General features: G+C 38.6%; 1 protein-coding gene across 1 annotated transcript; it reads left to right on the forward strand.

Moving 5' to 3' along the window:
- The first annotated feature begins 38,111 nt into the window (after positions 1-38,111).
- Positions 38,112-40,212, forward strand: LOC103972707 (F-box protein At2g39490-like). Its single transcript, XM_009387050.3, has 3 exons — positions 38,112-39,253; positions 39,354-39,518; positions 39,603-40,212. Exons 1-3 carry the CDS (start codon positions 38,138-38,140, stop codon positions 39,975-39,977), a joined length of 1,656 nt encoding a protein of 551 aa, XP_009385325.2. The 5' UTR covers positions 38,112-38,137; the 3' UTR covers positions 39,978-40,212.
- The last annotated feature ends 31,418 nt before the right edge of the window (positions 40,213-71,630 follow it).

Below are 71,630 nucleotides of genomic sequence, written 5' to 3' on the forward strand. Positions count from 1 at the left end.
TAGGGGATTAAGAGGACACCAAATAAGAAATATGAAAAGGGACTTCTCCGTAAAAAAAAAAAGAGAGAAATCTTTAAAAAAAAATTCATCTTATTTTCATGCAGAAGAATATGTCATTATAACATAATGTCTTATATGTCCATTTTGTTAGGATCAGGGGTCAGTACTAAGAGGGGGGGGTAAATTAAAGTAGCGGTAAAAATTACGTCTTCAAAAACCTTCGTATGTTGAAAACCAATTCTTCGGAAACCTAACTTGAAATATGTTCGTAAATGAATTGAAGGCAGTAAGCAATTAAGGAGGTTTGCAGTTAAAGTAAATTACTAAAAGAAATGCAAACCAGATTTTAGAGTGGTTCGGTCATCGTGACCTACATCTACTTCGCCGATTCCTCTTCCGTCGAGGCCACCAGCATCCACTATCAGTCTTCCTTCAATAGGCGAAGACTAACTACCTTTTACACCCTTCTTCTCCTTTTCACGGGTTTAGGAGACAACCATTACAAGCACTCACACTCTTCTTACAGAATTCTAAACTTAGAGTGGAGGAGGGAATTTCTGTGCTTGTGTCTTTTAATTAGGGATAAGAGGGGTATTTATAGGCTTCAAGTTGATTCAAACTTGGAGCCTAAAAACATCTCATCCCGGGTTTCCCGGCCACAGGCGGTACCATCGCTTGCGTTGGGCGGTACCACCGCCCATGTCTAGCGGTATCACCGCCTAGCACCCTGCCAAGGGCGATACAACTACCTAGATTGGCGGTACCACCGCTTGACATAGTCTCGAAGACTATGCCACGACGATGAGACTTCTCGGGGCATTGTTTGGGCCTCTTATTAGTCCCAACATAGTTTTTACATGGGCCTACCTGACCCCTAATTAGGTTGGCCCAAATCCAAGCCCAATTATGTGCTAACTACGAAATCCTAAGACATTTGCTAAGCTAAACAAGTCCCTATGTCTATTCTTCCAGCGAGCTTCCGACGATCTTTCGGCGAACTTCCGACGATCTCTTGGAAATGTTCCGGTGGACTCCCGGCAAGCTCCTGGACTTCACGATGATCTTCTTGGTGAGTTCTAACAAGCTTCTCTAGCAAGTTCCGAGACTTCTCGGTTGGTTCCTCCAGAACTTCTGACGAACTCTCGAACTCCCAACGTAATCATGTCCTTGACTCCGGGACTTCATTTTGCTTTATGCCTTGCTATCATAGTTAATCCTACACATGTAAAAAAATACTTCAATCTAGATAATTAATACTAAGCATTAATCAAGTTGTCTGGCATGTCATTGGTCCCTCGACACTTTGTCCAATTCTTCGACGCATCGTCCTCTCTTGCGGCCTATTACCCAATTGGCAAGTTGAGTCCACAACTCCGATATCCTTGGCATAATATCCACTCTTCTTGGCCCGATACCCGAATCCACAGCCCGAAGCCTTCTGTCGACACGTCGACCAATCCACCGGCCCGATGTCTAATCTTCTGATATGTTCCTTCGGCCCAACATGATTTTTCCTGCTTTAATTGTCTCATCCTGATCGAAGCATCCTACATCACTCAAAACGTAAATTAAAATTATAAATAATTATTAATTGATTTCATCATCAAAATACGAGATTCAACAATCTCTCCCTTTTTGATGATGATAACCAATTGATGACGGAGTTAACTTTAACTCCTGGAGTTTAAACAAACTCCCCCTATCAATATGCTATAGAACTCTTGGATTCAAAAATCCAAGCAAACATGTCATGATAAAATCATGCATAACATCAATATACTTCTCCCCCTTTATCATTAACAAAAAGGAGAAGTCTAACTATCAAGTGTTTGAGATACAATGTCAAACATTGCATTTATCATCATGTAATTTGTAAGCTTGAAAATTTAGCAAGTGCTACATCATGCAAGCTAGCAAAAATTAAAGATGTGTAAGTTTAGCATGTTTTGCTTCTTGGGATAGGCAAGATAGCACTTTTGCTTCTTTTGAGATAGCAACTTTTTGCTTCTCTTTAGATTACAAGCAAGTAATTCTAGCAAATTTTACACCATGCAAAGTAGCAAAATTTTGGTGATGTTCAAGATATCAAGTTCTTCTCCTTGCAATTTGTAAGCTAGCAAATTTTACACATATGAAAGTTGGCAAGATTTTTGTATCTTTTGATATGAGCAAGCTTTTTGCTTCTTCTTGAAGTATGCAAACTAGCTAACAAATTAGCAAAATTTGCTCCCACTATGTCATTGTCAAATAGAAGGAAATAACAATACAATAGTGTAATTCATTTTCCTTTACTATAATCTTCAAATCATGATAAGGGTTAAGTATCAACCTTATTTCAATATGTTTGTGCATTATTATAGTTTCAATTTACAACATGCATAATTTTAAAACTTTATATTTCATTTTTCATGCTCGATACTGAAATATAAATCAAACATCATTATGAACATATCATACATGATATTAAAACATTAAAATTTTTAAGTATTTATCAACATTTTGATCATGATACCAAACATTCATCATTTAGAGCATTCATGATACGCATTATATACAATACATCACATACATCATTATAATAAAAAGCATAAGTATTGCATGCATCATTCCAAATCATAAAAATTTCACATCATGATGATATCAATTTGTCAAATTTCATCCTACCATGCATGATCATAACTTTTCCCTCTTTTATCATTTGTATGTATCAAAATAAATTCATGAATATTTCATGCATTCATATCATCACATAAAGAATATCAAGAAGGATTAATTGGGTGATGAGATAAATATTTCATCAATACAAGGAATTGTACATAAAAATCATATCATGAAAGATAAAATATCAAGGATCGTGAAGATAAATCATGAATATCAATAGACATATTATGATTCTTTTTCAATAACTGAAATAGCGAAAAGAAAAAAAATCATAGTAGACAATCTTGATTAATAAAATGAATTTTTAAGTTAAAATTCTGAGAATTCAAGAGAAAGCATGATTCATTTTAACAAATCTTCTCTTAAATAAATAACAAAAAGAATTCTTAGAAGATCATGATATAGATAGAATTCATTCAATCTTGGAGGAAAACAAAATATTAATTCATGCATATAAAATCTCTCAATTCATTATGAATCATAAAAATTATAATTCAAAAAAATCATGATTCATTTAGGAAATTTTCTTCTTTAGCAAACAACAAGAAGAAACATGGGAGATCAAATAAGAGATCTTGATTCATAAAAGATTTCATGTCATAAATCTTGAAAAATCAAGATAAAGCTTATTCAAATTCAAATCATCACATCAAAATCATTTTCAAGAGATTCAAAAAAAATATAGATAGATTCGTTAATCTCTCCTTTTTGAAAATCGATAGAGTAGAGAAAAAGAAAATTTTCAAGGAGAAAGCTTTCCTCTTTTTAGTGTTTCAATTCATATGATTGATTTCATTCATGCCAAATAAAAACATGTATAATTTTTAAAACCGAAAGTACAAGATTTATTACGACAAAGTTCAATAAGGCATAAATCACTTAGAAATCATCATTCATAATTTTAAAATATAAAACCATTAAACATAATTTCAAATTAATATGCTCAAGTTTTTGTATGAAAACCTTCCATCTTATTTAAAATCGAAAAAGCCACTTTTATTATGGTAAAAATCGATAGTCCATAAATCACTAAAATCATCATGCATAATTTTGAAATATAAATATATTAAGCATGATCATTATGTATTACTACTTTGGGCATAACATCAAAACATGGTTTTAAGTTTTCAAGGTATGCATAATTTCATATTAAGTATGATATCAAACCTCTTAACATTTTCATTAAGACATCATGCATAGTTTCGTTAGACATAAATCATTTTCAATCAAAATCGGAAATCAATACAGAAATCAACACACATTATTGTTTCTTTTGACAAAAGATTTTATTTATCTTTTTATGTGATTGATTTTATATAATTATGCTTAAAATTTTCATGTGAAAGCCATCCAACAAAACTCAAAAAGTAATACAAGATCATCACAATACACATAATTATTTATACCATACAAGAAATTAATCACTAGATTTAATTCTAATATTTTATTCATTTATCATAAGACATGCAATTTTCATGATCATTTTCAAAATTACTAGAATGATAAGCATGATTTTAATTTTTTTAGAATTTTAATTATATTATTAAATATGTAATTTTTAAGAAAAATAATTAAACTAAATTAAAAATAACTTATTAAAAGCATCATGTAATTTTGAAATAAATTAAAGGTATTTTGATTACCTCATCGTCGAATGTCGTTAAGGCGTAGTTTACCACCTCGCCTTTGTTGATTTTCTCCTCGTCTTCAGAGGAGCTCGATTCATCCCAATTTGTGTTCTTCTTCTTGCATTCAAAGTAAATAGTTGCGTTCTTTTTGTTCTTTAATTTTTGTTTCATTAACTTTTTAAATTTCTTAGTGAGTTCAAATTCACCATCACTTGAGCTTATGCTCGAGTGGTCTTCAATTGTTCTAAGTATCAAATCCTTCCTGTTCTTTAGAAGATGGTTTTATTCATCATGTTCATCATGTGCATCGTTTCATATGTCATCAATGAACAGATAAGTTCTTCAAGTGGAAAAATATTTAAATATTTTGTTTCTTGTATTACCGTTACTTTCGATTCCCAAGTTTTAGAAAGTGATCTTAAGATCTTGTTAATGAGTTCAAAATTTGAAAAACTTTTACCAAATGCTTTTAAACCATTGACGACATCCGTAAAACGGGTGTACATGTCAACAACGGTTTCGCTTGGTTTCATATGAAAAAGTTTAAAATCATGCATTAAAAGGTTAATCTTAGAATCTTTAACTCTATTCATGCCTTCGTGTGTGATTTTGAGAATATGCTAAATATCGAAGGTCGTTTTACACATAGAAACCTGATTAAATTCGTTTTTGTCTAAAGCGTAAAATAGAGCTTTCATAGCTCTAACATTTAAGGAAAAAAAATCTTTTTCTCTAAATCATTTCAATCTTTCATTGGAAGAGAAGACCTTTTAAAACCGGATTCGATAATGTTCCATAAGTTCAAACCCAAAGAAAGCAAAAAAACTCTCATTCGAGTTTTCCAATATGTGTAGTCCATCCCATTGAAAAAGGGAGGACGAATGAGAGAGCGACCCTCTTGAAAGCCGAAAAGAGCCATTTCTCTTGGGTGTTAAACCAACTGAGAAATCACGAGGCTCTGATACCAATTGTTAGGATCAAGGGTTGGCACTAAGAGTTAAAGTAAACAATTATGTCTTGGGTGAATTCTCTTGGGTGAATTAGTACAATGGTAAAAATTATGTCTTCTAAAACCTTCATACGTTGAAAACCGATTCTTCGGAAACTTAACTTGAAACATGTTCGTAAATGAATTGAAGGCAGTAAACAATTAAAGAGGTTTGTAGTTAAAGTAAATTGCTAAAAGAAATGCAAACCAGATTTTAGAGTGGTTCGGTCGTCGTGACCTACATTCACTTCGCCGATTCTTCTTCCGTCGAGGCCACCGGCATCCACTATCGGTCTTCCTTCAATAGGCAAAGACCAACCACCGTTTACACCCCTCTTCTCCTTTTCACGGGTTTAGGAGACAACCCTTACAAGCACTCACACTCCTCTTACAAAATTCTAAACTTAGAGTGGAGGAGGGAATTTCTAAAAAGATTGCAATAGCATTTTCTCACTTTTGAATACTCTGTGCTTGTGTCTTTTAACTAGGGATGAGAGGGGTATTTATAGGCTTCAAATTGATTCAAACTTGGAGCCTAAAAATATCTCATCCCAGGTTTCCCGGGCACGGGCGATACCACCGCTTGCGTTGGGCGGTACCACCACCTAGTGTCAGTCTGACTAACACTACCCAGGTCTGGCGGTACCATCGCTTGGCACCCTGCCAGGGGTGGTACACCCGCCTAGACTGGCGGTACCACCGCCTGACACAGTCTCGAAAACTGTGCCATGATGGTGAGACTTCTTGGAGCAATGTTTGGACCTCTTATTGGGCCCAACACAGTTCTTATATGGGCCTAGCTGGCCCCTAATTGGGTTAGCCCAAATCTAAGCCTAATTACGTGCTAACTATGAAATCATAAGACATTTGCTAAGCTAAACAAGTCCCTATGTCTATTCTTCCAACGAGCTTCCAACGATCTTCCGGCAAACTTCCGATGATCTCTCGGTAATGTTTCGGCGGACTCCTGGCAAGCTCCTAGACTTCATGACGATCTTCTTGGCGAGTTCTGACAAGCTTCTCTAGCAAGCTCCGAGACTTCTCGGTTGGTTCCTCCAGAACTTCCGACGAACGTCCGGACTTCCGACGAACTCTCAAACTCCCAACGTAATCGCGTCCTTACTCCGGAACTTCATTTTACTTTATGCCTTGCTATCGTAGTTAATCCTGCACATGTAAAAATATACTTCGATCTAGACAATTAATACTAAGCATTAATCAAGTTGTTCGACATGTCATTGGTCCCTCGACGCTTCGTCCGATTCTTCGGTGCATCATCCTCTCTTACAGCCTATTGCCCAATCGGCCAGTTGACTCTGCAACTTCGATATCCTTGGTGCAATATTTGCTCTTCTTGGCCCAATGCCCGAATCTACGGCTCGAAGCCTTCTGTCGATATGTCGACGGATCCACCGGCCCGACGTCTAATCTTCTAACATGTTCCTCTGGCCCAACATGATTTTTCCTGCTATAATTGTCTCATCTTGATCGAAATATCGTGCATAACTCAAAATGCAGATTAAAATCATAAACAATTATCAATTGGTTTCATCATCAAGAGATTCAACACATTTGACGCCTATTATAAATCATTGAAGAATGATATTTTCGAAAAAAATCTTTCTAAAGAAAAATAGATAAAACTCTTACAAGCAAGCTTTTAAATAAATTTGAAATTAGGAATATTTATTTTCCTTCCAATTTTCATTCATAGGTATTGGTCTTTTAAGGACAAGTGGCTGAGTGTAAAACCGTTGAACTCTTTTTAATTTGTTAAATCATGGAAAGTAGCCACTCAAAGCCACCATAGAGCAGCTTTAGCAATCAGTAATAATATAAAGTAGGGTTTAAGCTTGTGCAAATTGCCACTCATTGACACAGTGGATATGTTCAATTCTGAGCAGCTTTATTTGTAAATTGTGTATGAATGCATTTTTACAAATTTATATTTCCAAGAACGTGTCTACAAACCACAAATATAATTGTAATGGTTACAGAGGATGTGTTAGGATCATTTTATTTTCTGAGCCTTTGAATAATATTTTATTAAATTTATTTAGTTCGATAATAATTAAATAAAGATTTATTTAATATTTATTTATTATTAAGAGTTCATAACACCGTCGCCTCCCAGCCGAGCCACCATCACTACTAGCCGTCATAGCTTTCTCCTCAACCTAGCTCTGATACCAAATGATTAGACCCTAGAATTTTATCGTAGAAGAAAGAGGAGAAAATGGGATGATCACTTCGAGGGGATCGGCCTCCTTGATCACTTTGAGGGGATCAGCCTCCTATGGTTTGTCAAAAGATTGAATAATATTTCATTGACTATCAAAATGAAATAATTACATCCATATTTATAGAGTTCCATCCAAAGTCCACCAAGATTTGACTCTTAATAATAAATAAATATTAAATAAATCTCTATCCGATTCTTATCAAACTAAATAAACTCAATAAAACATTGTTCAAAAGCTCAAAAAAATAAAGCAATCCTAACAATTCCTCCCCTTTCAAATTAATCTTGTCCTCAAGGCTGAGCATCAAACTCGGGGAGCTTCTCTTTCAGCACTTGAGTCACATGGTATCTATGGTGCATCATAACCCGTTGATCAAGTAAGTACGATCTCCACTTCTTGATAGTGTAAACAATATGTTAGTGTTTCGATGTAATAGTCATTACAGTCTTTCGGAGAACCCTCTCCATCCGATGGCTAGTGATAGTTGTGACCTTACTTCCACGTCTTCCTTTTATGATCACCTGCTTTCTATTAATAAAAAACTTCATGATTAGTTTAGAAAAATTTCAAGAAATGTCACCTAGGGTTGATAGCCATTTCATTCCAAGTACCATTTCGAAGTCTTCCAAGGATAATAAAAAGAAGTCCACAAGCAATCCTAGCCCTGTATAATCAAATTTATCTTTGAATATTTGCTATTACAAGTTAAAATCTATCCATCAGCGACCTTTACTTCGAATCTATCACAGTCTTCACTGTGATAGGCCAATCGGTTAGTAACCTTACTATCCCTAAAATTGTTAGTGCTACCAGTATCAATCAAAACTATAACATGCTGATGTTCTAGAGTTTCTCCAACTTTTATAGTTTGCGGGTTAGAGTAGCCAGCTAATGCATATACTTTATGCATGATAGGTCCAATATTTTCATCAGAATCTATACCTTCATGATCGGAGTACATATTATTAACTTTCGATTCCTTTTCAATTAGTTTAATCATCAGAAATTACCCTTGTTTACATCAGTGCTACCTACTTCACTTTTCATCATAATGCCAACACAAACCCTTTGCTAATCTTTCCTTGAGTTCTTCTTGGGTTAGTCTTTGGGTGTTAAGGTTTCAGTTGGGAATAGATAGGGTGGGTGGCTTGTTGATCATCTATTTGTTGTCACTTCTATTTCAACGATTTTTCCTGCTTATTTTTTTCTCATGTAGACATGCAAATGAGATCGCATCTATCATAGTGCGAGGTTGACGAGCCTTAACTTCACACCGGATATCTGGATTAAGCCATTCGATAAATGTTCTCACTAGTTGTCGTTCAGACCAATCTCTGGCTTGATTTGACAATCATTCAAATCTGCTCTGATATTCTAACATTGTATAAGTCTGATGAATTTTGGTGAGCTGCCTATCAATATTCTCGTATTCAGATGGTCCAAAGCGAATAAGAAGTCTTCTCTTAAATTGATCCCATGAGGGAGCTTCGTGGTAAGTTTCGTACCAATCATACCATTATATTGCATCTCCATCTAGTTGGATTGATGCTATTTCCACCTTGGATTCTTTTGGGGTTCTATGTAAATGGAAAAAAATTTTCTACCCTAGAGATCCAACTAGTCAGATCTCCATCTTCCCATCTTGGAAATTCCACCTTCATGCGTGGATAGCTTGTGTCCTGTTTTTGGTTCTTTCTTCATGTGTTTCCAAATCGGTTCAATGTAAAACTTGAACTTTCATCTCGTTGAAACTTGTTCAGGCTCTCCAATAGACTTTTCTTAAAATCATTAAGGGTTTCTTGTAGTCGGTTCTCAATTCTGGTTTCCAATGCTTCGATTTGGGCTTTTAATAAGATGTTAGTAGCCATTGTGTAGACTATAAATCTATAATCTCAACTTTTGTTTCTGATATCGGGTCAAAGGCATCATCACTGCCCTATTTGGTGTTGCTACTATGATGCCATTTAGTGGCAGCACTGTGGGAGTGAAGGGATACCGTGAGGATGTAAGGATATAATTGTGGCCGCTGTATAGGAGACAAAGATGCTTGCTGCAGTCACTGCATGGAGGGATCGCTGTTGCTAAGGGCTGGGAGGCAGCGATGGTGGTGCGGCTGGGGGCAACGCCGCCGAGGGCTAGCCGTTGTAGTGGTTGAGGACTAGGCTGCTACACATATGGGAGGCAGTGTTGCCCAATCTCTATCGCACTGCGGAAGGAGGCGTTGGCAACGTTGAGGGATCCCGGGTAGTTGAGGAAACAACGACGGCTACAACGGTTGAGGACTAGGTTGTAGCGGTTGCTGTCGATGCCGACAGTGAAGGGGGGAAGAAACAGTGGCGGTCGTGGTGGCCCTATTTTGGTCATTACGAGGAGGGAGGGTCGAATGGCTACAGCTACAACCTAAGGGGAGGCAACGAGGGTCACAGTTAGGAGGCGGGCGGTGGTCGTCGCTGACCGGGAAGTAGCGGTGACAGTGGTGGCAACCGGCACCTACAATAGCAAAGGGTGCTTTGTTTCTATCGCATCGCAGAAGGAGCTACTGGCGATGCCAAAGGATCATGAGTGGTTAAGGAGAAGGCTACGATGACTAGCAGCAGTGGTGGCTCAACTGGGAGGCGGCGGTGTTGTGAATGCCGGTGGAGAAGAGAAGTGGTGTATGTCTTGGTGGAGAAGGACCGATTGCCCTTATTCCCAGCCATGCTACCACCACTTCTCTTCTCTACCAGTATTCACAGCATCGCCGCCTCCCAGCCAAGCCACCACCGCTGCTAGTCACCGTAGCCTTCTCCTCTACCGCTCGCGATCCTTCGGCATTGCTAGCGGCTCCTTTTGTGGTGCAACAGAAACAAAGCACCCTCTACTACCACAGCCACCAGTCCCTCTACTACCACAGGTGTCGGTTGCCACCACTATCGCTGCTACTTCTTAGCTAGCAACGACCGCCGCCTGCCTCCTAGCCATGACCCTCGCTGCCTCCCATTGGGTCGCAACCGCAACCGTTCGACCCTCCCTCCTCGTAGTGATCGAAATAGGGCAACCATGACCATCGTTGTTTCCTCCCCTCTTTGCTGTTGGCATTGACAGTAACCGCTGCAGCCTAGTCCTCAACCGCTGCAGCCGTCGTTGTTTCCTCAACCGCCTACAATCCCTCGGTGTCACCAACGCCTCCTTCCACAGTGTGATAGAGACATAGCAATGTTGCCTCCCATCTGCATAGTAGCCTAGTCCTCAGCCACCGCAACGGCTAGCCCTCGGCGGTGCTGCCCCCAACTGCACCACCATCGCTGCCTCCCAGCCCTTAGCAGTAGCGATCTCTCCATGCAGCGACCGCAGCAAGTATCGTTGTCTCCCACGCAGCGACTATAGCTACATCCCTGCATCCTCATAGCATCTATTCACTCCTACAATGCTGCCACCAACTGGCATCATAGCAGCAACACCGAATATGACAGTCATCAGAAATAGAAGTTGAGATTACAGATTTACCATCTTACGCAATGGCTATCGACAACTTAGTAAAAGCTCAAATCGAAGCATTGGAAACAAGAATTGAGAACCAATTGCAAGAAACCCTTAATGATTTTAAGGAGAGTCTATTGGAGAGCTTTAATAAGTTTCAACAAGATGAAAGTTCAAGTCTTACATTGAATCGATCTGGAGACACACGAAGAAGGAACCAAAAACAGGACATAAGCTATCCATGCATGAAGGTGGAATTTTCAAGATGAGAAGATAGAGATCCGACTAGTTGGATCTCTAGGGCAAAATTTTTTTTCATTTTCACAGAACCCTAACATAATCCAAGGTGGAAATAACCTCAATCCAGCTAGAGGGAGATGCAATCCAGTGGTATGATTGGTACGAAACTTGCCATGGAGTTCCCTCGTGGGAGCAATTTAAGAGGGGACTTATTATTCGATTTAAACCATCTGAATATGAGAATGTTGATGGGCAGCTTGCCAAAATTCGTCGGACTTCTACAGTGTTAGAGTATCAGAGCAGATTTGAACGATTGTCAAATTAAACCAAAGATTGATCCGAACAACAATTGGAGGGAACATTTATCAAAGGACTTAATATAGATATCCGATATAAAGTTAAGGCTCATCAATCCACATTATGATAGCTGCAACCTCATTTGCATGTCTACGTGAGGAAAAATCGTCAAAACATAAGTGACAACAAATAGAGGATCAATAAGCTACTTGCCCTATCTATTCTCTATCGAAACCCTAACACCAGAAGACCAACCCAAGAAAAACTCAAGGAAAGATCAGCAAAAGGTTTATATTAGCACTATGATGCAAAGTAAAGTAGGGAGCAAACAAGGGTAACTTCTAATGATTGAACCAATTGGAGAGGAACCGGAAGATAATAATGTGGACTCCGATCATGAAGGTATAGTTTCTGATGAAGATGTTGGACCTATCATATGTTGAATCTTGGGTTTTGATGATGAAACCAATTGATAGTGTTTATGATTTGATCTATGTTTTGAGTGACGCAAGAAGCTTCGATCAAGGAGAGACAATTAAAAATCATGTTGGGCTGGAGAAAAACATGTCCAAAGATTGGATATTAAGCCGAAGGATCGATCGACGTATCAGTAGAAAGCTTGAGGCCATGGGTTCGGGCATCAGGCCAAGAATTGTAGAAATTGCACCAAGGAAATTAGAGTTACGGAGATCAACTGGCCGATTAGGCAATAGGCCTCAAGAGAGGATGATGCGTTGACGATTCGGACAAAGTGCCGATGAACCAATAACATGCAGGACAACATTTGATTTGCTTTATAATAATTGTCTAGATCGAAGTAGGTTTTATGTGTACAAGATTAACTATGATAGCGATTAAGACATAAAGTAAAATAAAGTCCCGGAGTAAAGAACGAGATTTCGTTAAGAGTTCGAGAGTTCGTCGGAAGGTCTATCGGAATTTACCGAGAAGTCCAAGAGCTTGCTAAAGAAGCTCATCAGAACTCGCCAAGAATATCTTTGTAAAGTTTAGGAGCTTGCTAGGAGTCCGCTGGAATATTGCCGAGAGATCGTCGGAAGTTTGCCGAAAGATCGCCGAAAGCTCGAGGGAAGAAACCTAGACTTACAAACTTATTTAGCTTAGTAAATATCTTAAAATTCATAATTAGCAGATAATTGGGTTAGAATTGGGCCAACTCAATTAGGGGTCATTTGGGCCTAAGTTTGGGCTATATTGGGCTAAGTGAAAGGCCCAAACAGTGACCCAACAGGTGGAACCATCGTGACATAATCTTTGAGACTGTGTCAAGCGGTGGTACCGCTTGTCTGGTTAGTGGTGCCACCCAGACAAAGTCTCCAAGAGACTATCAGGTGGTAGTATCGCTAGACTGGGCGATAGTACCGCCCAGTATTTGTGTCAGTGTTAGTGCTGCAAGCGATGGTACCGCCCAGCACAAATAGTGGTGCCGTAAGTACCCGGAGGACCCGAGATGAGATATTTTTAAACTCCAAGTTTGAATCCACTTGAGGTCTATAAATACCCATCTCATATTTGGTTAACATATAAAAGCACAGAGAATTTAAAAGTGAGAAAACACTTAAAAGATCCCCTCCTCTAATTTTAAGTTTAGAATTCTATTTAGAGAGGAGTGAGTGCTTGTAAAAGGTTGTCTCCTAAACATGTGAAAAGGATAAGAGGGGTCTAAAAGAGTAGTTGATCTTCGCCCGTTGAAAGAAGATCGGTAGTGAAAGCCGGAAGCCTCGAGTGAAGGGGAATAAGGAGTGGATGTAGGTCACGACGATTGAACCACTATAAAATCGGTTTACATTTTCTTTTAAGCAATTTACCTTTATTGCAAACTGCTTTACCTTCTTATTGCTTTCACTACGCTCCCTTATGCTTTCAAGTTAATATCTTTCCAAAACAAGTTTAATCGAAATGAAAGATTTTAGAATCGATATTTTTACCGTTGCACTAATTCACACCCCCACCCCCTCTTAGTGCCGACTCGTTCCTAATAGTTAATATCAGAGCCACGTTATTTCTCGTTTGGTTTAACACCTAAGAAAAATTGCTCTTTTCAGCTTTCAAGAGGGATTTTCAATCGTTCGTCCTCCCACGTTAAATGGAACGGACTGCACTTATTGAAAAACTCATATGAGAGTTTTCTTGCTATCTTTGGATTTAAATTTATGGAGTATTATGGAAAACAACTTTGAAAAGTCTTCTACTCTAATGAATAAATAGAATGATTTGCAGAAGAAAACTTTTTCTTTAAATGCTAAAGCTATGAATGTATTATTTTGCACCTTAGACAAAAATGAATTCAATCGGGTTTCTACTTGTGAAATGGCTTTTGACATTTGACACACACTCAAAATCACACACAAGACACTAGTAGAGTTACAGACTCTAAAATAAATAATTTGATGCATAATTTTGAATTATTTCGTATGAAACCAAACGAGACTATTGGAGACATGTACACTCGTTTTATGGATATCATCAATAGTCTAAAAGCTCTTGATAAAAGTTTTTCGAATCTTGAACTTGTGAATAAAGTTTTACGATCTCTTTCTAAAAATTGGGATCCTAAAGTAACGACCATTCAAGAGGTCAAGGATTTAAATACTTTTCTTCTCGAAGAACTTATTGGGTCTTTGATGACCTACGAAATGACTTATGTGGTACATAAAGAACTTGAGAACAACTTTCCAAAGAACAGGAAGGATTTTGCACTTAGAACAAAAGAAGACCAGTCGAGCGAAAGCTCAAGTGATGATGAACTTGAACTTAAAACCAAGAATCAAAGAACAAAAATAAACTTAAAAAGAACGCAACTACTTGCTATAAACACAAGATAAAGGAAGTACTCTTGGTTGAATAGATTTCATCAGAAAACGAGGAGCAAACCAACAAAGGCGAGATAACAAACTATGTCTTAACGGCTTTCGATGACAAGGTAATCAAAATCCTCTTAGTTTACTTTGAAATTATTTGATGATTTTCATGAGTTATTTTTAATTTAGTTTAGAAAAATTATATATAAATTTTGCTTAAAAAATTACATGTTAATGACGTAATGAAAATGCAAAAAAAAAAATGGGAACATGCCAGTAATTTTGAAATTGATAATGACAATTGTATATTTTATAAAAAATAATAAAATGTTAGATATAAATCTAATGCTTATACACCTAATAAGATTAATCTTATGTATGTTTTTAAGAAGCAATAATATATAATCATGTTGATTTCTGTATTGCTTTTCGATTTTGATTGAAGATGTCTTATGTTCAACGAAATCATGCTTGATATTTTAATGAAAATGTTAAGAGGTTTAATAATAATGCTTAATGAGTTTATATTTCAAAATTATGCATGATGATTCTTGTAATTTATGGCTTATCGATCTTTGCCATGATGAAAGTTATTTTTTCGATTTTAAATATGATACATCTTTTGATTTGGCATAAAAGACAAAAGCATGCTTATGTGAAATAAAAAGGAAAGCATTTTTCTTGAAAATTTCTTTTTCTCTATCTTATCGATTTTTCACTAAGAGATTGATAAAGTTATTTATGTCATTTTGAATCTCTTAAAAGTGATTTTGATGATTTGTTGATTTGAATTTGAATGAGTTTCATCTAATCATAATTTTTATCTTGATTCCTCGATATTTATAACTTGAGATTTACCCTATATGAATTGAGATCTTTTATCCTCGATATTTCTTTTTGTTATCTACTATCCAAATGAATCATTATATTTTGGAATTATAATTTTTATGAATCATAATAAATTGAGAGATATTCTACATGAATCAAGATCCTTTATGTGGTCTCTCATGACACATTTTGCTATAGAAATATCTTTCTTAATATTTTTCATGTGATGATATAAAACTATGCTTGATATACTCATGATATTATGTTGATGCATACAAATGAGAAGTTATGATTATGTATGGTAGAGTGTAATATAATTTGACATTTTGATAGCATCATGATTTGAAATACTTATGATTTGGAATGATGCATGCAATACTTTGATTTTTTTTTTCTCGATAAAATGATGTGAAAATCAATAATTATCATTTTATGAAATGATACCATACTGCAATAAAGAATGATACATTATCTTTGTTATAATTTTAAAATTAATATAAAGGGAAATGAATTGCACCATTGTTTTATTATTCCCCTCTTTTTGACAATGACAAAGGGGGAGAAAGAATTGCAAGTTTGCACATCTCAAAAGAGAAATATTTACTAGCTTGCACAATTCAAGAAGATGCAAAAATATGCTAGCTTGCTCATCTCAAAAGAGAAGCAATGATTGCTAACTTGTATATTTCAGGAAGCAAAAGTCACTTTCTTGAACATCTCAAATATTGTTAGTTTATATTTTTTAAAATAATATAAAAATTTGTTAGCTTGCATGATACAGAACTTGCTATCTTGAACATCACCAAGAATTGCTAGCTTACAATCTCAAGAGAAGTAGAAGTGCTATCTTGCCTATATCAAGAAGCGAAACATGCTAATCTAGCAAAATTTGCAAACTTACAAAACTCAAAATTATTGCTAGCTTGCATGTAAAATGATGTAAATTTTGCTAGCTTGTGCTTTGCCAAGGAAGCAAAACATTGCACTTCTCAAAAGAGAAGAAAGAAAATTACTTACTTGCATGATGATAAAACTTGAGATTATATTTATAATGCAATGATTTGAAACTTGATAGTTGCACTTCTCCTTTTTGTTAATGACAAAGGGAGAGAAGTTATGATGACAATCATGCATGGAATTATGTACTTGGATATTTTAATTAAATTATGTACTTGGATATTTTAATTATGCATAAGTTTATGTTGCATGCAATGATATGATTAATTGAGTCCTTCAATATTCATGATGCATGCAATGCTGAAATACTTATAATTCTATGAATTATAAAGTTCTATCAATATGACATATTAATAGGAGGAGTCAAGGTTAACTCTGTCATTAATTGGTTGTCATCATAAAAAAGAGAAGATTGCTGAATCTCAGATTTTGATAATGAAACCAATTGATAGTATTTATGATTTGATCTGTGTTTTGAGCGATGCAGGAAGCTTCGATCAGGGAGAGACAATTAAAAGCATGAAGAATCATGTTGGGCCTGAGAAAAACATGTTCGAAGATTTGATGTCGTGCCGAAGGATCGGTCGACGTATCGTCAAAAGGCTTCAGGCCATGGGTTCGAGCATCGGACCAAGAAGAGCAGAAATTACACCAAGAAAATCGGAGTTGCAGAGATCAATTGGCCGATTAGGCAATAGGCCGCAAGAAAGGACGATATGCCAAAAATTTGGACGAAGCCTCGATGAACCAATGATATGCTGGACAACATTTGATTTGCTTTGTAATAATTGTCTAGATTGAAGTAGGTTTTAAGTATATAGGATTAACTACGATAGTGATCAAGACATAAAGTAAAATGAAGTCCCGGAGTTAAGAACGAGATTTTGTTGGGAGTTCAAGAGTTCGTCGGAAGGTCTACCGGAATTGACCGAGAAGTCCAGGAACTTGCCAAAGAAGCTCATCAGAACTCGCCAAGAAGGTCTTTGTGAAGTCCAGGAGCTTGCCGGGAGTCCGTTGGAATGTTGCCGAGAGATCGTCGAAAGTTCGTTAGAAGATCGCTGGAAGAAACCTAGACTTACAGACTTATTTAGCTTAGTGAATGTCTTAAAATTCGTCGTTAGTACTTAATTGTGTTGGGCCCAAGTTTGGTCTATGTTGGGCTAAGTAAAAGGCTTAAATAGTGACCAAACAAGTGAATTCGTCATGGCACAGTCTCCGAGATTGCGTCAGGTAGTGGTACAGCCCAGACATAGTCTCCAAGAGACTGTCAAGCAGTGCTACCACCAGACTAAGTGGTGGTACTATCTAGTGGCAGGTTGTTAAGTAGTGGTATGTCCCAATGTCAGTGTTAGTGTCAGTGCTATAGGTGGTGGTACTGCTAGTACCCGGAGGACCAAGGATGAGACATTTTTAAGCTCAAAGTTTGAATCTACTTGAGGCCTATAAATATCTCTCTCATCCGTGGTTAACATATAAAAGTACAGAGAATTTAAAAGTGGGAAAACACTGTAGTAAACACTTTAGAGATCCCCTCCTCTAATTCTAAGTTTAGAATTATGTTTAGAGAGGAGTGAATGCTTGTAAAAGGTTGTCTCCTAAACCCGTGAAAAGGAGAAGAGGGGTGTAAAAGGATAGTTGATCTTTGCCCATTGAAAGAAGATCAGTAGTAAAAGCCGGTGGCATCGAGTGAAGAGTAATCGGGAGTGGATGTAGGTCACGATGACCGAACCACTATAAAATCAGTTTGTATTTCCTTTTGAGCAATTTACTTTTACTATAAACTGCTTTACCTTCTTATCGCTTTCACTATGCTCCCTTATGCTTTTAAGTTAATATCTTCGAAACGGGTTTAATCAAAACGAAAGATTTTAAAATTGACGTTTTTACTACTATACTAATTCACACCCCCCCCCCCTCTTAGTGCCAACTCATTCGTAACAGTTGGTATTAGAGCCACGTTATTTCTCGTTTGGTTTAACACCCAAGAGAAATGACTCTTTTCGACTTTCAAGAGGGATTTTCAATCGTTCGTCCTCTCACATTTAATAGGATGGACTACACTTATTGAAAAACTCATATGAGAGTTTTCTTGCTATCTTTGGATTTAAATTTATAGAGTATTATGGAAAACAGCTTTAAAAAATTTTCTACTCTAATGAATGAATGGAATGATTCGGAGAAATTTTTTTTTTCTTTAAAAGCTAGAGCTATGAATGCTCTATTTTGCGCCTTAGACAAAAATAAATTCAATTGGGTTTCTACTTGTGAAACAACTTTTGACATTTGACACACACTCAAAATCACACTCAAAGGCACTAATAGAGTTAAAAACTCTAAAATAAATATTTTGATGCGAGATTTTAAATTATTTCGTATGGAACCAAGAGAGACTATTGGAGACATGTACAACCATTTTACAGATGTCATCAATAGTCTAAAAGCTCTTGATAAAAGTTATTCGAATCATTAACTTTTGAATAAATTTTTACAGTCTCTTTCTAAAAATTGGGATCATAAAGTAATGGTCATTCAAGAGGTCAAGGATTTAAATACTTTTCTTCTCGAAGAACTTATTAGGTCTTTGATGACCTGCGAAATGACTTATGTTGTACATGACGAACTTGAGAACAACCTTCTAAAGAATTGGAAGGATTTTACACTTAGAACAAAAGAAGACTATTTGAGCGAAAGCTCAAGTGATGATGAACTTGAACTTCTCACAATAAAACTTAAAATATTCTTAAAACAAGAATCAAAGAACAAAAATAAACTTAAAAAATATTCAACTACTTATTATGAACGTAAGATAAAGGAAATACTCTAGGACAAATCGAGCTCATCCGAAGATGAGGAGCAAACCAACAAAGGCGAGATGGCAAACTATGCCTTAATGGCTTTCGATGATAAGGTAATCAAAATCCCTTTAGTTTACTTTGAAATTACTTGATGCTTTTCATGAGTTATTTTTAATTTAAATTAGAAAAATTATATATAATTTTTTCTTAAAAATTACATGTTAATGATGCAATAAAAATGAAAAAAAAAGGGAACATGCTAGTAATTTTGAAAATGATAATGATAATTGTATGTTTTATAAAAAATAATAAAATATTAGATATAAATATAATGCTTGTACACCTAATAAGATTAATCTTATATATGTTTTTAAGAAGCAATAATGTGTAATCATGTTGATTTCATATTGCTTTTCGATTTTGATTGAAGATGTCTTATGTTTAATGAAACCATACTTGATATTTTAATGAAAATATTAAGATGTTTAATGATCATGCTTAATGAGTTTATATTTCAAAATTATACATGATGATTCTTGTAATTTATGGCTTATCGATCTTTGCCGTAATGAAAGTTGCTTTTTCGATTTTAAATATGATACATGTTTTGATTTGACATAAAAAATAAATGTATGCTTGTGTGAAATAAAGAGAAAAGTATTTTTCTTGAAAATTTCTTTTTCTCTATCTTATCAATTTTTCTCTTAGAGATTGATAAAGTTATTTAGGCCATTTTGAATCTCTTGAAAGTGATTTTGATGATTTGCTGATTTGAATTTGAATGAGTTTCATCTAACCATGATTTTTATCTTGATTCCTCGATATTTATAGCTTGAGATTTACCCTATATGAATCGAGGTCTTTCATCCTCGATGTTTTTTTTTTCTATCGACCATCTAAATGAATCATGATTTTTTGGAATTACAATTTTTATGATTCATAATGAATTGAGAGATATTCTACATGAATCAAGATCCTTTATATGTTCTCTCATAACATATTTTGCTATATAAATATCTTTATCTATATCATAATATTAAATTCTTGATATTGATACTTAAAATTTTTCTATGAATCAAGATCTTATTTTTAAATTCCCATGTTTCTTTTTGTTATTTGTTAAAATGGAGATTTTTCAAGATAAATCATGTTATTTAGTATTCATGACTTAATCCTTCATGATCTTTGATATTTTATCTTTCATGATTTTTATGTATAATTCCTTGTATTCATAAAGTATTTATCTCATCACCCAATTAATTTTTCTTGATATTTTTCATGTGATGATATGAAATTATGAATGAAACACTCATGATATTATGTTGATGCATACAAATGAGAAGATATGATCATGCATAGTAGGGTGTAATGTAATTTAACATTTTGATACCATCATGATTTGAAATACTTATGATTTGGAATGATGCATACAATACTATGATTTTTTTTTTATAAAATGATGTGAAAGTTAACAATTATCATTTTATGAAATGATACCATATTGCAATAAAGAATGATACATTATCTTTGTCATAATTTAAAAATTGATATAAAGGGAAATGAATTGCACAGAGAAAGAATTGCTAGTGTGCACATCTCAAAAGAGAAAGATTTACTAGCTTACAGAATTTAATAAGATGCAAAAATATGCTAGCTTGCTCATCTCAAAAGAGAAGCAAATATTGCTAACTTGTATATTTCAAGAAGCAAAAGTTACTTTTTTTAATATATCAAATATTGCTAGCTTATATTTTTTAAAATAATATAAAAATTTGCCAGCTTCATGATATAGAACTTGCTATATTGAATATCACCAAGAATTGCTAGCTTGCAATCTCAAGAGAAGCAGAAGTATTATCTTGCCTATCTCAAGAAGTGAAACATGTTAATCTATTGCTAGCTTGCATGTAAAATGATATAAAATTTTGATAGCTTGCGCTTTGTTAGGAAAATAGTCAGCACTAAGAGAGAGAGAGAGGGGAGGGGGGGGGTGGGGGTGGGGAGGGGGGGTGGGTGGGTGAATTAGTGCAGCGATAAAAATTACATCGGTTCAAAACTTCATTGCGATTAAATCCGTTTCCGATGAAAAATAATTTTGTAAAGGTAATAACTTTGAAAGTGCACAGAATAGCATAGTGGATGTAAAGTAAGTAAAGTGGTTTACAGTTAAAGTAAATTACTCAAGGGAAACACAAACCAGATTTTTATAGTGGTTCGGTCGTCGTGACCTACATCCACTCCGTCGATTCCTCTTCCGTTGAGGCTACCGGCATCCACTATCGGTCTTCCTTCAATAGGCGAAGACCAACCACCTTTTATACCCCTCTTCTCCTTTTCACAGGTTTAGGAGATAACCTTTTACAACCCTCTTTTATAAGGTATTCCTCTCACACCTCCCTTAGAACTCTCTCTAAGCTTTGTGATGAGGGAACTAAACTTTCTAAAGTTTACAACTTTAGAATCATAAAGTTTACTTAATATTTCTTGCTTCTCCATACAAGAATAGCTGGGGTATTTATAGGCCTCAAATGGATTCAAATTTGGAGCCCAAAATTCAAACCCCCGAAATTTCAGGGTATGGGCGATACCACCTGCACTGGGTGGTACCACCGCCCAGACTGGCAGTACCATCGCTCAGACTATCTCAAAGACTGAGTCTGGGTGGTACCATCGCCTGACACAGTCTTGGAGACTGTGCCATGGCAGTTTCACCTATTTAGTCACTGTTTGAGCCTTTCTCTTGGCCCAACACAGCCTAAACTTGGCACAACTGTCCCCTAATTTGGTTGGCCTAATTCTAATCCTAATTATGTATTAACTATAAATTTTAAGCTATTTACTAAGCTAAACAAAGTTCATAAGTCTAGGTTTCTTCAGGTGAGCTTCCGGTGAACTTCCGACGATCTCTCGGCAATGTTCCATCGGACTCCCGACAAACTCCTGGACTTCACGACGATATTCTTAGCGAGTTTCGATGAGCTTCTCTAGCAAGCTCCTAGATTTCTCAGTCAATTCTTGCAGAACTTCCGATGAACATCCGAACTTTCGACGAACTCTCGAACTCCCAACGAAATCATGTTCTTGACTCCGAACTTTCGATGAACTCTCGAACTCCCAATGAAATATCGTAGTTAATCCTGCACAAATAAAACACACTTTGATCTAGACAATTATTACTAAGCATGAATCAAGTTCTCTGGCATGTCATTGGTCTATCGATGCTTCATCTGATTTTTCGACACATCATCCTCTCTTGTGGCCTATTGCCCAATTGGCCAGTTAACCTCCGTAACTCCGATTTCCTTGGCGTAATATCCGCTCTTCTTGGCCCGATGCCCAAATCCATGGCCTGAAGCCTTCTGTCGATACGTCGACTAATCCTTCAGCTCGACGTCCAATCTTTTGACATGTTTTTCACCAGCCCAACATGATTCTTCCTACTTTAATTGTCTCATCATGATCGAAGCTTCCTACGTCACTCAAAATGCAAATCAAATCATAAACACTTATCAATTAGTTTCATCATCAAAGTCTGAGATTCAACACACTTTGCCAAGAATACAAAACATTGTACTTCTCAAAAGAGAAAGAAAGAAAATTACTTGCTTACATGATGATAAAACTTAAGATTATATTTATAATGTAATAATTTGAAACTTGATAGTTGCACTTCTCCTTTTACTGATGACAAAGGGGGAGAACTTTTGATGACAATCATGCATGGAATTATGTACTTGGATATTTTAATTATGCATGAGTTTATGTTGCATGCAATGATATGATTAATTGAGTCCTTCAATATTCATGATGCATGCAATGGTGAAATACTTAAAATTCTATGAATTATAAAGTTCTCTCAATATGACATATTGATTAGGGGAGTTAAGGTTAACTCCGTCATCAATTGATTATCATCATCAAAAAGGAAAGATTGTTGCATCTCAAATTTTGATAATGAAACCAACTGATAGTGTTTATGATTTGATCTACATTTTGAGTGATGCAAGAAGCTTCGATCTGGGAGAGACAATTAAAAGCAGGAAGAATAATGTTGGATCGGAGAAAAACATATCTGAAGATTGGATGTCGAGCAGAAGGATCGGTCGATGTATCGGTAGAAGGCTTCGAGCCAAGAAGAGCGAAAATTATGCCAAGGAAATCAGAGTTATAAAGATCAACTGGCCGATTGGACAATAGGTTGCAAGACAGGACGATGCTCCAACGATTTGGACGAAGCGCCGATGAACCAATGACATGCTGTACAATATTTGTTTTGCTTTGTAATAACTGTCTAGATCGAAGTAGATTTTAAGTGTGTAGGATTAACTACGATAACGATCAAGGCATAAAGCAAAATGAAGTCCCGGAGTCAAGAACGAGATTTCATTGGGAGTTCGAGAGTTCATCGAAAGGTCTACCGGAATTGATCAAGAAGTTTAGGAGTTTGCCAAAGAAGCTCGTCAGAACTCGCCAAGAAGATCGTCGTAAAGACCAAGAGCTTGCCGGGAGTCCGTTGGAATATTGCCGAGAGATCGTTGGAAGTTTGCTGGAAGATCGTTGGAAGAAACCTAGACTTATGAACTTATTTAGCTTAGTGAATGTCTTAAAATTCATAGTTAGTATATAATTGGGTTGGAATTGGGCCAACTCAATTAAGGGTCATTTGAGCCCAAGTTTAGACTATGTTGGGTTGAGTGAAAGGCCCAAACAATGACACAACAGATGAAACCATCTTGGCATAATCTCCAAAACTATGTTAGGTGGTGGTACCACACAGACATAGTCTTTAAGAGATTGTCAAGCAATGGTACCGCTAGACTGAGCGGTGGTATTACCTAGTGGTAGGGTGTTAGGCGATGGTACCGCCCAGTGTTAGTGTCAATGTTAGTGCTACAGGCGGTGGTACCGCCAGCACCCAAATGACCCAGGATGAGACATTTTTAGGTTCTAAGTTTATATCCACTTGAAGCCTATAAATACTTCTCTCATCCGTGATTAACATATAAAAGCACAGAGAATTTAAAAATGGGAAAACGCTATAGTAAATACTTGAGAGATCCCCTTCTCTAATTCTAAGTATAAAATTCTATTTAGAGAGGAGTGAGTACTTGTAAAAGGTTGTCTCCTAAACCTATGAAAAGCAGAAGAGGTGTGTAAAAGGGTAGTTAATTTTTGTCTATTGAAAGAAGATCGGTAGTGGAAGCCGATGACCTCGAGTGAAGAGGAATCGAGAGTAAATGTAGGTCACGATGACCGAACTACTATAAAATCAGTTTACATTTCCTTTTGAGCAATTTACCTTTACTGTAAACTGCTTTACCTTCTTATTGCTTTCACTATGCTCTCTTATGTTTTCAAGTTAATATCTTCCCGAAATGGGTTTAATCGAAACAAAAGATTTTAGAATCGATGTTTTTACCGTTGAACTAATTCACCCCCCCGCCAACCCCCCCCCCCCCCCCTTTCTTAGTGTCAACTCGTTCCTAACAGTTGGTTTCAGAGCCTCATTATTTCTTGTTTGGTTACACCTAAGAGAAATAGCTCTTTTCGGCTTTTAAGAGATATTTTCAATCGTTCGGACTCCCACGTTCAATGGGACGGACTATACTTATTGGAAAACTAGTATAAGAGTTTTCTTGCTATCTTTAGATTTAAATTTATGGAGTATTATGGAAAACAGTTTTGAAAAGTCTTCTACTCCAATGAATGAATGAAATGATTTGGAGAAGAAAAAAATTTTCTTTAAATGCTAGAGCTATGAATGCTCTATTTTGCACCTTAGACAAAAATGAATTCAATCGGGTTTCTACTTGTGAAACGGCTTTTGACATTTGACACACACTCAAAATCACATACGAAGGCACTAATAGAGTTAAAGACTCTGAAATAAATAATTTGATGTGTGATTTTGAATTATTTCATATAGAACCAAGCAAGACTATTAGAGACATGTACGCCCGTTTTACGGATGTCGTCAATAATCTAAAAACTCTTGATAAAAGGCTTTCGAATTTTAAACTTGTGAATAAAATTTTATGATCTCTTTCTAAAAATTGAGATCCTAAAGTAACGGCCATTCAAGAGACTAAGGATTTAAATGCTTTTCTTCTCAAAGAACTTATTGGGTCTTTGATGACCTACGAAATGACTTATGTGGTATATCAAGAACTTGAGAACAACCTTCCAAAGAATAGGAAGGATTTTGCACTTAGAACAAAAGAAGACCACTCGAGTGAAAGCTCAAGTGATGATGAACTTTAACTTCTCACAATAAAGCTTAAAAAGTTCTTAAAATAAGAATCAAAGAACAAAATAAATTTAAAAAGAACGCATCTACTTGCTATAAATACAAGATAATCGAAGTACTCTGGGATGAATCAAGCTCATCCGAAGATGAGGAGCAAACCAACAAAGGCGAGATAGCAAACTACGTCTTAATGACTTTCGATGATAAGGTAATCAAAATCCCCTTAGTTTACTTTCAAATTATTTGATGCTTTTCATGAGTTATTTTTAATATAGTTTAGAAAAATTATATATAAATTTTTCTTGAAAAATTACATGTTTAATGATGTAATGAAAATACAAAAGAAAAAAAAACGGGAACATGCTAGTAATTTTGAAATTGATAATGACATTTACATGTTTTATGAAAAACCATAAAATGTTATATATAAATCTAATGCTTGTACACCTAATAAGATTAATCTTTTGTATGTTTTTAAGAAGCAATAATGTGTAATCATGTTGATTTCTGTATTGCTTTCCGATTTTGATTGAAGATGCTTTATGTTCAATGAAACCATGCTTGATATTTTAATAAAAATATTAGGAGGTTTATGTTAGGATCGGAGCGGCACTAAGAGGGGGGGGTGAATTAGTGCAGCGGTAAAGTGTGATAAACTTTTGACGATTTAAACACTTTCGAAAACTTCGTACGATAAAAGTAACGTTTTCGTTTGAAACCGTTTCGATTGCGTTTTAACGTGAAGAGATAAGTAAGACGGAGACAAAGAAGTAGAGCATTAAAGTGCAAATAGTTTGCAGTAATGTAAATGACAATAAGTAAATGCAAACCAGAAATCACGCCGATTTTACAATGGTTCGGTCAAATGACCTACATCCACTTGCGAGGCCCCTCTTCGATGAGGCTCCCACCTTCCACTAGCAAATCTCTTGAAATGGAAGGGCAAATACCCCTCTTACAACTTTTTACAAGAGGTTCACTCTCTTACAGATTTTCAGCAAGAAAGAAGGAGGTGAACACTAGCAAATTGAAAACAAGACTAGCAAAGACTTTTCTAAGACCTTTCTCTCAAACAATTGCTGCTCAAAAAGTTATAATCTCAGCTGAGATTTGAGGGGTATTTATAGGCCTCAAGAGGATTCAAATTTGGGCTCCAAAATTTGAATTCTCTTTGGGTTCCCGATGTTGGCGGTGCCACCGCCTGTCACTGTCAGACATTGACAGTGCTGGGCGGTGCCACCGCCCAGCTCTCGGGTGCTGGGCGGTGCCACCGCCCATTCAGCTCACTGGTTGGGCTCCAAACTTGGCCCAAACCAGTCCGAACTCGGGCCCAATTGGCCCCTACTTGGGTTATAGGATTAACACCTAATCCTAACCCTAATTAACGTGCTAACTACGAATTTAAAGACATTTTCTAAGCTATTACAAAGTTCGTAAGTCAAGACTTCTTTCGGCGAGCTTCCGGCGAACTTCCGATGGTCTTCCGATAAACTCTCGGAAACCATTCTGCGGACTCCCGGCAAGCTCCTAGACTTCACGATTTGATCTTGGCGAGTTCCAACGAGCTTCTTCGGTAAGCTTCGATCTTTCTCGGTGAGCTCCGCGAACTTCCAACGAACCTTCCGACGAGCTTCCGAAAAACCCTTCGGCAAGCTCCCTACTCATTCTCGGCTAGTTCCGGCAGCATTCCCGACGAACCTTCGGACTTCCGTCGAACTCTCGAACTCGCAATGAATCCTTCGTGCTTGACTCCGATACTTTGTTTTGCTTTATGTCTTCGTTGTTATCGTAGTTAATCCTGCACACACAAGCAAAAACTCTACTCCGATCTAGATAATTATTATAAAGCGAATTGACATTCTATTGCCCGGCACGTCATTGGTTGGCGCTTCGTCCGATTCTTCGGCGCATCGTCCTCTCTTGCGGCTTGTTGCCCAATCAGCGGTTGACCTCCGCAACGCCGATATCCTTGGCACAATTCCGCTCTTGGCCCGATGCCCGACGTCCGAAGCCTTCTGCCATCCAATATCGTAACGTGATCTCCTCCGGCGCAACGTCAATTCCTCATACCTTAATTGTCTAATCCTGATCGAGTAGACCTGCATCACTCAAAATGCAGTTAAACATAAACATAATTATCAATTGGTTTCATCATCAAAATATGAGATTCAATAGTTTAATGATCATGCTTAGTGAGTTTATATTTTAAAATTATATATGATGATTCTTGTAAATTATGGCTTATCGATCTTTGTCATAATGAAAGTTATTTTTTCGATTTTAAATATGATGCATATTTTGATTTGGCATAAAAAACAAAGGCATGCTTGTGTGAAATAAAGAGGAAAGCATTTTTCTTAAAATTTTTCTTTTCTCTATCTTATCAATTTTTCACTAAGAGATTGATAAAGTTATTTATGCCATTTTGAATCTCTTGAAAGTGATTTTAATGATTTGTTAATTTGAATTTGAATGAGTTTCATCTAACCATAATTTTTATATTGACTCCTCAATATTTATAACTTTAGATTTACCCTATATGAATCGAGATCTTTTATCCTCAATGTTTCTTTTTGCTATCTACTATCCAAATGAATTATGATTTTTTGGAATTATAATTTTTATGATTCATAATGAATTGAGAGATATTCTATATGAATCGAGATCCTATATGTGTTCTCTCATGACACATTTTGCTATAGAAATGTCATTATCTATATCATGATCTTGAATTCTATGAATCAAGATCTTATTTTTAAATTCTCATGTTTCTTTTTGTTGTTTACTAAAAGGGAGATTTGTGAATATAAATCATGTCATTATGATTCATAACTTAATCCTTCATTATCTTTGATATTTTATCTTTCATAATTTTTATGTACAATTCCTTGCATTCATGAAGTATTTATCTCATCACCCAATTAATTTTTTTTATATTCTTTATGTGATGATATGAAATTATGCATGAAATACTAATGATATTATGTTGATGCATACAAATGAGAAATTATGATCATGTATGGTAGGGTGTAATATAATTTAACATTTTGAGACCATCATGATTTGAAATACTTATGATTTGGAATGATACATGTAATACTTTGATTTTTTTTATGAAATGATGTGAAAATCAATAATTATTATTTTCTGAAATAATGCCATTTTGTAATAAAGAATAACACATTATCTTTGTCAAAATTTGAAAATTGATATAAAGGGAAATGAATTGCACCATTGTTTTATTATTCCCCTCTTTTTGCCAATGACAAATGGGGAGAAAAAGTTGCTCGTGTACACATCTCAAAATAGAAAGGTTTACTAGCTGGCATAATTCAAGAAGATATAAAAACATGCTATCTTGTTAGCTTATATTTTTTAAAATATTGCTAGCTTATATTTTTTAAAATAATATAAAAAATTTGCTAGCTTGCTTGATATAGAACTTGCTATCTTGAACATTACCAAGAATTGCTAGCTTGCAATCTCAAGAGAAGTAGAAGTGCTATCGTGACTATATCAAGAAACGAAACATACTAATCTAGCAAAATTTACAAACTTGCAAAACTCAAAATTATTGCTAGCTCACATGTAAAATGATGTAAAATTTTGCTAGCTTGCGTTTTGCTAAGGAAGCAAAGTATTGCACTTCTCAAAAGAGAAGAAAGAAAATTACTTACTTGCATGATGGTAAAACTTGAGATTATATTTATAATGCAATGATTTGAAACTTGATAGTTGCACTTTTTTTTGTTGATGACAAAGGGGGAGAAGTTATGATGACAATCATTTATGGATTTATATATTGGAATATTTTGATTATGCATGAGTTTATGTTGCATGCAATGATATGATTAATTGAGTCCTTAAATATTCATGATGCATGCAATGGTGAAATACTTATAATTCTATGAATTATAAAGTTCTATCAATGTGGCATTGATAGGAGGAGTTAAGGTTAATTCCATCATTAATTAGTTGTCATCATTAAAAATGGAAGATTATTGAATCTCATATTTTGATGATGAAATCAATTAATAGTATTTATGATTTGATCTGCGTTTTGAGTGATGCAGGAAGGTTCAGTCTGGGAGAGACAATTAAAATCATGAAGAATCATGTTGGGCCGGAGAAAAACTTGTCCGAAGATTGGATGTCGAGCCGAAGGATCGGTCGACATATCGGTAGAAGGCTTTAGGCTATGGGTTCTGGCATCAGGCCAAGAAGAGTGGAAATTACACTAAGGAAATCGAAGTTGCATAGATTAATTGGCTGATTGGGCAATAGGTCGCAAGATAGGACGATGTGCCAAAGATTCAGACGAAGCACCGATGAACCAATGACATGCCGGACAACATTTGATTTGCTTTGTAATAATTATCTAGATCAAAGTAGGTTTTATGTATGCAGGATAACTATGATAGCGATCAAGGCTTAAACCAAAATGAAGTCCTAGAGTCAAGAATGAGATTCGTTGGGAGTTCGAGAGTTCATCGGAAGGTCTACTAGAATTGACCGAGAAGTCCAGGAGCTTGCTAATGAATCTCGTCGGAACTCGCCAAAAAGATCATTGTGAAGTCCAGGAGCTTGCCGGGAGTCCGCTGGAAGATTGTCGAGAGATCGTCGGAAGTTCATTAGAAGATCGCTGGAAGAAACCTAGACTTATGGACTTATTTAGCTTAGTGAATGTCTTAAAATTCATAGTCAGTACATATTTGGGTTAGAATTTGACCAACTCAATTAAGGGTTATTTGGGCCCATGTTTGGTCTGTGTTGGGCCAAGCAAAAGGCTTAAATAGTGACTCAACAAGTGGAACCGTCATGGCACAGTCTCCGAGATTGTATCAAGCGGTGGTACAGCACAAATACAGTCTCCGAGAGATTGTCAAGCGGTGGTACCGCCAGACTGAGCGGTGGAACTGCCTAGTGGTAGGGTGTCAGGCAGTGGTACCGCCCATGTTAGTGTTAGTGTTAATGCTGCAAGCAGTGGTACCGCTAGTACTTGGAGGACCCGGGATGAGACATTTTTAGGCCCCAAGTTTGTATCCACTTGAGGCCTATAAATACTCCTCTCATCCGTGGTTAACATACAAAAGCACAGAGAATTTAAAAGTGAAAAAATGTTGTAGTAAACACTTGAGAGATCCCCTCCTCTAATTCTAAGTTTAGAATTCTGTTTAGAGAGGAGTGAGAGCTTGTAAAAGGTTATCTCCTAAACCTATAAAAAGCAGAAGAGGGGTGTAAAAGGGTAGTTAATCTTCGTCCATTGAAAGAAGATTGATAGTAGAAGCCGGTGGCCTCGAGTGAAGAGGAATCAGGAGTGAATGTAGGTCACGTCGATCGAACCACTATAAAATCGATTTGCATTTCCTTTTGTGCAATTTACTTTTACTGCAAACTGCTTTACCTTCTTATTTCTTTCACTATACTCCCTTATACTTTCAAGTTAATATCTTTTCAAAACAGATTTAATCGAAACGAAAGATTTTAGAATCGATGTTTTTACTATTGCACTAATTCCCCCCCCCCCCTCTCAGTGTCGACTGGTTCCTAACAGTTGGTATTAGAGCCATGCTATTTTTCATTTGATTTAACATCCAAGAGAAATGACTCTTTTCAACTTTTAAGAGGGATTTTCAATCATTCGTCCTCCCATGTTCAATAAGACAGACTGCACTTATTAGAAAACTCGTATGGGAGTTTTCTTGCTATCTTTGGATTTAAATTTATGGAGTATTGTGGAAAACAGTTTTGAAAAGTCTTATACTCCAATGAACGAATGGAATGATTTGGAAAAGAAAACTTTTTTCTTTAAATGCTAGAGCTAAGAATGTTCTATTTTGTGCCTTAAACAAAAATAGATTCAATTGGGTTTCTACTTGTGAAATGACTTTTGGCATTTGGCACACACTCAAAATCACACTCAACAGCACTAGTAGAGTTAAAAACTTTAAAATAAATATTTTGATGTGTGATTTTGAATTATATTATGTGGAACTAAGTGAGACTATTGGAGACATGTATAGTCATTTTACATATGTCGTCAATAGTCTAAAAACTCTTGATAAAAGTTTTTCGAATCCTGAACTTAACTTGTGAATAAAGTTTTACGATCCTTTTCTAAAAATTAGGATCCTAAAGTAATGGTTATTCAAGAGGCTAAGGATATAAATACTTTTCTTCTCGAATAACTTATTGGGTCTTTGATAACCTACGAAATGACTTATGTGATATATAACGAACTTAAGAACAACATTCCAAAGAATATGAAGGATTTTACACTCAAAACAAAAGAAGACCACACAAGCGAAAGCTCAAGTGATGAACTTGAACTTCTCATAATAAAGCTTAAAAAGTTCTTAAAATAAGAATCAAAGAACAAAAATAAACTTAAAAAAAAACGCAACTACTTATTATGAACGCAAGATAAAGGAAGTACATTAAGACGAATCGAGCTCATCCGAAGATGCAAACCAACAAAGGCGAGATGACAAACTATGCCTTAACGACTTTCGATGATAAAGTAATCAAAATCCCCTTAGTTTACTTTGAAATTACTTGATACTTTTCATGAGTTATTTTAATTTAGTTTAGAAAAATTATATATAAATTTTTCTTGAAAAATTATAAGTTTAATAATGTAATAAAAATGTAAAAAAATTAGGAATATGCTAGTAATTTTAAAAATGATAATGGCAATTATATGTTTTATAAAAAATAATAAAATGTTAGATATAAATCTAATGCTTGTACACCTAATAAGATTAATCTTATGTATGTTTTTAAGAAGCAATAATGTGTAATCATGTTGATTTCTTATTGCTTTTTGGTTTTGATTAAAGATGCCTTATGTTCAATGATATTTTAATAAAAATATTAAGAAGTTTAATGATCATGCTTAATGAGTTTATATTACGAAATTATGTATGATGATTCTTATAATTTATGGCTTATCAATCTTTACCGTAATGAAAGTTGCTTTTTCAATTTTAAATATGATGCATGTTTTGATTTGGCATAAAAGACAAAGGTATGCTTGTGTGAAATAAAGAGGAAAGCATTTTTATTAAAATTTTTTTTCTCTATCTTATCGATTTTTCACTAAGAGATTGATAAAGTTATTTATGCTATTTTGTATCTCTTGAAAGTGATTTTGATAATTTGTTAATTTGAATTTAAATGTGTTTAATCTAATCATGATTTTTATCTTGATTTCTCAATATTTATAACTTGAGATTTACCCTATATAAATCGAGATCTTTTATCCTTGATGTTTCTTTTTGTTATCTACTATCCAAATGAATCATGATTTTTTAGAATTATAATTTTTATGATTCATAATGAATTGAGAGATATTCTACATGAATCGAGATCCTTTATATGTTCTCTTATGACACATTTTGCTATAGAAATGTCTTTATCTATATCATGATATTGAATTCTCGATATTGATACTTAAAATTTTTGTATGAATCAAGATATTATTTTTAAATTCTCATGTTTCTTTTTGTTATTTACTAAAAGGGAGATTTGTCAAGATAAATCATGTCATTTAGTATTCATGACTTAATCCTTCATGATTTTTGATATTTTATCTTTCATGATTTTTATGTATAATTCATTGTATTCATGAAGTGTTTATCTCATCATCCAATTAATTTTTCTTGATATTCTTCATGTAATGATATGAAATTTTGCATGAAATACTCATGATATTATGTTGATGCATACAAATGAGAAGTTATGATCATGCATGGTAGGGTGTAATATAATTTGATATTTTGATACCATCATGAAAATACTTATGATTTGGAATGATGCATGCAATACTATGATTTTTTTTTGATGAAATGATGTGAAAGTCAACAATTATCATTTTGTGAAATGATACCACAATAAAGAATGACACATTATCTTTATCATAATTTAAAAATAGATATAAAGGGAAATGAATTACACTATTATTTTAGTATTCCCCTCTTTTTGCCAATGACAAAGGGGGAGAAAGAATTGCTAATGTACACATCTCAAAAGAGAAAGATTTACTAGCTTGCACAATTCAAGAAGATATAAAAACATGCTAGCTTGCTCATCTCAAAAGAGAAGTAAACATTACTAACTTGTATATTTCAAGAAGCAAAAGTTACTTTCTTGAATATCTCAAATATTGTTAGCTTATATTTTTAAAATAATATAAAATTTTGCTAGTTTGCATGATATAGAACTTGCTATCTTGAACATCACCAAGAATTGCTAGCTTGCAATCTCAAGAGAAGCAGAAGTGTTATCTTGCCTATCTCAAGAAGCGAAACATGCTAATCTAGCAAAATTTATAAACTTGCAAAACTCAAAATTATTACTAGCTTGCATGTAAAAATATATAAAATTTTGCTAGTTTGCGCTTTGCCAAGGAAGCAAAACATTGCACTTTTCAAAAGAGAAGAAAGAAAATTACTTGCTTGCATGATGATAAAACTTATGATTATATTTATAATGTAATAATTTGAAACTTGATAATTGCACTTCCCTTTTTTGTTGATAACAAAGGTGGAGAAGTTATGATGAAAATCATGCATGGAACTATGTACTTGGATATTTTGATTATGCATGAGTTTATGTTACATGCAATGATATAATTAATTGAGTCCTTCAATATTCATAATTCATGCAATAGTGAAATACTTATAATTCTATGAATTATAAAGTTCTATCAATATGACATATTAATAGGGGAGTTAAGATTAATTCTGTCATCAATTGGTTGTCATCATCAAAAAGAAAATATTGTTGCATCTCAGATTTTGATAATGAAACTAATTGATAGTGTTTATGATTTGATCTGTGTTTTGAGTGATGCAGAAAGCTTCGATCAAGGAGAGGCAATTAAAGCAGGAAGAATAATGTTGGGTCAGAGTAAAACATATCCGAAGATTGGATGTCGAGCTAAAGGATCGGTCAACGTATCGACAGAAGGCTTTGGGCCATGGGTTCGAGCATCGGGCTAAGAAGAACGAAAATTATGCTAAGAAAATCAGAGTTACGAAGATCAATTGGCCGATTGGGCAATAGGTTACAAGAAAGGACGATGCTCCAAAGATTCGGATGAAGCACCGATGAACCAATGACATGCCAGACAACATTTGATTTGCTTTGTAATAATTGTCTAGATCGAAGTAGGTTTTAAGTGTGCAGGATTAACTATGATAACGATCAAAGCATAAGGAAAAATGAAGTCCCAGAGTCAAGAATGATATTTCGTTGGGAGTTCGAGAGTTCATCGGAAGGTCTATCGAAATTGATCGAGAAGTCTAGGAGCTTACCAAAGAAGCTTATCAGAACTAGCTAAGAAGATCGTCATGAAGTCCGAGAGCTTGCTGGGAGTCTATTGGAACATTGTCGAGAGATAGTCGGAAGTTCGCTAGAAGATCGCCGGAAGCTCACCGGAAGAAACCTAGACTTATAGACTTATTTAACTTAGTAAATGTCTTAAATTCGTAGTTGGTATATAATTAGGTTGGAATTGGGTTAACTTAATTAAGGGTTATTTGGGCCTAAGTTTGGACTATGTTAGGCTAAGTGAAATGCTCAAATAATGACCCAACAGGTGGAACCATCATGGCACAGTCTCTGAGACTATGTCAGGCGGTGGTACCGCCCAAACACAATCTCTGAGATTGTGTCAGGTGGTGGTACCGCCCAGAAACAATCTCCGAGAGACTATCAGGCAGTGGTACCACCAAACTGGGCGGTGGTACTACCAAGTGGCAGGGTGTCAAGCAGTGGTACCGCCCAATGTCAGTCTCAGTGTCAATGCTATAGCCGGTGGTACCGCCAATACTCGAAGGACCCAGGATGAGATATTTTTAGGCTACAAGTTTGTATCACTTGAGGCCTATAAATACCCCTCTCATCCGTGGTTAACATACAAAACCACAGAGAATTTAAAAGTAGAAAAATGCTATAGTAAACACTTGAGAGATCCCCTCCTCTAATTCTAAGTTTAGAATTCTATTTAGAGAGGAGTGAGTGCTTGTAAAAGATTGTCTGCTAAACCCATAAAAAGAAGAAGAGGGGTGTAAAAGGCTAGTTGATCTTCACCCATTAAAAGAAGATCGGTAGTGGAAGTCGGTATCCTCGAGTGAAGAGGAATCTGGAGTGGATGTAGGTCACGACGACTGAACCACTATAAAATCAGTTTGCATTTCCTTTTAAGCAATTTACCTTTACTGCAAACTGCTTTACATTCTTATTGCTTTCACTACGCTCCCTTATGCTTCCAAGTTAATATCTTTCCGAAACGGGTTTAATCGAAATGAAAGATTTTAGAATCGACATTTTTACCACTACACACCCCTCGCTTTTAGTGTTGGCTCGTTCCTAACATCATACATACAGTACATGCATTAGCCGGCTACTGTAACCCGCAAACTATGAAAGTTGGAGGAACTCTAGAACATCAACATATTATAGTTTTGATTGATACTAGTAGTACTAATAATTTTATGGACAGTAAGGTTGCTAATCGATTAGCCTACCACAGTGAAGGTTGTGACAAATTCGAAGTAAAGATCATTGATCAATGGATTTTAACTTGTGATAGCAAATGTTCAAAGATAAAAATTGATTATACAAGGCCAGGAGTTTTGCTTGTAGACTTCTTTTTATTACCATTGAAAGATTTCGAAGTGGTGCTTGGAATAGAATGACTATCAACCTTGGGTAATGTTTTTTGAAATTTTTCTAAACTAATCATGAAGTTTTTTATTAATAGGAAAGCAGGTGATCCTAAAAGGAAGACGTGGAAGTAAAGTCACAATTGCCACTAGCCATGGAGAGGGTTCTCCGGAAGACTGCAATGAATATTACATCAAAACACCAACTTATTGCTTATACTATCAAGAAGTGGAGACCGTACTTACTTGATCAACGGGTTATGATGCGCCGCAAATACCATGTGACTGAAGTGTTAAAAGAGAAGCTCCCCGAGTTTGATGCTGCTCAACCTTGAGGACAAAACTAATTTGAAGGGAGAGGAATTGTTAGTATCCATTTATTTTCTAAGCTTTTGAATAATGTTTTGTTGAGTTTATTTAGTTCGATAAGAGTCTGATAGAGGTTTATTTAATATTTATTTTTTATTAAGAGTCTAAGTCCTGGTGAACTTTGGGTGGAACTCTATAAATAGGGATGTAACTGTTTCTTTTCGACAGTCAAAGAAATATTATTTAGTCTGTTGACAAACCCTAAGAGGTCGATCCTATCGAAGTGATCAAGAAGACCAATCTCCTCGAAGTGATCATCCTCGTCCTTTTTTCTCTTCTTTCTTCTACTATAAAATCCTTGTGTATTCTACCATATAATAAATAATTCTTGCTTGGTACCTTATCCCACTACTTAGATTGAATTATTTAACATTTTATCTATTATGAAATCAGAATACCTAGAGTTTATTTGAGTTAGCATCCAAACTTCTTATATCATTTTTAATTCTCTTTGAAAAAAAGATATGAGGTACATCTTAAATATCAAAATGTTAAGGAATATATATATATATATATATATATATATATATATATATATATATATATATATATATATATATATATATATATATATATATATATATATATATATATATATATATATATATATATATATATATATATATATATATATGAATAAAAAGACGACAATCTTGACAGGAAGCAATCAGAAATGTAACTTTTACCCAGGAAAAATAAATTCTACAATAAGGCCACCCTTTCAGTTTAATATAAACATATTCACCTTAAATCATATTTATATATCCGAATAGGCTAAGATTCAACTCATTTTTATAGCTATGTTTAAAGATGTTCAAAAAGTGAAATCTAAAGATGAATATAAACGATGGACGGACATGTTTACATAATATTATATGTCTTGTCGTGACATGAGAACTTAGGCATGTAATATGTGAAACAAAACAAGGAAAAATCCCAACGTTATAATAATTTAAGATCAACTACATCAATCATTTCTAACTTTACAATACTTTTAAGATCCTCACGTGCCTTTCTATTTTGTCTATCTTACTAAACTCTTTATATAATATAATATTTAGAAGTAGTATTGAAGTCGTAGTAATTGCTGACAGTGAAAATACTTTCTTATTTTATCTTTTCACATTCGTATCGCTACACGAACGTTTTTTAAAGATTGATCTTTTCCACATAGTCGCATACATCCAAATTGCGAATAAGAGCAAATTTGGTGACATCAAAATTGAGCCTTAAGTCACTTTGATGATGCATGAATTATTCGTATTGAGGCAGGAACATAATCTTTCAGATATACTAAAGGAATTCATATACACGCCACATGCCCCGACTCAAGAGTGACGCGCGGTTCAACGGACCAAAACGTCTCGAAGAAATCGATTCGATTGCCGACACGTTCGTTGAATGAAACCAGACTGTTGGTTCCTCGGTGTGGGAATAAATCATCTTCGGCTGGACCGGTACCATATATCCTACGCGGGAAATAAGTGATGATGAAACCGATATGAAGCCGCCCCTAAATCCTACCGATTGTTTACCTCCACGTATGGCGTCTCATGACGTGGGTCCCACACATTTGCTGACCTTAAAATAGCGTTCGACTGGTTAGATGGCTCAAACTCTACCACGTTCTCCCTCGGGTCGGGGCAAGTCAGCCGAGGAAATCATCCGGGCTGTTGTCAGACGTGGGGTCCACTGGTCCAACGTTAGTGAGGACGTCATCATCCCTGACGATGTCCAGGGGTGAATCCTTCGGCGAGAGTTTGATCCCTACTTTTTTTTTTTTTTTTTAATCTTTTCCCCCTAAAAACAATAAAATAATAGGAAAAATAAAACCCTCCCTAAATCCCACCTATTCCCGACACCACCACGGCGTCACCACCACTACCGTCTCCTCCGCTCAGTTTTATTCCCTCCCTTACCGCATTAACTTAATTAAATGGTTAAGCCCCATCTCCGCCTCTTCGTCCATAAAGCCAAGAAGGGCAAAGAGACGCGCAAGCTTTGCCCTCTCTGCGAGGCCATCATGAGGAAGACGAAGAAGGCCCGCTGGGCCGCCGACCTCTCCCTTTCCCCTCCCTCCTCCTCCTTCTCCTCCTCCTCCTCCGGCGGCAGCGGCGATATCATTGAAAAGGACGGCGACGACCGCCTCACCGAGCTCCCTGACATCATCCGCCTCCACATCCTCGCCCAACTTCCCCTCCAGGACGCCATACGCACCGGCGTCCTCTCCTCCCGGTGGCGCAGCCTCTGGCGCCACCGCTGGCCCTACCCCACCGTCCTCGACCTCTCCCCTCACACCGTCGCCGCCTCCGCCGATGACTTTGTCGCGGGCGTCGACCGGTTCCTCTCCGCGCGCGGCTGCGGGCGCCGGATCGATACCCTCTTCGTCGCCCTCCCCCCCGGCCGCCGATACGACGCCGACATCAAGCGCTGGATCGAGTACGCCGCCTCCTGCAGCGTCGAGGACCTCCGCCTCGTCGTCTCGCCTTCGTCCCTCGCCGGCACCTCCGCCCGCCCCGGCCGGCGTCTCCGGAGACAGGAACGCGCTGCCGTCTCCTCCGTCTTCTTCCACTCCGTCTGCGAGTGCTCCAATCTCACCCGGCTCGCCCTTTCCGGGCTCCGCCTCTGGAGTCCCAGCGCGAACATCAAGCGGCTCTCCTACCTTGAGGTTCTCGACCTCCATGCGGCGCACGTCACCGACGCGGCCCTGAGGAGGGTCGTTGCTGCCTGCACTCTCCTCCGGTCGCTTGATCTCCGGCTCTGCCGTAAGCTCCGTCGGATCGTGATCACTGCCAACAGTCGGCTCACCAGCCTTACGATCGTCGAGTGTCCAAGAGCTATGGAGGTCACGGTCTCAGCGCCGGATCTCCGGTGCTTCAGGTACAGCGGAAATTACCTCACGAGCTACTCCTTTGACAGCCCCAAGAGATTGGAGGAGGTGTGCATGAGCTCGGGCGGCCCTCCATCGTGCCTCCCACCAAGCAATTGGGTGAAGACCCTTGGCGGGCTATCCAACATCAAGGTCTTGACCCTTTGTAGTCTTTCGCTTCAGGTAATCGATATGCATTCCTGGGAGAATTGATATGGAATTTGTGTTTCTAGTGAGAGTTTTGGTAGTTGACGTGGAATCTTTTCCTCTTTCTTCGTCCTAGTACGTCGCGATCGAAGGTGGGAGTGCAACCAGAGAATGCAACAACTTTAGAAACTTGAGAGAGCTGCAGCTGCTGATGGGTATGATGACTGTTGACAATCTAACGAACATATATACCTTCTTTAGGATGTGCAAATGTCCTAGATTGGAGAAACTGTTCATAGAGGTTAGTTCATCAAATTTAGACGTAAACTGGCAGGACTTTTATCTTTCAATCCAATTCTTAATTCATTGGTGTGTACTCTTGCAGCTTCCAACCACAATGAATGACCCTTATGTGGAGAACTACCTTATGGTTCCAAAGGAGGAACCTCCGGAGGTTGATTTTGAGTACCTAAAAATAATAAAAATTAATAACTTCAACGGGCACAGAAATGAGATGCAGTTGGTGAGATTTTTATTGGGAAAGGCTGGTGTTCTTGAGCCTTTAATGGTGATCACTTCCAAGGATTTTATGGTAGAGGAATATATTAATACAGTGGATGGTTGCCATGATTCCTTAGATTTTCTTCAGTCACAACTATCACTCTTTACAAAGGCATCGGTGAATGCACAGATAATTTTGAGTGATCGTGATGATAACAAGCTCATCCCTACTCACTGGGAAGTCTATTCTAAAGTCTAACTCACCGCGAGGAGAGTTGTAATAGGTTGAATCAGGAAAATTCCTGGCCAGTTTCTCCTATATACATCCATTATACTCAATGAAACAATATGTTCTTGTAGTTGTAAAGTTAATGATAGTGAAATTATCAAAGGCTCATTTCTATAAAGGTTCCGAGTTCTGCTTGATTATGTCAAAAAAAAATCTAATCATTATTGTTGGACTGATGTCTATAAAGAGATAATTAAATTATGACCCTTTTGTTTTTCTGTCATATAGGGATTTAGACTTCTGTTCTTTATAGATATTCAAGTTTGGCTTTTGCTAACCAAATGTTTGCACTGGTTCAAAGAAAGATTATTTCTGCACCTGCTTGATACATGCTGCTTTGCTAATGGGTAAGTTTCGTCGAAGAGATCATTGTTCATAAAAACCATGAATCTGATGTTATCTACTGCTGGAGATGATCTTGGATGTCAATGCAAATCTGTGTTATCTTTGAGCTGAATTTAGAACAATAAAAATCAAATGAAGTTTATACCGTAGATGTGTGACACTCCAGCAATCGTACTCTAGAATTTATATGTGAACTTCTGTTACCTTTTTCTTTTTGTTTCTTGTCTTTTCTTTTATGTCAAGATCTTTTCTGCATTAGATTCTCTTGGTGCATCATTTTAAGAGTTTATTTCACATCGATGCACCATTCTTCGAATTTCAAGCATTCTGTCACCTTGCCAGTGGAAAATACATATTTTCTTCATTATAGAGTGTTTTCCTGTCGCAACAGTTCTCTCATTTTGGTTACCTTTTGTTATTATTGTACAACTTGGAAAGCCAAATCACTGAATGCAAGTTTAAACAATGGCCTGGTATGTGAAATTGGATCTTTTGTCTTTTTTTGTTTTACTGCTTGAATCTGAGGATGACACTAAGTTTATGCTTTTGTAAGACTCATTCTATTCCTTATTATTATTCATTGTAAAGATTACAATTGTATGCTTTTACATAGATGGTCTCGACAAACTAACTTGGTGCTGGCGCTTCTTGATACCATTATGGTGTACTCTGTATAGGCCACCTAAACCATGTATGCTGTTTCAGATTCAGTAATCAGTTTTCTTTTCGAGGATGTGTGAACACTTTTGAGTGTTGATAGCAAGATCGTGGGATCATATACTGTCCCAACCACTTGTCATTTGCAAAAAAATCTGTTTTCTTTTGTTTCCGATATCCTTTTCTCATTGCTGTAATTAAATTAAACTATGTTCATCTTTATATGCAATGGATATTTTGCTTACTTGGCACAATTTGCCTATCTGGTGCTATAATTGTTTCCTTTTATTTCTTATTTATATCTCAGCATATCAGACACACTTTTGTCTGATAAATGAGCATTAAAGTTTACTATGATCTTGTTCACTATGCACATGAACTGCAAGCACACATGCTATCTAATAGAGTCAGTTGACATTGTTAATGTTTGTGGTTGAACAAGGTAAATCGAGTATTATTAATGATCCAATAAGGGATAGTCTTAGATTTTATTAAAAACAATGTTTTTTATTTAACTAGAGATATTATTTTATTTCTTCTTCTTGTTGCCAATGGATTCTGGTAAAGAATGAGTCTTGTGATGTTTGTCAATCAAGATGCCTCTGGAGTAGTTCATTATCGAATACTCGTGTTTTCTGCCCTTAAAATAGTTCTACACTGTTTCATGGATGCGTCCTGAGATATTTCCATTCATTACAAAGATACTTGGTTACCACAGTGATAACCTGTTGCATGGATTTCTTTGCCCAAATGGGGAGTCATCCTTACCAAGTTATTTGGCAGGCACATTACTTTTGACTATTCCCTCATATTTTTACTGTTAAGAGTGATTGGCATCAACTTTCAGTTGATGGGTGTGTGGAATTCATTGTTTTTTTATGCTTTTTTTGAAAAGAATTCACTGCCTTCTTTAGTGTTATTTGGTCTTCATGAATAAAAATTGTAGCTGAAGCTTCAAGTTGCAATTTTCCTTTTATCTGACAGCAACCAACAGGTCAAAGCACTCACTCAAAAATGATATGCAATGACCCACCTCTGTGGCCTTGCTGAATCTCAAGTTGTTGAAATAGAAGTTGGTTTCCTCCAAACAAAAATGAGATGATGAATCCATTGGATTCATATCTGAATATTTATGTGTATCATGGATGAATGTCTTCTGATGTCATGTATTCTTAATTTTATTATTCCTCTGTTTGATAGTGTTGTTATTCAACTTCTCCTGAGTGAGTTCAGATTTATTCAACTATGCACTACAGAGGTAACTCTCACCTATAATATAATTCCTATCAAAACAATATATTATGAGATTGCTATCAGACTTTCAAACCTCAATTTTGTATTGGATTGAGATTTAAATCCTTGATTGGTAGGCCAAATTGGAATCAGAAAAAGATTTTCAGAATTAACAATGACAACTATAAATTTGGTAGCAGCTTGAAGTCAAAGTTTGGCCTGTTCAAAAAAGACATCCAGAGTTGAAGTCTGAGATATGTGGTCCTCTTTGTGGTCCATCCCTGTCTTTCTGGTGGAGGTTTGACTTGTAAAACAGATGATACTTGTTTCCACCAAGTCGAAACATTTGTCGCTTGATAATTAATGATAATAATGAGAAGTTGCATTACAGACTACCAATCTCTTGAAACTACACAAAGAGAGTGTGTATGGAGTCAACAACAACAACCAAACATATCCAAGAAATCAGTGCCCAAACACATTCGTTCAATTTTTTTTTCCATCTGATTTTAGAATCAATAATAATTAAATTATCAAATATACTACTTCTATACTTAAAACATTAAAACATTACTCTAACGATGATGTATCGATGCACTTATTTAAGTGTCAAAGGTTTAAAACATTATGGATATTTTACATCTAAAATAATGGTCTGGTAACAATAATCAAAGTACTTGCATGACTCTATGTAGTTTGTAGTTGATTCTTTGTTAGTTGATGTTTTCTATCTTCTGTTTGTGGAGAAAATTTGTTCCCTTTTTTTAACTTCTCTATGGATTAGTTTTGCTTTTCTTTTATTAAGTGGTATTACATCATTCTTGCTCATGTGGTGTAAATTATCTTGAAGCTGTATTTAGAATGTTTGTAGTAAGATCAGCATCATATAATTCTCAAATCATTGGTCTGGATTATAGGGAAATCTAGAGGGCGACATCACGTGCATAATAAAAGAACATAAAAAAATAAAATCCTTAAATTTTCAAAAGATGTATTCTAAAATTCATTAAATTTAAAATTATATATATGAAATATTGTGTTACCTAGGAAAATCATATATCCTTTAATCCCTACAGATCTCTAGGAGAGGGTGAAGGAGATCAAGCGTCATTTTCTCTAATGGTGATCCATACAGAAAGGTTACGACGATGCTCCTTAAAACTCCAAGCCTATTGCTATCTGAAGAGAAGGGAAGGAGAATACAAGAGGCAACCAAAAAAGGCTCTAGCCTATGAACCATTGATTCCTTCTTATTTATAGAGATCCCCTATCTACTTAACCCTAATGGATCTTGCCCTATTGGGTATTGGATCTTCATCCAACTATCCAAGCCTCTTAGATTTGTGGATCTCTATCCAATAATCTCTCATTGACTCTTATTGGATCTCATCCATAGGATTTAATAATTCAGTGGTTTACTGGATATCCAATAAGATAGGGGCTCTAGCGGATACCTCATATCCGAACCTCTACTCATCGCAACACCTACGATATGTGTGTGACCCTCTAGGCCCAATATCGAGTTGGCCATGCGTCATACTTGTTAGAACTCCTTTTGGCTCAGTGAATTATTATCTCTATAATAATTCACTCGACTCATCGACTACGGACGTACTATGTCACTACATCGTAGTCCCTAGACGATACAGGGGAATCCAATCCATTGTACTTGTTTATCCTTAGTTACCATATACATATAGTCCCTCATCCATCTAATATCCCAGAAATCGTATATCGGGCATGGTGCTATCAGACTCATATGGTTTCTACTCGAGTCTCGCTCTAATCGGATTCTCCCTAAGAACTCTTTCTCGCTTAATCTAAATGACCCCGGCCATGGATTTATCTAAGCAAGAACACATGGGATATTCATCTTATGACACCGAGAGTGAATGATCCTCTATTGATACTCAATAGTCCTCGTAAGGTTAGCTACCACTCTCGATTATTGGTTATGCTAGATCTAGAATCTCCAAACCTATAAGTCTGGTATCAAAGAGTTGAGTACTCATACAGGACATCCTTGGTGTCTCAAGTCTAAGGACTAGATACACCATTGGGACTAAAAAATCGCTGTCTAACAATGAGATATTATCAATCATCTAGTATTCCGTAAGCGGATCAATCAGTGAACTCATTCTCCAATTAGCACCTGTACTGTATCCCTAGTATCCCCACACGAGCAACTATGAGACCAGCTACATCCATCATATGGCCATGTATACAACACATCAATATGTCCTTTTATCTCGATGTCTTTCTTGAGTATCTTATGACTGGGATTATTTAGGATCTGTGTTTAAAGGCGAATCAGTCTCATTATCGTGATCTCATCACGATCTAATTCCCATTGCACAGATTCATGCACATACCAATATATTCAAGTAACATGCAATATAAAGTGATAAAATATCAAATAAAAATAATAAGCAAAAAGATTGTGTGTCAAGTCACATGTGTCATCACTCACGTGATTGGCTTGCAAGGCACCTATGACTAGCAATCTCCCACTTGACTTAAAATCAATCATTTATGTATTTGATCCCCATCAAACCCCTGTGATGCTCAAAAACAATCTGAGACAACGGCTTTATTAGTGGATTTGTGATGTTATCTTCGGATGGAATTCTTTCCGCTACTATATCTCCTCAGGTCATGATCTCTCTAATAAGCTGGAACCTCCTCAGAATACTTCTGATGAGACCCGAGTTCCCTCATTTGAGCAATCACCCCATTATTATCATAATATAAGGGAATCGACTCCTCGCTGCCGGGCACGACTCCTATATCTATGATGAACTTCTTTATCCAGACTCCATCCTTTGCTGCCTCTGCTGCAGCAATGTACCCCGCCTTTGTGATCGATTCAGCAATAGTATCTTGCTTAGAACTCTTCCAGTATACTACTCTTCCATTCAAGGTGTACACATATCCCGAATTCGACTTGTTATCATCGATATCAGACTAGAAACTCGAGTCCATATAGCCTTCAACCTTGAGGCTACTACCTTCATATACTAGTAAAAGATCCTTAGTTCTTCTCAAGTTCTTAAGGATACACTTTACTGCTTTCCAATGCTCCAAGCTTAGATTCGCCTGATACCTACTCATGACACTCAAAGTATATGCTATAGCAGGTCTGGTACATAGCATGACATACATGATAGACCCTATCACTAAGGCATAGTATATCCTATCCATGTTTGCCCTTTCTTCAAGAGTCTTTAGGGACATACTCCTAGAAAGCAAAATTCCATGTCTTACTGGTATGAGACATCTCTTGAAATTTTTCATACCAAACATTTTGACAATAGTATCTATGTACCTGGATTGGGACAAGCTAAGCATCCTCTTGGATTTATCTCTATAGATTTGAAATTTCTAAGATATAGGATGCTTCCTCTAAGTCCTTCATGGAGAAGTGTCTAGATAACTAAGCCTTTACTGTGGATAGCATTCGTACATCATTCTCAATGATTAGGGTGTCATCCACATATAATACCAAGAAGGTGATAGTGCTCCCACTTACCTTCCTGTACACACAAGGCTCATCTTCATTCTTAATGAAGTCATAAGATCTGATTGTCTCATCAAATCTTATGTTCCAACTTCGGAAAGCTTGCTTTAGTCTATGAATGGACCTATGCAACCTACATACCTTATCTATATAGTCCTTAGACACGAATCCCTCATATTATATCATATATGCCTCCTCCTCAAGGTTGCCATTGAGGAACGTGATTCGTCTATCTATCAGATCTCATAATCATAGTATGATGTAATAGCTAATAGAATTCGGATGAAATTTAGCATAGCTATGGGTGAGAAGGTTTTGTCATAGTCAACACCTTACCTTTGACGATACCCCTTAGCCACTAGCCTTGCTTTATAGGTCTCTACCTTTTCATCTACTCCAATCTTCTTTTTAAAGATCCACTTGCAACTGATGGGTACAATACCCTTGGGTGCATCAACTAGGTTCCAAACCTTGTTAGAGTATATGAAATCCATCTCAGAATTAATGGCTTCTTGCCACTTCCCGAAGTCTATACTCGTAATAACCTCCTCGTAGGTCTGAGGATCAATATCTTCAACATCTTCTCCTTTAATATGTCCCACATATCTCTCAAGAGGATGAGATACTTTGTCGGACTTACGTAAAGTTGAAACTTGTGTGCTAGGTACCTGAACAGACTCGGGTTGTTGAGTGGTGCTTGAGCTAGGTTCTCCAACCTTGCTCAACTCTATCAAGCTCTCATTGTCTCCGCCAAGAATATGTTCATCCTCAAGGAACACCGCTCTCTTAGCTACAAAAACCTTTTAGTCCTCGGGATGATAGAAAGAATACCCACAAGTTTCCTTGGGGTATCCCACGAACTTGTATCGCTTCATCCTTGATTCTAACTTATCAATGTTATGTTTTTTAACATGGGCAGGATAGCCCAAAATCTTAACAACATTAAGATCAGACTTTTTCCCTTTCCATATCTCATATGGTGTAAACACTATTGATTTATTGAAACTCTGTTCAGAAGGTAGGCTACAATCTCTAGGGCGTATCCCCAAAATAAGATGAGTAGGTCAGCAAAACTCATCATGGATCGCACCATGTCTAACAATGTACGATTCCTCCTTTCAAATATACCATTGAGCTGAGGTGTATAAGAAGGTGTCCATTGGGATAGAATCTCATAGTCCTTAAGGAACTGTGTGAACTCTATACTCAAGTACTCATCTCCTCGATTTGATTGAAGAGTTTTAATACTCTTTCCAATCTGATTCTCCACTTCATTCTTATAGTCTCTGAATTTCTAAAAGACCTCAGACTTATACTTCATCAAGTACATATGTCCATACCTTGAGAAATCATCAATAAAGGTAATGAAGTAGAAGTAACCACCAATGGAATGAGTTGGGTCTAATTACATCACTATGTATGAGTTCCAACAGCTCAGTGACTCTCTCTCTCTAATTCCACTAAATGAAGAGTTGGTTCGTTTTTCACGAAGGCAAGGCTCGCAAGTTATATATAACTCATAGTCGAATGGATCTAGATATACATCCTTTATCAAATTTTGAATTCTTCCCTCATGGATGTGACCTAGCCTATAATGTCATAAGTATGCATTATTCACCTCATCTCGTTTCCTCTTGGACACACTTACATTCATGATACGTGGAGCAGTGTCTAGCATAAATAAATTATTATGCAATGTTCCTCTCTTGAATCCCCAAGGCTTTTCCAGAATCTATAACAAATTACAGATGTGAAAGAAATACCGGTATCCAATACCAATGCACTATCACAAAAATCTGATAACTGAAGATTAATCATGAATGTACTTAAAGCTTCTCTAAGCTTCTATTTTGCCCTCTCTACAAGGTACTCTTTACAGTTCCTCTTCTAATGCTCATCTTTGTCGTAGTGGAAGCACTAGCATTTGTCCTTTGTGTTAGGAACATATCGGCACTAAGAGGGGGGGGGGATTGAATTAGTGTGGTGGTAAAAACGTTGATTTCAGAAAATATTCATTCGTTGAAAACCGCTCGGAAAGATGTTAACTTAAAAACACTTTCGTAAGCGTGTAATGAGGAAGTAGAGCAATGAGCAAGTTAAATGATTTGCAGCAAAGGTAAATAGCAAGAATAAAAATGCAAACCAAGTTTTATAGTGGTTCGGTCGTTGTGACCTACATCTACTTCCGATTCTTCTTTCGTCGAGGCCACCGGCATCCACTAGAGATCTTCCTTCAATGGGCGAAGATCAACTATCATTTTACACCCCTCTTCTCCTTTTCATAGGTTTAGGAGACAACCTTTTACAAGCACTCACTCCTCTCTAAATAGAATTTTAAACTTAGAATTAGAGGACGGTATCTCTCAAGTGATTACTACAGCATTTTCCCACTTTTAAACTCTCTGTGCTTGTATATGTTAACCACGGATGAGAGGGGTATTTATAGGCCTCAAGTGAATTTAAACTTGGAGCCTAAAAATATCTCATCCAGGGTCCTCTAGGTACTGGCGGTACCACCGCCTGTGCTGGGCGGTACCACCGCCTACAACACTGACACTAACACTAGGCGGTACCACTGCTCAGTCTGGTGGTACCACCACCTGATAGTCTCTCGAAGATTGTGTTTAGGCGGTACCATCGCCTTACATAGTCTTGTAGACTGTGCCACAACGGTTTCACTTATTGGGTTATTGTTTGGGCCTTTTACTTGGCCCAACATAGCCCAAACTTGGGCCTAATTGGCCCCTAATTGAGTTGGCCCAATTCCAACCCAATTATGTGCTAACTACAAATTTTAAGGTATACACTAAGCTAAATAAGTCCGTAAGTCTAGGTTTCTTCCGGCGATCATCCGGTGAACTTCCGACGATCTCTCAGTAATGTTCCGACGGACTCCCAGCAAGCTCTTGGACTTCACAACGATCTTCTTGGTGAGTTTTGACGAGCTTCTTTGGCAAGCTCCTGGACTTCTTGGTCAATTCCAGCAGAACTTCGATGAACGTCCGAACTTCTGACGAACTCTCGAACTCAAAACGAAATCTCATTCTTGACTTCGGGACTTCATTTTGCTTTATGCCTTGATCGCTATCATAATTAATCCTGCACACTTGAAATTCACTTTGATCTAGATAATTATTACAAAGCTTGAATCAAGTGTTATCCGGCATGTCATTAGTTTATCGACGCTTCGTCCGATTCTTCGGTGCATCATCCTTTCTTACGGTCTATTACCCAATCAGTCAGTTGACCTCCGCAACTCCGATTCCCTTAGCGTAATTTTCGCTCTTATTAGCCCGATGCCCGAACCTATGGCCCGAAGCCTTCTGTTGATACATCGACTGATCCTTCGACTCGACGTCCAATCTTCTAATATGTTTTTCTCTAGCCCAACATGATTCTTCCTGCTTTAATTGTCTCTCCTTGATCGAAGCTTCTTGTATCACTCAACACGTAGATCAACTCATAAACACTATCAATTGGTTTCATCATCAAAATCCAAGATTCAACAATCTTTCCTTTTTTTATGATGACAACAATGAAGTTAACCTTAACTCCCGGTATCAATGTGTCATATTGATAGAACTCTTGAATTCAAATTGAATTCAAGTTAAAACAAATTTAATCAAGAATATTATAACACATCATCATAAAATCATGCATAAACAAATTTACAATACATCATTTCATATTCTATGCATGATCATTATCATAACTTCTCCCCCTTTGTTATCAACAAAAAGGAGAAGTGCAACTAGCAAATGTTTAGACATAATTTCAAATCATTACATAATAAACATAATCTCAAGTTTTATCATTATGCAAGCTAGTAATTTTCTTTCTTCTCATTTGAGAAGTGTAATTTTTTTTTGCTTCCTTGACAAAGCGTAAGCTAGCAAAATTTCACATCATGCAAGCTAGCAATAATTGAGATGTTCAAGAAAGCAACTTTTGCTTCTTGAAATATACAAGTTAGCAATCTTTGCTTCTCTTTTGAGATGAACAAGCTAGCATGTTTTTATATTTTCTTGACTTGTGCAAGCTAGCAAATTTAGTAAGTTTTATATAATTTTGGAACATGCAAGCTAGCAAATTTTACACATATGAAGGTTGGCAAAATTTTGCATCTTTTGAGATGAACAAGTTTTTTGCTTCTCTTTATGATGTGCAAATTAGTAACTTTTTACTTTTTCTTGAAGGATGCAAGCTAGCAGATTTTATCTCCCCCTTTGTCATTGTCAAAAAGAAGGGAAGAATATAATTTTATAATTTGTTTTCCCTTTACAATAATTTTCAAAGCATGACAAAGATAAATAATAAATTAACATCAATATTTCAATCATTATCAACTCTAAAATTCGAGAAATCAAGATCATGATCCGAAAAATATATAAGAAGAATTTATGTATTTGAGAGCTCTAACATGTCTAAGTTTATCATTCATGCTAGCTCGGTTCTCTTGAGATGCTAGCTATTTTCTTTCCCTCTTTTGTCATTGTAAACAAGAAAGAAGAAGGGTAGAACATAATTATGTAAATGTTGAAGTCATCACAAAAATACAAATGTGTCATATGAAAAATCATGACATAAAAGATATTAATATCAAATTATGAATGCCACAAGACATGATTTATTTAACAAATCTCTTCTTTTATAAACGTCACAAAGAAACATAGGAGATTAAATAATATAATATATTGATTCATGCATAAGAAATCTCAAGTTATAAATCTCAAAAAATCAAGATAAAGCTCATTCAAATTTAAATCGTCAAATCAAAATCATTTTCAATAGATTCATTAAAAAAAACATCTCCTTTTTGAAAAATCGATAAAGTAGAGAAATTTTTTTTTAGGGAGAAAGCTTTTCTCTTTTTAGTGTTTCAATTCATATGATTGATTTCATATAAACCTAATTTTTTATGTCAAATAAAAACAAACATCAATGTTTAAAATGAAAAAGAACTTTCATTATGGCAAAGATTGATAATCCATAAATCACAAGAATCATCATGCATAATTTTGAAAGATAAACTCATTAAGCATGATATCAAACCTCTTAGTATTTTCATTAAAACATCAAGCATGGTTTCATTAAACATAAGGCATCTTCAATCAAAATCGAAAAGCAATACAGAAATCAATATAATACACATTATTACTTCTTAAACACATACATACGATTAATCTTACTAGGTATACAAGCATCATTTTATTATATTTTCATAAAACATGCAATTGTCATGATCATTTTTTTAATAGCTAGAAAAAGAAGCATAATATATTTTTTATAATTTTTTATTTTTTATTTTACTAACTAATTTAAAATAACTCATGAAAAGCATCATGTAATCTCGAAATAAAGTAAAGAGATTTTGGTTACCTTGTCATTAAAAGTCATTAAGGCATAGTTTATCACATCGCCTGTGTTAGTTTGTTCTTCATCTTCGGATGAACTTGATTCGTCCCGAGTCACCTTGAGTGTTTTCTTCTTCTTTTGTAGCTTCTTCTTTTTAGGTGTATTTTTGTTCTTTGATTCTTATTTTAAAAAAAATTTAAGTTTTATAGTCAAAAGTTCAAAGTTATCATCACTTGAGCTTTCGCTCGAATAGTCTTCATTTGTTCTAAGTGTCAAATCCTTCCTATTCTTCGGAAGGTTGTTCTCAAGTTCTTCATAAGAGTTGCAAGTCATCTCATAGGTTAATAACAACCCGATAAGTTCTTCGATTAGGAAATTATTCAAATCCTTTGCCTCTTGAATGACCGTTATTTTAGGGTCCTAACTCTTTGGAAGGGATCTCAATATTTTAATAATGAGCTCAAAATTTTAAAAACATTTGCTAAGTGCTTTTAGACTATTGACGACATCCGTAAAACGGGTGTACATGTCTTCAATAGTCTCACTTGGTTCCATTCGAAACAACTCAAAATCATGCATCAAAATATTAACTTTAGAATCTTTAACCCTACTTGTGTCTTCGTATGTGATTTCAAGTATACGCCAAATGTCAAAAGTCATTTCGGTAATAAAAACTCGATTAAACTCATTTTTTCTCAAAGCACAAAATAGAGCGTTCATAGTTCTAGCATTTAAAGAAAAAGTTTTTTTCTCCAAATCATTCCGTTCATTCATTGGAATAGAAGACTTTTGAAAATCATTTTCCACAATACTCCATAAATTTTAATCCAAAGAAAACAAGAAAACTCTCATTCGAGTTTTCCAATATGTGTAGTCTGTCCCATTAAACATGGGAGGACAAACAATAGAAAAGCCCTCTTGAAAGTCAAAAAGAGTCATTTCTCTTCGGTGTTAAACCAAATGAGAAAAACTGTGGCTCTGATACCAACTGTTAGGAACGAGATGGCACTAAGAGGGGGGGGTGTGAATTAGTACGACGGTAAAAACGTTGATTTCAGAAAATATTCGTTCATTGAAAACTGATCAGAAAGATGTTAACTTAAAAACACTTTCGTAAGCGTGTAATGAGGAAGTAGAGCAGTGAACAAGTTAAATGATTTGCAGCAAAGGTAAATAGCAAGAATAGAAATGCAAACCAAGTTTTATAGTGGTTCGGTCGTCGTGACCTACATCCACTTTTGATTCCTCTTCTGTCGAGGCCACCGGCATTTACTAGCGATCTTCCTTCAATGAGCGAATATCAACTACCCTTTTACACCCCTCTTCTCCTTACCACAGGTTTAGAAGACAATCTTTTACAAGCACTCACTTCTCTCTAAATAGAATTCTAAACTTAGAATTAGAGGAGGGGATCTCTCAAGTGATTACTACAGTGTTTTCCCACTTTTAAACTCTTTGTGCTTATATATGTTAACCAGGGATAAGAGATATATGTATAGGCCTCAAGTGGATTCAAACTTGGAGCCTAAAAATATCTCATCCCGGGTCCTCCGAGTGCTAGCAGTACCATCGCCTGTAGCACCAACACTAACATTAACACTGAACGGTACCACCGCTTAACACCCTGTCACTAGGCAGTACCACCGCCTAGTTTGGCGGTACCACTACTTGATAGTCTCTCAGATATTGTGTTTGGGTGGTACCACCGCCTAACATAGTCTTGGAGATTATACCACGACAGTTTCACCTATTGAGTCACTATTTGGGCTTTTCACTTGGCCCAACACAGTCCAAACTTGGGCTCAATTGGCCCCTAATTGAATTGACCCAATTCCAACCTAATTATGTGCTAACTACAAATTTTAAGGCATACACTAAGCTAAATAAGTCTGTAAGTCTAGGTTTCTTCCGACGATCTTCCGGTGAACTTCCGACGATCTCTCGGCAATGTTCCAACAGACTCCCGACAAGCTCATGGACTTCACGACGATCTTCTTGATGAGTTCTGACGAGCTTCTTTAGCAAGCTCCTAGACTTCTCGGTCAATTCTAATAGAACTTCCGATGAACTGTCATAAACGGTCATCGCGCACTCACAACAACTTCGTTCAATGAACCATTCGTCGCTTTTGTATGCTTGAACAGAGATATAACAGCCTGTTTTGCCTTGGTTTTTTTTGTTTTTGCTTGTAAAAATGTATGTTCGAATAGGTTATGATGCATAGTGTGACCGCTCACCACGTAAGGCCAAAAAGCCCCAAAATGGCTCTGTTTTCGTATGTCGTGGGCTGTTTTCTGTAGCCCGCACAAAATGTTAGCTATCTCAACACCCTAGAACCCCCCGGGTGGCATAGGGTTGGATGGGGCTTTGGTATATTATCGGCTTTGAAAAATCTTCACAAGTTCGCACGTTGACTTGACAGGAACTTGCCTTCGCACCCAGCACCCGGTGAGCAGTTGTTTGTGGACTTGCAATTGTTCATTCTACCTTCTAAAGTCCTTGTTTTCCTCCGTTCTCTCTTTTCTCTTGTGCATATAAGGTACTTGCTGAATTGCTTATAAAGCTTCCATCTTTGCGAGATATCGGGACTTGTCCGTCACTCGTTTTCAATCTAATCAACTTTCTATTTTATAGGTCCTTCGGGAAATGTACGAGGTTGCAACTAGGCTGAACCTTTGCAGACGCATATGTCATAAGGATGTCTTAAGACTTAGGCAATCCCATCTAAGTCAGAAAAGTTGGTGCAAGGATGCCTCAAGACTTAGGCAATCCCATCTAAGTCAGAAAAGTTGGCGCAAGGTTGCGTCGCGACTTAGGCAACTCAAGCTAAGTTTGCATCTTGGCCGCAAGGGTACCTCACGACTTAGGCAATTTCAGCTAAGTCCATGACATTATGGTATCAAAGCGGGCAAGCAATTCGAGCAAGCAGCGAAGGAACTTCGCAATCTTGCCATGGCCAAGCATCATGGCGAATTGAGCAAGGCGGGGCAAGCCGGACCTTTGCCCCAAGCAACCGTCGGTGGGTTGCAAGTACAAACTCGCTCTCATGTAATTGGAGCTGCTTTGGAGGATCGTGGCAGCGAAAATGATGAGCGAGAAATTGGTTACTCTCCACGAGTGGAGAAGGCGCAATCTGGAGTGCTAACCGGGAAGAAGAGCTATAAGGAGAGACTCATAGTAGCGAAAACCCACTTGGATATTCTTGAAGCGAGCTTGGAGGAACTCTACCAAGGCCAACGAAGGCTTCTTGGGGTAGAGAGCTAGCAAGAAGAAGCTGAATCCCGAATCGACAAGGTTGAAGCCCTAGTCGATCAATTGACGGATGATACTAAAGACTCCGTGCAATATTTGCACGAAGTCGTGGCAGAACTCACTTCTAAAGTGATAGCACTCACAAGGGCACTAAATACGGGAGGGAGCAACACCCACGTTGCACCGTCACAAAACCTAAGGGCACCTGAGCCTCATTGCTATGGAGGTGCTAAGGATGCAAAGGAGCTCGAGAATTTCTTATTTGACATGGAATAGTACTTTCAAGCTACAAGGCCTGATTCTGAAGATACCAAAGTTTCAATAGTAACCATGTATCTGAACGGGGATGCAAAACTTTGGTGGCGAACTCGTTGGGAGAAGATCCAACAAGGTCGGTGTCAGGTGGACATATGGGAGGACTTAAAGCAGGAGTTGAGAACTCAGTTTCTACCTAAGAACACATAGTTCATCGTAAGGAGGAAACTAAGATAACTCCACCAAAGTACTTGCATTCAAGATTATATGAAGTAATTTTCTGCACTAATGCTAGACATATAGGACATGTCCGAGAAAGATAAACTATTCAGCTTCCTCGATAGTTTGAAGCCATGGGCTCAACAAGAACTGCATCGAAGGAATGTCACCAATGTGATCGGGGCAATTGCTACTACGGAAAGACTCACTGACTTTGTTTCCTTCGAGGACCCAGGAAAAAAGAAACAATCTTCAGGAAATCACCCTCCAAAATATTCTTGAGAAAAGGAACCAAGGGATGAACAAAGGAAAAAGAGTTCCTATAAAGGGCCAAGCTCAAAAGGCAAGGCCCCGAAGACTAGTAGATGCTTCTTGTGTAGAGGGTCGCATATGGTGAGGGAGTGCCCATAGAAACAAGCACTCAATGCTTTAATGGCTTCCATCTATCCCCCCCCAAATCAGACAAGGGCAAAGCTGTCGCCCTTAGTTCAAGTAGTTCAGAATCTAGCAACGACAATAAGGAGTCACAGGATCCCCGAATGGGAGCAATGTATTTGCTAAATGCATTGCGGGGTCAAGTGGGGGAGAACATGAAGGCAAAGCCATTGAAAGCAGGGAGTAGTGAGCTGATGTACGTGGACATTAAGCTCAATGGCTAAACAACCCGTGCAATGGTGGACACAGGAGCTACCCACAACTTTATTACCAATCAAGAAGCAAAGCGACTTGGGCTGATCTTGGAGAAGAACCCAAGTCGAATGAAGGCGGTGAACTCGAAGGCCAAGCGAATCTCCGGGTTGGCAAAGGGAGTTCCCATCAAGATCGGAACATGGAGCAAGAGCACAAAATAATGGTGGTGCCACTAGACGACTTCCAAGTGATTCTTGGAATGGAATTCATGCATACGACGAAGTTAATGCCAATGTTGTTCCTAAACTTCTTATGTATGATGGGAGGTGATGACCCCTGTGTAGTTCCCGTCTCTTAGAGAGGAACCAGGGAACCCCAACAGATATCAGCATTACAACTAAAGAAAGGGGTACAAAAAGATAAATTAATATTCGTGACTGCTATAAAGCTAGAGCCACTCGATAAGAAAGTCATTCATGAACTTGTTGTGGTGGCAAACGTCCTGAAGGAGCTCACAGATGTTATAACACCCGAGTTGTCGAAGACTCTACTACCACGTAGAGGCATGGATCATCACATCGAGCTGGAGCCAGGAGTGAAGCCTCTAACGAGACCACCCTACCGCATGCCTCCTCTAGAGTTGGAGCTCAGAAAGTAGTTAGATGAACTACTAAGCAGTGGTCTCATCCATAATTCTAAAGCACTATTCGGAGCTCCAATTCTCTTCCAAAAAAACAAGATGGGAGCCTCCGACTATGTGTCGATTACCGAGTCCTCAATAAAGTGATGGTGAAGAACAAGTATCCCATCCCACTCATCGTAGACTTGTTCGATTAATTGGGTAAAGCCAAGTATTTCTCTAAACTCAACCTCCGGTCGGGGTACTGGCAGGTGCGCATTGCTAAAGACGATGAAGCGAAGACTACCTACGTGACCAGGTATTGAGTGTTTGAGTTCTTAGTGATACCTTTTGGCTTAACCGATGCTACTTTGCTCAAACGGAGATCCAATTCTTGGGGTAACGAATCGGTGATAGCTCCATTCGAATGGACAAATCGAAGGTGCAAGCTATTACGGAATGGCGAACTCCAAATAAGGTACCAAAGTTGAGATCCTTCCTTGGCTTCGTCAACTACTATCGACGCTTCATAGTAGGGTATTCGAAGCATACAACTCTACAAACAGACTTGCTGAAGAAGGAGCAGCCTCGGAGGTGGTCTGATAAATGTGAAGCTGCATTCCAAAATCTGAAGGTTGCTATGTTGGAAGAACCGGTGCTCAAATTATCGGACTATGGGGAGCCCTTCGAAGTCCATACAGATGCTTCAGACTTCGCTATTGGGGGAGTACTCATGCAGGAGGGTCATATGGTGGCCTACGAGAGCCGCAAGATCAACGAGACTAAGCGGCGGTATCCAGTGCACGAGAAGGAGATGATAGTGGTGGTCCACTATCTACGAGTTTGGCGACACTACCTTCTTGGATCGCGATTTATGCTGAGGACAAACAGCATCGCTTTGAGCTATTTCCAAACTCAGAAGAACCTCTCCCCAAAGCAAGCACGATGGTAGGACTTCCTAGCAGAGTTTAATATGGTAATAGAGTACAAGCCCGGAAAGGCAAATGTCGTGGTCGATACATTGAGTCAGAAAGTAGAGCATGTGAATGTCATACAATTGGAGGGTAGAGGCCAAGCAAGTCAGTTGCACTCTAACTTCCTTTCCAGGATCAGGGATGGATTGTACAGTGATCCCCAGGCAGTAACCCTGATGCAGCCCAAGAGGGACTCATTTATACAAAAAGGAATAGGGTTAATATTCCTCAAGTGGATAATTTGAGGCGTGAACTCTTAAGAGAGTGTCACGATTCCCTTTGGGCTAGACACCCGGGCATTCACAGAACCTTGGCTCTTGTGAAGAGAGCCTTCTACTAATTGAAGATGGGGACTGATGTGGAGTAATATGTTCGAACGTGCCTCACTTGCCAATAAGACAAGGTGGCGTAGCGGAAACACGTGGGACTTTTGGAGTCATTGCCCATACCAGAAAGGTCATGGGAGAGCATTTCTTTGGACTTTATATCAAGCTTACCGGTAGTAGGGGAACTCGGATCAATACTCGTGGTGGTCGATCGATTTTTAAAGTATATAACTTTTATTGATGCACCCCTACACTGTTCAGCAAAGGAGGCAGCCAAGCCGATGATGAAGAATATGGTGAAGTATTGGGGAGTCCCGCATAATATTATTAGTGATCGAGACGCTCGGCTCCTGGGACGATTCTGGATCGAGCTATTCAAATTGTTGAGGTCTAAGTTATACTTCTCCACAAGCCTTCACCCCCAGATAGATAGCCAAACCGAAAGAATAAAATCGCTCCTGGAGCAATATCTTTAGCACTACGTGAGTGCCAACTAACGAGATTGGATGATGCTATTGGACATTACCCAATTCTCCTACAACTTACAGTGGAGCTCTGCGTCCAACAAGAGCCCCTTTGAGATTATTACAAGTCAACAACCGTCGACTCCTCACACATTGGCTATCGAATATACTGGGAGTAGTCCGTCAACATATCACTTTGCAAAAGAATGGCCCTGAAATACAGATATTGTGTGGGCTTACTTGGAGAAGGCGACAAAAAAGATGAAGAAGTTGACCGACTTGGGAAGGTGACCGCAAGAATTCAAAGTCGGCGATTTGGTGTTGGTGAAGCTCCAACTAGCATCACTCCAATTATTTAGGAACAAAGTACACAAAGGATTGGTGCACAAGTATAAAGGGCCCTTCCCAATTATCAGTAGGGTGGATAATATCTCCTACAGGTTGTAGCTGCCAGTGTGGCTCAAAATTCACAATATTTTTCATGCCAGCAACTTGAAAGCCTACCACTCATATCCGCAAGATACTTCTCGAAGTGTTCCAACTCAGCTACCCCCCACTAGAGCCTCCTACAAGAAGTGGGTTGAAATCATTCTGGTGGATTTTAAGATAAAGCTACCCAATGGAGTTGAGCAGACCGAGTATTTGGTGAAGTGATGAAAGCTTCCCCGAACTGAAACAAGTTGGGAGCCCGAAAACGCCCTATGACATGAAGAAGCAATCATCAACAACTACCAACAAGCATCGACAGTTTAAGTGGGGAGAATGTCACGAACGGTCGTCGTGCACTCACAACAGCTTTGTTTAACGAACCATTCGTCGCTATTGCATGCTTGAACAGAGGCATGGCAACCTGTTTTGCTTTGGTTTTATATTTTTTTTCTTGTAAAAATACATGTTTGAATAGGTTACAGTGCACAGTGCGACGCTCACCGCACCGAGCCAAAAAGCACCAAAATGGCTCCGTTTTTGCATGCCGCGAGCTGTTTTCTGTAGCTCGCTGCAGCGCACGAAATGTCAGCCATCTTAGCACCTTAGAACCCCCTGGGTAGCACAGGGCTGGATGGGGCTTCCGTATATTATCGAGCATTGAAAAATCTTCACAAGTTCGCACGTTGACTTGACGGGAACTTGCCTTCGCGCTCGACACCCGGTGAGTAGTTGTTTGTGGACTTGCAACTGTTTGTTCTACCTTATAAAGTCTTTGTCTTCCTTCTTTCTCTCTTTTCTCCTATACACACAAGGTGCTTGCTCAATTGCTTGTAAAGCTTCCCTCTTTGTAAGACGTCAGGACTTGTCTGTTGCTCATTTTCAATCTAATCAACTTTTGATTTTATAGGTCCTTCGGGGCTTGTACGAAGTTACAACTAGGCTGAACCTTTGCGGATGCATATGTCACAAGGATGCCTCAAGACTTAGGCAATCCTAGCTAAGTCCGAGAAGTTGGTGCAAGGGTGCATTGCAACTTAGGCAACTTAAGCTAAGTTTACGTCTTGGCCGCAAGAGTGCCTCACGACTTAGGCAATTCCAGCTAAGTCCATGACAGAAGGTTCGGACTTAGCTCAAACTCTCGAACTCCCAACGAAATCTCGTTCTTGACTCTAGGACTTCATTTTGCTTTATGCCTTGATCGCTATCATAGTTAATCATGCACACTTGAAACCCACTTCGATCTAAACAATTATTACAAAGCTTGAATCAAGTGTCGTCCGGCATGTCATTGGTTTATCGACGCTTCGTCTGATTCTTCGGTGCATCATCCTCTCTTGTGGCCTATTGCCTAATTGGTTAGTTGACCTCCGCAACTTCGATTTCCTTAGCGTAATTTTCGCTCTTCTTAGCCCGATGCTCGAACCCATGGCCCAAAGCCTTCTGCCGATATGTCGACTGATCTTTTGGCTCGATGTCCAATCTTCTGACATGTTTTTCTCTGGCCCAACATGATTCTTCCTGTTTTAATTGTCTCTCCCTGATCAAAGCTTCCTGCGTTACTCAAAATGCAGATCAAATCATAAACACTATCAATTTGTTTCATCATCAAAATCTGAGATTCAACACTTTGTCGGGTCTTTCTTAGCAACATTTGCTTTACCTGGTCTACCCTTGCTCTTGCCCTTCTTAAGGGACTTTTCTGCTTTCCTTTTCTTTTTGGTCTCACCAGTATAGATAACTGACTTCTCTTTCTTGATAGTGCTCTCTACCTCCCTCAACATATTAAGAAGCTTAAGGAGAGTCACCTCAATCTTGTTCAAATTAAAATTCATTATGAATTGTGAAAAGGAATCTAGTAGAGATTGAAGCACAAGATCCACACATAGGTTATCCTCTATGACCATTCATAGACCTATGAGTTTCTCTATCCACTCAATCATCTTTATGACAGTTTTGAACCGGTATCCCCTCAGTCATCTTAGCGTGGAAAAGGTTCTTAGATATCTTATATCACTGAGTCCTTCCCTGTTCCTCAAATAGTTTGTGGACATGTAGAAAAATGGATCTGGTATCCATCTTTTCATGTTGTCTTTGTAACACTTAGCAAGAGTGAAGTCATCTATATACTTCATATAATGAACGATCTCATTCTCGCTTGCCCCTTTCACAGGCATAAGCATCACTGTATTAAAGATGTACGCAATTTTCTTCGCCGTGAGAACAATTCTCAAGTTACGAAGCCAATCCGTATAGTTCGAACTAGTGAGGCGGTTGACATCAAGTATACCACATAAGAGATTTGAAAGCGATATATTTATGAAAATAATGATACAATAGAAATAAAGAACATGCAGATTTTATAAAAAAATAAATAACTAAGATATGAATTTCTATTTTAATATACTCCCACTATTTTACTAGTGAGTCACGCGACACCCTTACCACATGAAACGGAAGTCTCCGATAGACTTCTAGTGAGGATCGGGATCTAATCAACGTCTTAGTGTAACCTCGAGGGACTTGACCAATCACACTAAGCTCAAAAGGTAGACAACTCTTGTCGATCACAACTCCTTATGATTCTCGTCATGTTCTGCCTCCGAATCATCATGATCTCGAGAGACTCGACTAACCATAATATTCGATTAGGTCAATACCATCGTTATAAGATGAGTCTGATTCAATGATATACCCTCGAGGGACTCGACCAAGCATACCATGTCCTCAGGTCACCGGTGACATCTCTATGTCATAGGCAAGATAGCGAATCGCGCTATAGGTGAGCCTCGAGGGACTCGACTAACTCAACCTACATCAAGAATCAGTCTCTACCTACAACAATGTAAGGTCACGTGGGTCAATCTAATTGCATCATGTTTACCGACTTAATATTATTCAGAGAGGGGATTTTGATTTGGCCTCCTAATGTAATATGTCACACACATACATATTTAATATATATCTACATCGCATGCATATATATATATATATATATATATATATATATATATAAGATAGGTGTATAAGCAATCACACATCACATGAGCAATTACACTAAATGATCATGGACCACAGCCTAATGTGATCAGGCCCGAGCTAGTAAGCCTAGTCACTCACATCAAGATCTATATATGTAGTGGTGCATCTCCATGCCCTATGATCGTCCATCTCGTTCTCGTCGGTTCCATCAACAACTTGACGTATCTCCATGCATCGCGATCGTCCGTCTCAACATTGTGAGTCCTGCTATCACTTACATGCTCCCGCTGTGCCTCCTCGTGTGATTACAACTTAATCATAGGCACATAGGCCCGACAATAAACGAGAAATGAAATGGAGGCTCGTAGGCCCCAATAATAATAATCCTATGTACACACATCATACGATCCATGATCATCCGTCCACATATCATACATCACATATAAATATTATTATATAGGACTACTAGATAATAATAATAATAATAATAATAATAATAATCAATTAATTTTTTTAATTAATTAATATTTTATACCATCAGGGACATGTAAAGAATTTTTTTGAATTCTCAGAGATATTTTCATAATTTAGACAAAGGATAGAACTTAGAATTTCTGAAATTCTAAGGGGCAAAACTATCTTTTGCTTAGAAAACCCTAACCCTCTTCTCTTCTCCCCTATTGTGTTGTCGTTGCTGCCACCCTACTGTCGTCGACCACTTCAGGGGACGAGGGACGCCGTCCTTGCCCGCAGGCGTTGTGCTTGCGAGCACTACCACCCCCGCGTTTGCAGCGCCTACATGTCACGGACAAACTTCTAAAAAAGGTGTTTGATGTAATGCTTATGTATGTCCGTGTCTTTTGGCATGTTCATGTCTTGTACAACATGTAAAGGGGCGACCGAAGGCTTAATAGTCTCATTTTAGTTGGGTTGGTGGCCTCTTTAGGCTTGTAAATAAAGGTTGTATCATGTGGACACGTGCGAGAGATTTTCGGTCTGTAATGGATCATTTTACCCTTTGTTGTGCCACTGTTCAGAGCTTGTAAAGTCTGTTTGTAATTTGCATTGTCTATGAAGTGTTTTTCGGAGATGTTTGCTTGTGGATCCCGATTGAGGCGTTCTCTCTAGCCCGTTCTCTCTTTTGTTGGTCCTAAGGGACAATGGGAGGCTTCGGGGAGGCTGACCTTTGCGGACGGACACGCAAGGGTGCCGCACGACTTAGGCAAAACCAGCTAAGTCCGTGACAGATGGTATCAGAGAGGGACAAGCACTCATAGAAACACTTAGCATGCAAACGTGGGGGACCTAGCGGAGCTGCGTCGAGGGCAGTTAGCACACGCGCGATCGTTTGGGGGAAAACGGGCATGGAGATGTAGGGAAAAGGAGTCGCTCAGAGGAGCGGGCATCTGAGATTGGCATTCAGAGGAATGGCCAACCCTTCGCGCAAGAGGCACCACGAGAACAGGCAAGCTTGGAAGAATGTGGAGCGCACAAAGGTTGGGATGGCTAAGTTTGAGCTACGGCTCAACATTGACAACTATACTTGATGGTGCTCAAGACAAGCGAGGCGCTTGGTAATGGATGAGACCATCCAAGGTGGAATGAGTTGCTCAATGACCAAAAGAGTTATACAAAGCTCACAGAGGTGAGGGGAATTGCTAACTCGAAGAATTTGGTACTCATGCATGGGCTTGTATGCGGACGATGGAATGTTCGTGGCCATCCCAAGGCGACCGAAACTCGGCGCCATGGAGCATTGAAACATTCTCTTCAGCATGTGAAGGATACGTCCGTAGGAGGCTGAAGTGTGCAACGAGTTCAGCATGTTGCTAGGCCTTGAGGGGTGCAGCGGGGATTGTATTGACGGGGAGTCGCAATCTAGTAAGTGTGTTTGCAGGAGGCAGAACAATGCACAGTTTGTTCAGCAGATCGGAGTAGTCCAAGGGGATGGTGGTCTCCGAAACGAAGAGAGATGTTGCTCCAACGGGATAGTTATCCAGGAGAGATAAGTCCCGACTCTCCAGAGGGAGAATCATGTGGGATGGACCTCACATGTTGAGGAGGAGTACCTCAACAAACAACAACTCCACGAAGCTCGATGGACTGAGCAAGCGGCGAGGAGTCGTCGCATGATCTCGCTTGAGAGAATGCATTGGTGGATGCATTGCGAGATCAAGTGGGGGAGCGACCCAAAGCAACTTAAATGAAGGCACACTTAGAGTCGATGTGGAGATCGGACTCAAGGGAAGGCTGACCCGTGGAATGGTGGGCGCGAGGGCCACCATCGACTCAATGCAAAAACGAGGAGCGGAGCAACTTGGGTGTAACTTGGCGAAGTTCTCAAGCCGCATGAAGGGAGCCAGCATAGAAGTTGGAACGTGGAGCAAAGGCACAGTGCTTTTCTTAGACAGAGGTCAAGGACATGAACTCTTGCAGAGGCAAGAGTAGGATCATGTTGTTCCAGGGGTCCTTCTTTCTAACGGAGCGGACTCATCTTGCATGGTGCCAATGACGAAGGGAGCTTCTGGGCACATGCACCTTATCTCGGAGGAGCATTTAATGGAGGAACTAAGGCGACTCAATTTGCAGAGGCGAAGTTGGGTTCAGAAGGCCTTAGCACGGGGCAAGAGGAAGCAGAGGCGGGTACTCTTGAAGAATATGCCACAGTGTTGCCATTCAAGTTGCCATGAAGGAAGCAGTGCGCAGCGGAGATTGTGCTGGTAGGGGCAGAGGCCCAGGATCCAGACAATGGTGCACAAATTACAGTGAAGTCGGTGGACTTCAGGAGCTACTAGGCGACGGACTGTCCTAGAGCGGTGCTTCATCTAGGTGTGACCCAAGAGTGGGTGGATGAAGGTCGATTGCCAAAGGAGCGAACAAAATCGAAGGTGGAGGAGACCCTGCGATGTATTGGCAGAGGTCATACATGGAGGGTTCACAATTCAAGTTTATTCCACAAGGATCAGAATGTAATGGAGATGTCACCAGGAGGCAACATGGTGCAGCGGATCGTGGTGGAACAGTTCGATGGCAATGCGATACACACGACCTAGTCCCGGGAGGGACTAGATCATATGAAGGTATGATCGGGAGCTACTGGAAGCTCTGCTTCGGTGAACAACACGACGGCAAGAAGGGCTATGGATTCAAGGAGTGAAGGTCATGGTACCGCAGAGGTGGATCTTCCGTGCGTGCATCGAATTTTGCATCGGATGAAAACCTTGGTCATCAGCATATGGGGGCTGGGTTCCACCAAGGGAAAAGTTCGAATGCAAGTACCAGTGAGTTCCATGGGAGGGACTTGATCATGCAGAGGTATGATCGAAGCAGCTGGAGAGTTGGACTGCTCTAGAGCTCATATTCGCTTAAGGGAGCCCGATAAGTCAGAGGACAAGGTCGAGTAAGCGAACGTTGCTACCAAGGAAGCTAAGGAGAACAGAATCGGTGCAAACCCTACAACGTGATGGCAGAGGCCATGCATGGGAGTTGCAGTCTGTCTTTCGATCGACCAAACGGACTGCTTGGAGAACACAGAGGTGTTGAAGTAGGGGGTCGAAAGGGGCGAGGAAGCGACGACAAGTCCAGAGGGACCTAGCTACCCAAAATCAAGCATCAGTTAGAATGGAGGTGGACTCAGAGGAGTGCCACGGAGACATATCTACTGATCGTGAAGAAAAGGGATACAGATGCGAGGCGACGGATAGTAGGGCCATGGGCATGGCAACGCCATGGTACCACAGAGGCGGGACTTCCGTGAAAGTCATTGATCCCTTGCTCTCACGGAGGGAGAGCGCTTGGTCGTGAAAGGGGCCGAGGAGGTGGAGCATGCAGAGGCAATCTCCAAGTACCGAGACAAGGCTGAAAGGCAGAGGCCAAGAAACTTCGTAAGACCGGTGTCAACAAGTTTCTCATCAAGATAGCCGTAAGTGAAGGACTTCGGGTCATGCAAGAGTGCACGACCAAGGTGACAGGTATGACTCACGGCCAGCTCGATATTGGACCTAGAGGGTCACACACATATGATAGGCATTGCGATGAGTAGAGGTTTGGATATGAGATATCCGACGGAGCCCTTGTCTTATTAGATGCAGATCCAATACCCACTAGGGAAGGACCCATTAGGGTTTGACATGGGATCTCTATAAATAGGAGGGATTCACAGCCTCATAGGCGAGAGTCTTTGTTTGCCTTTCCTATTCTCCTCTCCCTCTCCACCTCAGAGTAGCCCTGGAGTTTTGACGAGCGTCGTCGCAACCCTGCTGTGTGGATCACCGCTAGAGAGGAGGACGCTTGACCTCCTTCACCCTCTCCTAAGGATCTGCAAGGAAACAGCGATATACGATCTCCCTAGGTAACACAATCTCTATACGCAGTTTTGTGTTTTGTGGATTTTTGCGCACCAATCTTCGCACGACGACGAACATCTTTTTGGGAATCGGGGATTTTTGTTTTCTTGTTCTTCCGCTGCGCATATGATGTCGCCCCCCAATGATTTTCCAACAGTGGTATCAGAGCCAGGTTGTTCGTGCGAATGATTGGTTTTGAACTGCGTGTGTTGTGTTTAGGAAGAATATTGATGTCAAAATCGTTGACGCAAAAGCGAGAAAGGGCAACAACAGTTGCTGCCCTCGATCTGCGTGCGTGCAGCGCAGCCGAAGGCGGGCAGCGCAGGGGCTGCGTCTGCAGCAGCCGGCCGGCGGCCTGCTTGCAACAGGCTTGCTGCCGGCGGGGCTGGCAACCCACGGGCAGAGGCGCCTGCCGCCGAAAGGAAGCGGCGCCTGCCGCCGTAGGGCAGCGACGCGCGACGCCTACCGCCGCTGCTCTCGCGGGCGAAACCCCCCCACAGGGGTGGCCACCCGGCGGTACAGCACCGCCTGCGGAGGCAGCGGCGCCCGAAGGGGGCGCCCACCCGCAGCGGCATCGCCGCCAGCGGGCGTGCCGCCTGCAGGCAAGGGCAGTGCCCTCGCCCCGCCGCACAGGTCGCCGCCGGTAGGGTGGCGGCGGCGGCAGCAGCGAAAGGGGGAAAGGGCATTAGGGTTTTCTGGGAAAAAGATAGTTTTGCCCCTCGGAATTTGAGAAATTCCAGTTTCTGTCTTTTGTCCAAATTACGAAAATACCCTTAGGAATTGAGAAATTCCCTACATGTCCCTGATTTCAAAAAATATTAATTAATTAAAAGGTTTAGTTGATTATTATTTTTATTATTATCTAGTAGTCCTACATGATGATGATTATTTATACATGTGATGTATGATGTGTGGACGGATGATCATGGACCGTGTGATGTGTGTACTTGTGATTATTGTTATTGAGGTCTGCGAACCTCCATTATATTTCTCGTTTATTGTCGGGCCTGCGTGCCTATGATTAAGTTGTAATCACATGAGGAGGCGCAGCGGGAGCGTGGATACGATAGCGGGACCCATGAGACGGACGATCGTGATGCATGGAGATGCATCAAGATGTCGACGGAACCGACGAGGACGAGATGGACGATCACAGGGCATGGAGATGCACCGTTGCACACATAGATCTTGATGTGAGTGATTAGGCCTACTGGCTCGGGCCTAATCATATTAGGTTGTGGTCCATGATCATCTGGTGTGATTGCTTATACACATACTAGATATGTATATATATATTTGCATGCGATGTAGATATATATTAAATATATGTGTGACATGTCATATTAGGAGACCAAATCATAGAAACATCTCTCGATAATATTAAGTCGGTAAACGTGAGGCAATTAGATTGACCCACGTGGCCTTCCATCGTTATGAGTAGGAACTGATTCCCGGTGTAGGTTGAGTTGGTCGAGTCTCTCGAGACTCATCTATATCGCGATTCGCTATCTTGCTTACGATATAGAGATGTCACCGGTGACCTGAGGGCATGGTATGCTTGGTCGAGTCCCTCGAGGGTATATCATCAAATCAGACTCATCTTGTAACGAAGGTGTTGACTTAACCGAGCATCATGGTTGGTCGAGTCCCTCGAGGCCATGGTGATTCGGAGGCCGAACAGGACGGGAATCACAAGGAGTTATGATCGGCAAGAGTTGCCTACCTTTTAGGCTTAGTGTGATTGGTCGAGTCCCTCGAGGTTACACTAAGACGCTGATTGGATCCTGATCCCCACTAGAAGTCTGCCGGAGACTTCCGTTCCACGTGCTGAGGGTGTCGCGTGACTCGATAGTAAAATAGTGGGAGCATATTAAGATAGAAGTCCATATCTTGATAGTTTATTTCTTGCAAAATCTACATGTTATTCATTTCTGCTACATCTTTATTTTCAGAAAATGTCGTTTTCAAATCCCTTACGTGGCATACTTGATGTCAACCGCCTCACTGGTCCAAATTATACGGATTGGCTCCGTAACTTGAGAATTGTTCTCACAGCGGAGAAAATCGTGTACGTCCTTGATACAGTGATGCCTACGCCCGAAGAAGGGGCAAGCGAGGATGAGATCGTTCGCTACGTGAAGTACATTGATGACTCCACTCTTGCTCAGTGCTATATGTTGGGCTCTATGACTCCAGAGTTACAGAGACAACATGAAAAGATGGATGCCATATCCATTCTCCTACATGTCCGCAAATTGTTTGAGGAACAGGGAAGGACTCAACGATATGAGATATCCAAGAGCCTTTTCCGCGCTAGGATGACTGAGGGGACACCGGTTCAGAACCATGTCCTAAAGATGATTGAGTAGATAGAGAAACTCACAGGTCTAGGAATGGTCCTAGAGGATAACTTGTGTGTGGACATTGTGCTTCAATCCCTACCAGATTCCTTTTCACAGTTCATAATGAATTTTAATATGAACAAGCTTGAGGTGACTCTCCCAGAGCTCCTCAATATGTTGAGGGAGGCAGAGAGTACTATTAAGAAAGAGAAGTCAGTTCTCTACACTGGTGAGACCAGAAAGAAAAGAAAAGCAGAAAGGTCCCTTAAGAAGGGAAAGGGCAAGGGAAAACAAGGTAAAGCAAAGGTTGCTAAGAAAGACCCAACAAAGGACAAAGGGCCAGTGCTTCCACTGTGGTAAAGATGGGCACTGGAAGAGAAATTGCAAAGAGTACCTTGCAGAAAGGGCGAAACAAAAGCTTGATGAAGCTTCAGATACATTCATGATCAGTCTCCATTTGTCAGACTCTTATGATAACACATGGGTATTGGATACCGGTAGTGCTTATCATATATGCAATTCGTTGCAGGTTCTGGCAAGGCCTAGGAGACTAGAGAGAGGCGAGATGGACCTCAAGATGGGTAATGGAGCAAAAGTTGCTGTATTAGCTATTGGCGAGGTCGCCTTACATCTGCCTAGTGGAGCTTTTATTGCATTAGATGCATGTTATTTTGTTCCTTCTATTATCAAAAACATTATCTCCATTTCATGTTTAACAATTAGTGGATATAAATTTGTTTTTGAGAACAATGGTTGTTCGATATTATTAGATGATAAGATCATCACGAAAGGAACATTGCATAATGGTTTATTTATGTTAGACACCACTCCACATATCATGAATGTAAATGTGTCTAAAAGGAAACGAGATGAGTTGAACAGTGCATACCTGTGGCATTGTAGGCTAGGTCACATCCATGAAAGAAGGATTCAAAAGTTGCTAAATTATGGATATCTAGATCCATTCGACTATATGTCTTATGCAACTTGTGAGCCTTGCATTCGTGGAAAATTGACCAACTCTCCATTTAGTGGAACTGGAGAGAGAGCCACTGAGTTGTTGGAACTCATACATAGTGATGTATGTGGACCCATGTCAACTCATGCCATTGGAGGTTACTCCTACTTCATTACATTTACTGATGATTTCTCAAGGTGTGGATATGTGTACTTAATGAAGTACAAATCCGAGGCCTTTGAGAAATTCAGAGAGTATAAGAATGAGGTGGAGAACCAGACTGGAAAGAGTATCAAAACTCTTCGATTAGATCGAGGAGGTGAGTACTTAAGTACAGAGTTTACTCAGTTCCTCAAGGACTATGGGATATTATCCCAATGGACACCTCCTTACACACCTCAACTCAATGGTGTCTCTGAAAGGAGAAATCGTACATTATTAGATATGGTACGGTCCATGATGAGTTTCACTGACCTACTTCTAGGGATATGCCCTAGAGACCACAGCTTACCTACTGAACAGAGTTCCAACTAAGTCGGTAGTGTCTACACCATATGAGATATGGAAAGGGAAGAAGCCTGATCTTAAGGTTGTTAAGATTTGGGGCTGCCCAGCCCACGTTAAAAGACACAACCCCGATAAGTTAGAATCAAGGACAGAGCGATGCATATTTGTGGGGTACCCCAAGGAAACTTGTGGGTATTACTTCTATCATCCCGAGGATAAAAAGGTCTTTGTAGCTAAGAGAGCAGTGTTCCTTGAGAAGGAACACATTCTTGGCGGAGACAGTGGGAGAATGATAGAGTTGAGCGAGGTTGGAGAACCAAGCTCAAGCACCACTTTACAGCCCGAGTCTGTTCAGGTACCTAATACACAAGTTTCAACTTTACGCAGGTTTGATATCACATCCTCCTGAGAGATATGTGGGACATATTAGAGGAGAGGATGTTGAGGATATTGATCCTCAGACCTACGAGGAGGCTATTATGAGTATAGACTCCGGGAAGTGGTAAGAAGCCATGAATTCTGAGATGGATTCTATGTACTCCAAAAAGGTTTGGAACCTAATTGATGCGCCCGAAGGTATTGTACCCATCGGTTGTAAGTGGATCTTTAAGAAAAAGATCGGAGTAGATGGAAAGGTAGAGACCTATAAAGCAAGGCTAGTGGCTAAGGGGTATCGTCAAAGGCAAGGTGTTGACTACGACGAAACCTTCTCACCCGTAGCAATGCTAAAATCCATCAGAATTCTATTGGCTATTGCAGCACACTATGATTATGAGATCTGGCAAATGGATGTGAAAACCGCATTCCTCAACGGGAACCTCGAGGAGGAGGTGTATATGATGCAACCTGAGGGATTCGTGTCCAAGAACTGCCCAGATAAGGTGTGTAGGTTGCTTAGATCCATTTATGGACTAAAGCAAGCTTCCCAAAGTTGGAACATAAGATTTGATGAGGCAATCAGATCTTATGACTTCGTTAAGAATGAAGATGAGCCTTGTGTGTACAGGAAGGTAAGTGGGAGCGCTATCACCTTTTTGGTGTTATATGTGGATGACATCCTCATCATTGGGAATGATGTAGGAATGCTATCCACAGTAAAGACTTGGTTATCTAGACACTTCTCCATAAAGGACTTAGGGGAAGCATCCTATATCTTGGGGATTAGAATCTATAGAGATAGATCCAAGAGGATGCTTGGCTTGTCCCAGTCCAGGTACATAGAAACCATTGTCAAAATGTTTGGCATTGAAAATTCTAAGAAAGGGCGAACATGGATATGATACCTTATGCTTCAGCAATATGGTATATCATGTATGCCATGCTATGTACTAGGCCTGATATAGCGCATGCTCTGAGTGTCACGAGCAGGTATCAGGCGGATCCAGGCTTGGAGCACTGGAAAGCAGTAAAGTGTATCCTTAAGTACTTGAGAAGGACTAAGGATCTTTTACTAGTATATGGAGGTAATAGCCTTAAGGTTGAAGGCTTCACTGACTCAAGTTTTCAATCTGATGTCGATGATAGCAAGTCGAATTCAGGGTATGTGTACACCTTGAATGGAGGAGCAGTGTGCTGGAAGAGTTCCAAACAAAATACCACTGCTGACTCGACCACAGAGGCGGAGTACATTGCTGCATTAGATGCAGCAAAGGAGGGAGTCTGGGTGAAGAAGTTCATCACAGATTTGGGAGTCGATACAGATAGCGACAAGTCGACTTCCTTATATTGCGACAACTATGGGGTGATTACTCAAATAAGGGAACCTAGGTCTCATCAGAAGTGTTCTGAGGAGGTTCCAGCTTATAAGAGAGATCGTAACCCGAGGAGATGTAGTAGTGAAAAGAGTTCCATCCGAAGATAACATTGCATATCCATTGACAAAGTCGTTGTCTCAGATTGTCTTTGAGCGTCACAGGAGTCTGATGGGGATCAGACACATAGGTGATTGGCTTTAGGTCAAGTGGGAGATTGCTAGTCATAGGTGCCCAGCAAGCCAATCACGTGAGTGATGGCACGTGTGACTTGATACAGAATCTTTTTGCTTATTATATTTTGGCGTATATCACTTTATAACTATTGCATAAATGCATATATATATTGTGATGTCCTTGGATTTGTGCAATGGGAATCGGATCGTGATGAGATCACGATAATGAGATTGATTCACCTTTAAACACATATCCTAAATAATCCCGGTCATAGGTTACTCGAGAGGG

This window comes from Musa acuminata, chromosome BXJ3-11, assembly GCF_036884655.1.
Source record: "Musa acuminata AAA Group cultivar baxijiao chromosome BXJ3-11, Cavendish_Baxijiao_AAA, whole genome shotgun sequence".
NCBI classification, from domain to species: Eukaryota; Viridiplantae; Streptophyta; class Magnoliopsida; order Zingiberales; family Musaceae; genus Musa; species Musa acuminata.

What these genes read in the sequence shown, in the direction of transcription:
- LOC103972707 (XM_009387050.3), top strand. Translation starts at nt 38,138, where the DNA reads ATGGTTAAGCCCCATCTCCGCCTCTTCGTCCATAAAGCCAAGAAGGGC. An exon ending in TTTGTAGTCTTTCGCTTCAG is followed by an intron (nt 39,254 to 39,353) that starts GTAATCGATATG and finishes TCTTCGTCCTAG; the next exon opens with TACGTCGCGATCGAAGGTGG. An exon ending in TGGAGAAACTGTTCATAGAG is followed by an intron (nt 39,519 to 39,602) that starts GTTAGTTCATCA and finishes GTACTCTTGCAG; the next exon opens with CTTCCAACCACAATGAATGA.